Raw genomic sequence first — 60,948 nt, forward strand, 5'->3', positions numbered from 1 at the left:
GTAGACGTTTGAAATTGCTTGGATATTTAGCAAGCAAGGAAATTATTACATTGGCACCTTTGAGGGTTTTTTCCTCTCCACAATAGATAATAAAGCTACCACAATGAAAACATTCTACAGGAATGGTTTGTGAGGGTCCATAATGAGGTTGTAAGAAGTGTAAAGAGTGTAATCTTGTGTTTATGACGAATTTCAATGTGGACAAAAATTGTGCTTCCTAACAAAGGAATGAAGGTGTCTTGTCCTAATCATAGTAAAACAGAATCATATAAAAGTTCATAATTTAATGAAAAGTTATATTAATCAGTTCATATGTTATACCAGGCAATTATATATTGCCTGCTATAACTGCTGGAGATCTGGCAGTTATAGCAGGCTTCTTCATACTTTTTGATGTGTCTTTTGGGAAAACAACAAGGATATTCCCTCACAAAGATGGTGGGAAATTCTTAAACTCTGTGGAATAACCATTAATCTTGGTCAAATCTAAGCTATTTTGAAAGAGAAGAAACAGGTCAATGTTGAGAATACACACACCAGCTTGAGACCAGTAGTCTTTCAGAAATGCATCCTCCACACTGGCAATTAATTATCTTCATCTGGGCTTCGTGTGTCTCTGGATGAAGTAATTTATCTGTTTTGACTGCTGTACATTTCCTTTCCACAACTAAGAACTGCTCTATCAGCACAACTGTATGTATTCAAAAGTAAAGTAATTTGATACAAAACATCTCCACACATCACCATTCACCTAACCACCATTATTTTCTTAAAATGTGCTTGGGTCTGATACTAAGGATGTGATAGATAATTGGCTTTTGTGCAGCCATCTTAATTTAAGAGTTACTTTTATTACTGTATTACCTCTCCAGATAATGAAATGGTGTTAAATCTAATCTAATTGTGAAATTGTGTTAAATCTAATGTGTTAAAGCACAGAGGAGAAAGACTGATATTATTGACTCATACTGCACTTATACATGTATACCCTGTGAAATACAAACAACATTATTTCATCAATTTGGGGTTTAATATGGTATTGCACAGTCATTTCCTACATTCACACATGGGGTTTGACAAAGAAAAGTGACAAGTTAGCATAACAAATTGATGCACAACTGCAAAAGATTGCAGTAGGAATTAGGACCTAAGCAAATACTTTATTTTGACTCCAGTATGGAGATTCCACTTAAGACAGTGTATCACACAAATTTAGAAGTAGAGGATGTCCTTGTGCAAATAAATCATGCTGTAATTATGCTTAGTGTTATGGATTACAGTGACCAAGACCAGGTCTACTGTTTCCCCATCGTCAGCACACTTGTTAGGCTGCTTCACATAGTGACAATGGAGGCTGGCCAGGGACAGACTGCACTGTCACCTCAGGTGGTTCTTAGTAGATTATCCTGTGTTAGGATTACAATTCAGATGACACCCTCAGAGCCATTGATGCAAGCATGTTGCGTGATCACTAACAATGACACAACAGTTCATATAAAGTGTATAAAGTGTATCAAGTGTTCATATAACACAAGTAATAACATTGGTTGTAAATACAATTTAGTCATATTTACTTAAAATATTAAAAAACAAGTAAGGAATGGATAAATAAATAATATATAATTATCATCTTGCTGTATTAATAAATATCTATACCTTCTGTTTCAGATTGACAGCGTTCAGAGTCTCTTGCAGTGCCCCAGTGTACTGGTCTGTGTAGGGCGTGAGCCTTCACACCCTACCATTATTGAGAATTTTCGACAAAACTTAGATGACAGACTTCCACGGCTAACACCAAGGTCAAGGTCCAGTGTCTGCAGTGAGGCACATGAGAGCAAGAAAAGCGGTATGAATACATATTGTAAACCAATAAATATGTTTTGTTATTGTTTTATTTAATGATTGGTTGGCAAAAATAAGATTCTTTAAGTAACATCTTCAGTCAACAATTGCTTTTGATAGCAATTCAAACTATTCAACATTCTATACTTGCCGATTCCAAACATTAATACTATAATTCACCAAAATTGTTATTCTCTATTTATTCAAATGTATGCATTATCTAATCTATTTCTTGGTTACTGCAGTGAATTTTGGACTTGAAACAAAGAAGAGCACTATCCACCCAAGATCTGAAACCAGCAACCGGTCTGCAAGACATTCAGAATCATCAGAAAAGTCATTTCCAAATGGACTGAACTCTGCATCACCAGGACACGAGCCCTGTCCTCACGCAGGGGAAGAGATGATGGATGATGACATAGAGAAAAGGGTGCTTGTAAACAAAGATGGCAGCTTGTCAATGCAGATGAAGGTTCGGTTCCGGATAATGAATGACGAGACATTACACTGGTCCACGGAAATAAAAAAGGTATCAGGGACAAAATCAAATTATCCCCACGGGCAACATATGAACTACTACCTCCAACAAAGTAGTGTTGAGAGCTGTTCAGAACCAGAATCTGTCTCAGTAGGTGAGGCTGACAATGTGTACATCTCAAAGCTTCATGAAAAGCACCTGGAGGAATCACATTGTCCACACTGCTGCAGTCATTGCAAGGAGTATGACATGTGGAAAAACCCAATCTCAGGTACACAGGGCATCCCTCATCAATGCAGATCTTCCAGCTCCAGTGCCTCCTCACACACAATGGTCTGTAAAAAGACATTGGTGGAAAGAACTGTATCCAGGTCTAGTGAGGAGTACACTGAGAATGTGGTTGAGAAGGCAACATGCATTCAGCAAACTGTTGAAGAGAGGGACACAGTTGAATACTGCACCATCAACCACTGTTGTAACAGAAGTGAGGTGTCTAAGAGTGAGATTATTGATAAAACCCAGGCCACAGACAATGATGAGACTACACCGGATAGTCCATCTTCACAACCATCAAATGACTCCCAAAATGACCACGTTAGTGTCAAAATCACAAATGTTTCAGATGGGGAGGAACGACCAATGTCTGCTGTAAGTGCGTCCTCTCAAATCCTGGCATCTTTCAAGGAGGATCAAGATGAGGAGGATGACGACCTTCCACCAAGTGCTTCAAGAGCAGCTTCATGTTCTCAGAATAGTAACCTTGAAGATGAAGAGGCCACCCAAAGTGCAGTTTTGAGTACAACGCATATGCATCATTTGTCCCCTCGGCCTCCAAGCAAGGCATCTACCAGTTCTGTGCGGTCTGTCAAGTCCAGAAAGGTCGCTAAGACTGTGTCTCCAGAAGCAAATAGACCTGATGATCAGGCTGATTGTAACAAGCGGGCAGCCAGTGAATTGTCATCTACTTCAAAATGTTCCACAAAATCCCAAAAGACTAAGTGTCAACATGGAGCATCTGATGAAGCATTGCCAGATGATTCGAAGGCAACTCAGGATGATAATGAACCCTTAGTGGACACTGACGAAAAAGACAACGAACCTGAGGAGAGAGCGGTGAGCACAATGTCTGCCAAATCAAATGTCTCTACAAGATCAAGTAGATCAACAGCTGAAGGAAAAGAAGTGGAAAAAGGAGAAGGATCGTCCAGTGCCACGTCTGTCAAATCCAATGCCTCTGTAAAATCAAGTAAATCCAAAGTAAAAGAGAGTTTGGGGGATGAAGAGAAGCACACAGGGAAAAGACCAACAAGTGCCATGTCAGTTAAATCAAATGCCTCTACAAAGTCTAAGACTGGTGTGTTAAAGCTTGCACCTGAAGAAAACAAAATAGATCCAGAGTCAATGATATCAGACATGGCAGCTCAAGAAGATACTGAAGGATCTCCTGAAGATTATGCAGAGATCAAAAATGAGGAATGTGAAGAGAGGGCATCCAGCTCTGTGTCAGTTAAATTGAATGCTTCAAAACACTCAAAGAAGTCTGTAATTTCTAATGTTCCGGTTGAAGAAGCGGCAACTGAGGAGAGAGTTCCAAGTGTTATGTCTACCAAGTCTAATGCTTCTGCTACTTCACAGAAATCCAAAGCTTCTGCAGTAACACCCAAAGATAATGTAGAAGATCCTGAAGCAGATGAAGAAAGAGCCCCTAGTGCTTTGTCAGCAAAGTCAAATATTTCTGCAAGATCAAGGAAGTCTAAAGCTTCTGATATTCCTGTTGAAGAGGATGCAGAAGAAGAACCAGAAGATAATGCAGAAGAAGCACCAGTGCAAGACAATCCAGAAGAGGAAGAAGAATCAGTCGAGGATAGGGCCCCTAGTGCTATGTCAGCAAATTCAAATATTTCTGCAAGATCAAGGAAGTCTAAAGCTTCTGATATTCCTGTTGAAGAGGATGCAGAAGAAGAACCAGAAGATAATGCAGAAGAAGCACCAGTGCAAGACAATCCAGAAGAGGAAGAAGAATCAGTCGAGGAAAGGGCCCCTAGTGCTATGTCGGCAAAGTCAAATATTTCTGCAAAATCAAGGAAGTCTAAAGTTTCTGATATTCCTGTTGAAGCGGATGCAGAAGAAGAAGCAGAAGATAATTCAGAAGAAGCACCAGTGCAAGACAATACAGAAGAGGAAGAAGAATCAGTCGAGGAGAGGGCCCCTAGTGCTATGTCGGCAAAGTCAAATATTTCTGCAAGATCAAGGAAGTCTAAAGCTTCTGATATTCCTGTTGAAGAGGATGCAGAAGAAAAACCAGAAGACAATGCAGAAGAAGCACCAGTGCAAGACAATCCAGAAGAGAAAGAAGAATCAGTCGAGGAGAGGGCCCCTAGTGCTATGTCGGCAAAGTCAAATATTTCTGCAAAATCAAGGAAGTCTAAAGTTTCTGATATTCCTGTTGAAGCAGAAGCAGAAGAAGAACCAGAAGATAATTCAGAAGAAGCACCAGTGCAAGACAATCCAGAAGAGGAAGAAGAATCAGTCGAGGAGAGAGCCCCTAGTGCTATGTCAGCAAAGTCTAATGTTTCTGCAAGATCAAGGAAGTCTAAAGCTTCTGATATTCCTGTTGAAGTGGATGCAGAAGAAGAACCAGAAGATAATTCAGAAGAAGCACCAGTGCAAGACAATCCAGAAGAGGAAGAAGAATCAGTCGAGGAGAGAGCCCCTAGTGCTATGTCAGCAAAGTCTAATGTTTCTGCAAGATCAAGGAAGTCTAAAGCTTCTGATATTCCTGTTGAAGCGGATGCAGAAGAAGAACCAGAAGATAATTCAGAAGAAGCACCAGTGCAAGACAATCCAGAAGAGGAAGAAGAATCAGTCGAGGAGAGAGCCCCTAGTGCTATGTCAGCAAAGTCAAATATTTCTGCAAGATCAAGGAAGTCTAAAGCATCTGATATTCCTGTTGAAGCAGAAGCAGAAGAAGAACCAGAAGATAATTCAGAAGAAGCACCAGTGCAAGACAATCCAGAAGAGGAAGAAGAATCAGTCGAGGAGAGAGCCCCTAGTGCTATGTCAGCAAAGTCTAATGTTTCTGCAAGATCAAGGAAGTCTAAAGCTTCTGATATTCCTGTTGAAGCGGATGCAGAAGAAGAACCAGAAGATAATTCAGAAGAAGCACCACTGCAAGACAATCCAGAAGAGGAAAAAGAATCAGTCGAGGAGAGAGCCCCTAGTGCTATGTCAGCAAAGTCTAATGTTTCTGCAAGATCAAGGAAGTCTAAAGCTTCTGATATTCCTGTTGAAGTGGATGCAGAAGAAGAACCAGAAGATAATTCAGAAGAAGCACCAGTGCAAGACAATCCAGAAGAGGAAGAAGAATCAGTCGAGGAGAGAGCCCCTAGTGCTATGTCAGCAAAGTCTAATGTTTCTGCAAGATCAAGGAAGTCTAAAGCTTCTGATATTCCTGTTGAAGCGGATGCAGAAGAAGAACCAGAAGATAATTCAGAAGAAGCACCAGTGCAAGACAATCCAGAAGAGGAAGAAGAATCAGTCGAGGAGAGAGCCCCTAGTGCTATGTCAGCAAAGTCTAATGTTTCTGCAAGATCAAGGAAGTCTAAAGCATCTGATATTCCTGTTGAAGTGGATGCAGAAGAAGAACCAGAAGATAATTCAGAAGAAGCACCAGTGCAAGACAATCCAGAAGAGGAAGAAGAATCAGTCGAGGAGAGAGCCCCTAGTGCTATGTCAGCAAAGTCAAATATTTCTGCAAGATCAAGGAAGTCTAAAGCTTCTTATATTCCTGTTGAAGAGGATTCAGAAGAAAAAACAGAAGATAATGCAGAAGAAGCACCAGTGCAAGACAATCCAGAAGAGGAAGAAGAATCAGTCGAGGAGAGGGCCCCTAGTGCTATGTCAGCAAAGTCTAATGTTTCTGCAAGATCAAGGAAGTCTAAAGCTTCTGATATTCCTGTTGAAGAGGATGCAGAAGAAGAACCAGAGGATAATGCAGAAGAAGCACCAGTGCAAGACAATCCAGAAGAGGAAGAAGAATCAGTCGAGGAGAGGGCCCCTAGTGCTATTTCGGCAAAGTCAAATATTTCTGCGAAATCAAGGAAGTCTAAAGCTTCTGATATTCCTGTTGATATTCCTGTTGAAGCGGATGCAGAAGAAGAACCAGAAAATAATTCAGAAGAAGCACCACTGCAAGACAATCCAGAAGAGGAAGAAAAATCAGTCGAGGAGAGGGCCCCTAGTGCTATGTCGGCAAAGTCAAATATTTCTGCAAAATCAAGGAAGTCTAAAGCTTCTGATATTCCTGTTGAAGAGGATGCAGAAGAAAAACCAGAAGATAATGCAGAAGAAGCACCAGTGCAAGACAATCCAGAAGAGGAAGAAGAATCAGTCGAGGAGAGGGCCCCTAGTGCTATGTCGGCAAAGTCAAATATTTCTGCAAGATCAAGGAAGTCTAAAGCTTCTGATATTCCTGTTGAAGAGGATGCAGAAGAAGAACCAGAAGATAATTCAGAAGAAGCACCAGTGCAAGACAATCCAGAAGAGGAAGATGAATCAGTCGAGGAGAGAGCCCCTAGTGCTATGTCAGCAAAGTCAAATATTTCTGCAAGATCAAGGAAGTCTAAAGCTTCTGATATTCCTGTTGAAGAGGATGCAGAAGAAGAACCAGAAGATAATGCAGAAGAAGCACCATTACAAGACAATCCAGAAGAGGAAGAAGAAGCACTTGAGGAGAGGGCTCCTAGTGCTATGTCTGCCAAGTCAAATGTTTCTGCAAGACCGACAAAATCTAATGCATCTGAGATTCCTCCTGATGACGATGCCAAAGATGTTCAAGAAGATACTAGTGCAATGTCAACTAAGTCCACTGCTTCTGTAAGATCAAGGAGGTCAAAAGTGTCAAGAGGTCCAGCTGAAGAAGAAAAGGAAATTGAAGAGCGGGCACGTAGTGCTTTGTCTGTTAAATCCAATATTTCTGTCAGATCCAGGAAGTCCCAAGCCTCTAAGCCTTCCCATAAAAAGAATCCAGAGGACCAAGAAGAAGCTGAAGAGAGAGCACCTAGCGCAATGTCAGCCAAGTCTAATGTTTCTTCCAGGTCAAGGAAGTCAAAAACATCCGAAGCCCCACCTGAAGACAATGAAGAAGAACAAGAAGCAGGACAGGAGATGGATGCAGAATCAGAGGCTGAAGAAAACTCTGAAGAAAAAGAAGCACTTGAGGAGAGGGCTCCTAGTGCTATGTCGGTAAAGTCTAATGTGTCTGTAAGATCAAGGAAGTCAAAGGTTTCAGAAGTTCCTCCTGAAGAAAATGTAGAAGATCCAGAAGCTGATGAAGAACGAGCCCCTAGTGCTATGTCTGCCAAGTCAAATGTTTCTGCAAGATCAAAAAAATCTAAAGCATCTGAGATTCCTCCTGATGACGATGCCAAAGATGTGCAAGAAGCTCCTGAAGAGAGAACCCCTAGTGCAATGTCAGCTAAGTCCACTGCTTCTGTAAGATCAAGGAGGTCAAAAGTGTCAAGAGGTCCAGCTGAAGAAGAAAAGGAAATTGAAGAGCGGGCACGTAGTGCTTTGTCTGTTAAATCCAATATTTCTGTCAGATCAAGGAAGTCCCAAGCCTCTAAGCCTTCCCATAAAAACAATCCAGAGGACCAACAAGCAGCTGAAGACAGAGCACCTAGCGCAATGTCAGCCAAGTCTAATGTTTCGTCCAGGTCAAGGAAGTCAAAAACGTCCGAAGCCCCACCTGAAGACAATGAAGAAGAACAAGAAGCAGGCCATGAGATTGATGCAGAATCAGAGGCTGAAGAAAATGCAGAAGAAGAAGAAGCACTTGAGGAGAGGGCTCCTAGTGCTATGTCAGCAAAGTCTATGGTTTCTGTACGATCAAGGAAGTCTAAAGCTTCTGATATTCCTGTTGAAGAGGATGCAGACGATGTAGAAGAAGAACCTGAAGATAATGCTTCAGAAGCACCAAAGCAAGACAATCCAGAAGAGGAAGAAGAATCAGTGGAGGCAAGGGCCCCTAGTGCTATTTCAGCAAAGTCTAATGTTTCTGCAAGATCAAGGAAATCTAAAGCATCTGAGATTCCTGCTGACAATGATGCCCAAGATGTGGAGGAAGATACTGAAGAAAGAACTCCTAGTGCAATGTCAGTTAAGTCCACTGCTTATGTAAGATCAAGGAAGTCAAAAGCATCCAAAGGTCCAGCTGAAGAAGTAGAGGGAATTGAAGAGCGGGCACCTAGTGCTTTGTCTGTTAAATCCAATATTTCTCTCAAATCAAGGAAGTCCCAAGCCTCTAAGCCTTCCCCTAAAAACAATCCAGAGGACCAAGAAGCAGCTGAAGACAGAGCACCTAGCGCAATGTCAGCCAAGTCTAATGTTTCGTCCAGGTCAAGGAAGTCAAAAACGTCCGAAGCACCACCTGAAGACAATGAAGAAGAACAAGAAGCAGGCCAGGAGATGGATGCAGAATCAGTGGCTGAAGAAAATGCAGAAGAAGAAGAAGCACTTAAGGAGAGGGCTCCTAGTGCTATGTCGGCAAAGTCTAATGTTTCTGCAAGATCAAGGAAATCTAAAGCTTCTGAGATTCCTGCTGACAATGATGCCCAAGATGTGGAGGAAGATACTGAAGAAAGAACTCCTAGTGAAATGTCAGCTAAGTCCAATGTTTCTGTAAGATCAACAAGGTCAAAAGCATCTAAAGGTCCAGCTGAAGAAGTAGAGGGAATTGAAGAGCGGGCACCTAGTGCTTTGTCTGTTAAATCCAATATTTCTGTCAGATCAAGGAAGTCCCAAGCCTCAAAGCCTTCCCCTGAAGAGAATGCAGAGGACCAAGAAGCAGCTGAAGAGAGAGCACCTAGCGCAATGTCAGCCAAGTCTAATGTTTCTGCCAGGTCAAAGAAATCAAAGGTTTCAGATCTTCCAACTGTTGAAGTTGAGGACACTGAAGATGTGGAAGAAGATACTGAAGAGAGAACCCTAAGTGCAATGTCAGCTAAGTCCACTGTATCTGCAAGATCGAGGAAGTCCAAAGCTTCAGATCTTCCAACTGTTGAAGTTGAGGACAATGAAGAGAGTGCTATGTCAGCCATGTCATGTGTTTCTGCAAGATCAAGGAAGTCCAAACCATCTGCAATTCTTGTACAACAAAATGAACAGGAGGAATCAGAGGAGAGAGCCCCCAGTGCACTGTCAGCAAAGTCCAATGCTTCTGGTATATCACGGAAATCAAAAGCATCAAAAGCTTCAGAAGCATCTCCTGAAGAAAATGCTTATGCTTATGAAGAGAGGGCTACTAGTGCTTTGTCTGCCAAATCAAATGTCTCAGCAAGATCTGGGAAGTCTAAAGTGACCTCTGAAGCTCCAGCTGAAGAAAATGATAAGGCAGTGTCTGACACACCAGTAAACAAAAATGATGAAACTGAGGATCGGGCAACAAGCGCATTGTCTGAAAAGTCAAATATTTCTGCAAGATCAAACAAACCCAAAGGCTCTGAAGTTCCTACTGAGAGGATTGTGGAGGGGGGCATGGAAGAAACCAGGAGAACCCCCAGTGTTATGTCTGTTAAATCAAATGTTTCTGCAAAATCTAAAATGTCTAAGAGGTCTGAAATTGTTGCTGAAAAGACCACTGATTCTGAGGACAGAGCAGCCAGTGTTATTTCTGCCAAGTCTAATTTATCTGCTAAATCTAAGAAATCTAAAATGTCTGAGGTCCCAGGGGTGGTAAACCATTCAAATGGAGAAGAGGAAGAGAGAGCCCATACGGAAATGTCGGTTACATCAAAGGGTTCTATATCTTCCAGATCCAAAGCATCAGATACATTAAAATGTGATCACTGTAACTCCCAATTGCAAGAGGCTTCAAGTCCAGGATCTTCCTCTAGACATATTTCAAACGCGTCTGTGCACTTGGAGTCTGGGAAATCTAAACACAAAGAATCAATTTATTTGGAGGTAGATGGAAATAAAATAACTGATGATACCAACAGTGAAAATGGGAGTTCAGTGAAGACTAGTAAGTCCAGTAAAAAAACGGCATCAGAGAGACTTAGCCCAAGACCACCAAAAGGAAGCCCAAATAAGAGTAAACATCCCGTTATTCTCCTTGGTGGTTCCATGGCAGACAGCAAGACTGAGAACGAATCTCCACTAAATGGAGATTCTAAATCCAACATCTCTGAAAGAACATGCAATGAAGCTTTGGAAGTTATTGAATGTAACAAAAAATTAAGTGACAACAAAAGTGACATAAGTAGCAAATGCAGACACAGGAGAGGCAGTGTCTCCTCATGGCACAAAACAGAGGATGACGTCTGTGACATAGTTCCATCTAACTTACCAAATGCCTCTCCAAATGAGGTTGTGAATGAATGGCTGAAGAAAATTCCTTCAGACAGTGCTATGTATGACATTGCGGACGAATTCAATGAAAACTGTGATGGACTAGAAACAGCACAATCAACACAGGAATTAACACCAACAGATAAAGCAAACAGGATTGAGGTAACTGAAACCCCTGCAGAGTGTGTAATGCAGATTGGAGAAGAACTTGAAGAGACAAAAAAGGTGCCTGATACTGACATCCCAGTTGAGGCAGAATCACAAGATTCTCCTCCCAGCACAGGTTCCAAAGTTGCACCAAATACATTCCATTCCTCAGTGCAGGTTATGAAAGTATTACTAAGTCCCACCCTTGATCGATGTAACAGTTTACCAGAGGTTTCATCAACTTATGGACGTAAACTAAGTACTTCAGCCAGAGGTCTCCTTGATTGTCTTGCGAAATTACAATTAATAGACTTTGATCCCACTGACACAAACACCAAAGATGCAAGATACCGGAGGCTGATGAATATCCTCCAGTCTCTGTGGTTATGTGACCCCTCAGAGAATGAGAAGAAGATAAAGCAGACTGAAACACCCAATGATCTGCGCTCTGTAGATGACGAATTTAACCCTAAATCCTCTTCTGGTGTGGATGTCAGTAGTGGCTCAACAGGCTCTGGCAAGAGCAGTGTTAACAGCGGTGTGCCACAGACACAAAATACACAGACCATTGTAGAGGGGAATGAATCATTGGCAAATCTACAAAAAGTTGATGAAGCAGAGGAGGAGAGCCCAGAATTTGCAGGTGTGCCATCTAACCAGGCAACTCCTGACATACCCTGTGGGATTCAGTTAACATCAGAGGAAGGGCAGAAAGGGATGGATGAGGATAAACAACAGGAAGATGATGTCCCAGCATCAGACGAGACTATCAGAAGTGATGCCAGCCCACGAGAGTTATTAGAAACACCTCCATCTTCAGATAAGAGCTCAAGGAACGACAGCAATACACCTAAACTACCTGAAGAAGCTGAAACAGACCATCAGGAGGACACAAGCTCTGGCACTCCACCTTCTATTGTAAAAGCACATTTAGCTAAAAAGGTCTCTCAGGATCCTGACCCTGTCTGGGTAGTGAATTTGCTAAACAAACTAGAAAAGCAGTTCATGACACATTATGTTGATGCCATGGCTGAGTTTAAGATTAGATGGAACTTGGACGATAATGAACAACTTGACACCATGATAAATGAGTTGAAAGATGAGGTACAGAGAAGGATACAAACAAGTATGGACAAAGAGCTAAGGAAAATTCATGGCAGAGCTGGAAGACCAAGACCTCCTAAAGAGGTCATGTCTCGTGAATCAACGGCAAAAACTGACCAGAGACGAAGGAGGCTGAAGGTCATGCGCGATCAGTCAATTGAAGCAGGAGTAGCACAAAGTGATGGTGATAACACTGCCACTGGAACATCTTTCAGTGACCAGCGAAGTGATGATGAATATTGCCCTTGTGACACATGTATCATGAAAAAAATGGCAGCTAGGCCTGCAGTTCTTGCTGAGGTCATGAGTACAGCTCCTGTTATGATGGATTTTGATTTGAGGAAAATTCTCCAAATGAAAAAGGAGGTGCCTGTATGTAAAGAAAACAAAACAGTATCCACAAAAGAAACAAAAATGGCAGAAAAACTAGTTGAAAAAGTAATCCTTAAGGCGTTGAACACAGTGGAGTATGATGATGAGTTTAAGGAAGTTAAAGAAACAGAGGAGGACATGGTGGAAGGGAAGGAAGCAAAGAATGAATTAGAAGAAAGGGAAATAGCTGAAGCAATGACATTGAAAACAAATGTGGAAGAATGTGCAGAGGCAGTGATGGGTGAAGAGGAAGCAGTGGAAGATAAGAGTCCTGAAACAAGTACAGCTGAAGAAGAATTGTCTGTAGGCATGACTGCTGAGACAGTGACAGATGAAGGTGAAGATAAGGCAATTGAAGAACATGCTGCCACAAAAGCTTCAGCTCAGAATGAATCAGTGGTTCATTCTGAAGCAACATCTGCTGTGGATAATACAGAGAAACATGAATCTGCAGAAGAAGAAATAGCAGAAGAAGCTACAGCTAATGAATCAGCTGAAGAAGAAACCGCAGAAGCAGCTACAGCTGAGGATGAATCTGCAGAAGAAGAAACCGCAGAAGCAGCTACAGCTGAGGAGGAATCTGCAGAAGAAGAAACCGCAGAAGCAGCTACAGCTGTGGATGAAACTGCCGATGAAACTGCGGAAGCAGTCACAGAAGATGAATCTGCAAACAAAGAAACTGCAGAAGCAGCCACAGCGGATGAATCTGCAGAAGAAGAAATAGCAGAAGAAGCTACAACTAATGAATCAGTTGAAGAAGAAACCGCAGAAGGAGCTACAGCTGAGGATGAATCTGCAGAAGAAGAAACCGCAGAAGCAGCTACAGCTGAGGATGAATCTGCAGAAGAAGAAACCGCAGAAGCAGCTACAGCTGAGGAGGAATCTGCAGAAGAAGAAACTACAGAAGGAGCTACAGCTGTGGATGAAACTGCGGAAGCAGTCACAGAAGATGAATCTGCAAACGAAGAAACTGCAGAAGCAGCCACAGCGGATGAATCTGCAGAAGAAGAAACCGCAGAAGCAGCTACAGCTGAGGAGGAATCTGCAGAAGAAGAAACCGCAGAAGCAGCTACAGCTGTGGATGAAACTGCCGATGAAACTGCGGAAGCAGTCACAGAAGATGAATCTGCAAACAAAGAAACTGCAGAAGCAGCCACAGCGGATGAATCTGCAGAAGAAGAAATAGCAGAAGAAGCTACAACTAATGAATCAGTTGAAGAAGAAACCGCAGAAGGAGCTACAGCTGAGGATGAATCTGCAGAAGAAGAAACCGCAGAAGCAGATACAGCTGAGGATGAATCTGCAGAAGAAGAAACCACAGAAGCAGCTACAGCTGAGGAGGAATCTGCAGAAGAAGAAACTACAGAAGGAGCTACAGCTGTGGATGAAAATGCAGATGAAACTGCGGAAGCAGTCACAGAAGATGAATCTGCAAACGAAGAAACTGCAGAAGCAGCCACAGCGGATGAATCTGCAGAAGAAAATATCGCAGAAGGAGCTACAGCTGAGGATGAATCTGCAGAAGAAGAAACCGCAGAAGCAGCTACAGCCGAGGAGGAATCTGCAGAAGAAGAAACTACAGAAGGAGCTACAGCTGTGGATGAAACTTCTGATGAAACTGCGGAAGCAGTCACAGAAGATGAATCTGCAAACGAAGAAACTGCAGAAGCAGCCACAGCGGATAAATCTGCAGAAGAAGAAATGGCAGAAGCAGCTACAGCTGAGGATGAATCTGCAGAAGAAGAAACTTCAGAAGGAGCTACAGCTGAGGATGAATCTGCAGAAGAAGAAACCGCAGAAGCAGATACAGCTGAGGATGAATCTGCAGAAGAAGAAACCGCAGAAGCAGCTACAGCTGAGGAGGAATCTGCAGAAGAAGAAACTACAGAAGGAGCTACAGCTGTGGATGAAAATGCAGATGAAACCGCGGAAGCAGTCACAGAAGATGAATCTGCAAACGAAGAAACTGCAGAAGCAGCCACAGCGGATGAATCTGCAGAAGAAGAAATGGCAGAAGTAGCTACAGCTGAGGATGAATCTGCAGAAGAAGAAACTGCAGAAGGAGCTACAGCTGAGGATGAATCTGCAGAAGAAGAAACCGCAGAAGCAGCTACAGCTGAGGATGAATCTGCAGAAGAAGAAACCGCAGAAGCAGCTACAGCTGAGGAGGAATCTGCCGATGAAACTGCGGAAGCAGTCACAGAAGATGAATCTGCAAACAAAGAAACTGCAGAAGCAGCCACAGCGGATGAATCTGCAGAAGAAGAAATAGCAGAAGAAGCTACAACTAATGAATCAGCTGAAGAAGAAACCGCAGAAGGAGCTACAGCTGAGGATGAATCTGCAGAAGAAGAAACTGCAGAAGTAGCTAAAGCTAATGAATCAGCTGAAGAAGAAACCAAAGAAGGAGTAACAGCTGGAGATGAATCTACAGAAGAAGCTGCAGAAGCAGCTACAGCTGAGGATGAATCAGCAGAAGAAGAAAATGCAGAAGGAGCTACAGATGATGAATCTGCAGTGGAAGAAACTGGTGAAGTGACTACAGCTGATGAAGCAGTAGAAGAAGAAACTGGTGAGGCTGCTTCAGCTGAAGAACAATCTTTAGAAGAAACTGGTGCTGAAGCTTCTACAGTGGAAGGTGAAGCTGCAGAAGACGAAACTGCAGAAGCAACAGTGCAGGCCGAGGAAACAACTGACAATAAGGATGAGACAGATGAAAAGACAGATGCAAATACAGATGACGATGAATTAGAAGGTAACACAGCAGGAGAAGAGGAGGAAGAAACAGCTGAAAATGAAGAAAATGATGACGATAAAGACATTGCAGAACGTGAGACTGGAAAAGAAGAGTCAGCTGTACCCGAAACGACAGGAGATGAATCTGAAGGAGCTCAAACAGCAGGAGAGGAGGGGGGAGAGACAGACAGTGTAATAGAAGAATCTGCAATAGAACATACTACAGAAAATGAGTCTGCAGAAGTGGAAAGTGCAGGGGAAGATTCAGCTCAAGTTGATGATACAGGAGAAGAGTCTGCTGAAAGAGACAAAGATGAAAGTGAAGTAATAGGTCATAGCACGGCTGAGAAGAATTATGTTGGAGCCGCAAAACACAAAAAAATTCGTAAGGTCAGAGACCTGATTCAGGATCTTCAAGAGGATTCTCCGCTAGAATCGAATGTCGAGGGAACTGAAGGTCACGATGAGGTATCAGAACTGAAAGCAGACGATGAGGCAGAGGAAGGAGAAACATCAGATAATAATGAAGAACGGGAGGTAGAGGAGGAAGATGACCTAGAGGAAGAAGGTGGTGACAAGAACACAGAGAATAAGGTCACTGTAATCCAAGTTATAGATATTACTGAGGCATCTGAAAAAGATGAAGAAACCGATACAGCCAACGAAGAAGACCACATCGGGAATCAAGGGACATCTGCAGATGGGGAGGATGAGGCAGAAGATGATGAATCTGAGCCAGAAGAAAAACTAGATGATGTAGAACAAGACACTGTGACTCCCAATGAGGATAGGTCAGATGTGAGCATGCCACTTGAGGAAACAGCAGTGACCTCATATGATGCCTTGATGAAATTGAGCGTAGACTCTGAAGATGGGGCCTATGCAGATGTTGAAGATTCAGAAACAGAAGTACACAATTCAGAGGAAACGATGGACTTTGAGACAGAGCGTGTTGACACCCACAAAGAGGAGAACAAGAAAGAGGATGAGAAGGAACTTGATGATGAAGCCAGTGAGAAGATGGAGGTTTTGGAGGAGGAGAATAGTATGGGTTCAGAGGAGGATGATGAAGAGACCAAAGAGGAACGAGAAAATCAGGAATCTGAAACTCCAGTTGAAGAATTGCAGAAGGAGTCTGAGGCAGTTGATGAGACTGCACAGGAAAATGATGAGACTGCACAGGATGAATCAAATGATGACATTCATACAACAAGCAAATCACAGACTGAAGATGATGATGAGGGTGATGAGTCACGCAAAATGAGCCTATCCACTCAGCCTACTAAATCTTCAGTGGAATCTCAACCCGGATCCCTAGAAGAGGTCCTTGATCAGGAAACAGATCTTCGGAAAACGGCCAAGTGAATGTAGACAATGGGGATGTAGAGTCAACCAGTGAGATTTTAGAGAAGCAACTCGTCTCCCTGAAGAAAATATCCCCAACCAGATCTGTTCAGTCAAGAAAGCCAAAGGGAAGTGACATAGAATAAGACAATTTAGATTTTTAACTTGATGCTTAGCAGAATGTTTTGTAAAATACCATATAAGCACTTTATAATAGTACTACTACGACTGTGAGGGCACACATACACAGGAACTGTAAGTAGAAAAGTTATGTTAAAAGGGAATATTGGAAAAAATACTTGAAAATATGCAAACTAACATTAAGGAGAATTTATTTTACAACACAGAAAACAACAGTATTTTCTCCTGATGGCATATTGCCACTTATGTTGTTTGTTTTATAAGATGAGTCAGTATTAGTGCAATTATTTATCACTGTATTGAGTAGAATTGTTAAGGTTTATATTCTACTCAGCTGTAAGCCTTAGTCCTAAGGAGTTTACAAGTAAGGAACTACAAACGAATGGAGCACACTGTGTTTCAATAGTCAAGTACTGTATGTTAATGAAAAGTATCACAATCATACACTATACAGAAACGTAATAATGTGGTATGTATTATATGTATTTTTGGCAACATGCTTTGCTGCTGTCAATAACTATCCTCAGGTAGCTGGAGCCATCCATCCATCCATCCATACATACATACATACATTACAAATGGTTGAATATACAATATGAAAGAGAAATAATTTAATTGTCTAATTTGTGGAGTTGACTTTGAATTAGATTACATTATGGTCACATGTCTGTGAGATTATCTATTTTTATAGAAATAAATGCACTGAATATGACAGCCAGCTGACACATTGACAATACCTATATTGGTATTGAGTTTGAAAACCCCTGAATTCTCTGTCACTTTGTTTTTCCAATACCGGTATGTAAATTTGCAAGTGAAACATTATAATACTTATAGTAAAAAAAATTATTTCAAGAGTATCAAAGCACCTTCATTGTGAATTACACCTCAGTCTCATAAGGTGTCAACCCTTGAAACGCACACATTGGGCCCCTTCCCCAAATGGAAAGTATATATGCCTTAGAAGCTTCTTGATTTACATCAGTGTAAGCTATAATACTAACATTTCCATTTGCTTATGTAACTATTAACCCTAAATCTGTACAGCCTAGTTGTTCCTATGGAAATGAAAAGCAATTGCCGCAAAACTGTGCAATGTACCGTGTAGCTAAGGGGGCATCACACACCAACTGAAGGATTCCAAGTGTACTATTCTTTAGATTAATTTAACATGTTGAATCAGCTGTGCTCTGTCCACTGGAAAAATATAACCATTCAATGTGGAACAGATGATTATGATGATGTGGCTACAGCAAATCAACAATTGCTGAATGTATGTATATAATTTATGATGAAATAAAATCTTAAAAGTCCTTGAAATGTTATTTGTGAAATATATTTACTATACAAAACATAATGTAATAGGCCTTGTCTATATGATCACAATAATGTGAGAACAAAATGTTCCATTTAATGACATCAATGCCAACAAGACGTGGGCTATATTGAAGGTGGAAGTCTATTACTAGCATGTCTTGACATTTGAATTCATCTCAAGTCCTCAATGGTAGGTAACATCCTAAGCAGGGATGGACAGAATTGTTTTGCCATTTTACGATGACAGTTTTTAAGGACTGGCAGCAGGTTGGTTTATTGAAAGATGTGGACAAGTATCGTCCCCAACACTAGCTGCGAGGACAATGACACAATAGATGGCTTGTTTTAATCAATGAGAACAAATACATAGAATCAAGAACTACTAAAATGTTACTTGAAACAATAGACCAATTAGGGCTGTGAATATCGGCACTGAATAGATTAAGATTCAGGTTTAGTGGGTGTCATCAACTTTATCTCACACACTATGTTACAATGAATTTGTGGATGGATATTTATGAAGCTGTCCGTTGAGCTTTAATTTACTCATATAGGGAGCCAAAGCCACAGGCAGTGTGCCCCATTGGACTAAGCTGATGGATGTGTCTCTTTCTGAACGGTCCCATTGGCTCTTCCTGTGGGTACGTGACATAAATAATTGGTGTCACTCTGATCGAACGCTACACTATGAGGTGGAGCTGACAGACCACAGGCCAGTGGTCTGCCATTAACACATATACTTCCATAAAAACCCATGTAATTTGGAGAAAAACTTCAATATAGTTTCTGTCCCACAGGCTCAATAGAGAAACATTAGGTGTCAAAAACTATAAGTGTCAGTCATGTGAAAACAAGTTTAATTGGTGTTTTCCACAGACTGATAAATGGCTAGCTTCCGACATGTAACCCTGTTCTGAGCTCCACACCATTAAAAGGTCATCCTCAGGACGTCACCTTCCATAATCTAATCAAGCTTCCTCCATAAATCATTTTTTAAATATTTATTTAGCGAGGAGGAGGAAGATTATGTATTGTTCCATTCCTGTTAAATTATATTCTAACGTGTATGGGAATTAATTATACTGTAAGTCTGTGTTTAAAAGAGTCTGGATCTCAAATACATTTCTTACAGCAAGTAATGACATAAATGTGTTGAGAAAATAAAAGTAACTAATGATTTGTGTTTAGACCAGTTTGCAACACATGTAACATAATATGTATTTATCCATATAGTGGGCTGATAAGCAGAGATTGGTTTGAGGAAGCACCTGCTTGCAGGCAGGCAGGCTATTTCCATACTAAACTCTGGGAGGCTGTTGTTTCTCAGGAAGATCCGAGGGGCTTTCCCCCCTACCTCGGTCCTGTTTACCTCGTTCTGTCACTCAGTGATCCAGATGCACAGACCTGTTACCATCCTCCCTCGCACGGCGATGCCTTTGTCCAGGTGTTTCTAACCAGCAGGTGCTTCAGCCTTTGACTGGGACAACACTGAGATTATTATTTAGCCAGTACATGACATGTGATAAAACTAAAGATTATGTTAGGTTAATGATATACTGATAGAGAGCTTTCCTAAAACTTTGGGGGATTACTCCCTCTGACAATACTGTCTATTTCGTATAATAATCATTTACAAGGAATATTTTTATTTTATTCTCCATGTAGACAAAAAATGATTAAACAAAATCACAATGTCTAGTGCATAGAAAAATTCCCTCACTGTACAGTATTAATATTAATCAAACATGATTTCCTGTCAAGTCGCTAAAAGCTATGATCTTGATAATCACTTGGCTCACAGCCAGAACTGAGACTGTGAACCTGCCGCAATTGCCGCCTCCACCCATAAAGGAAGAACGATGTGTGAAGCTATCCCAGACCTCAAGGCAGTCCCAGCGAGGGGCAGCAGGACAGCTTCTGGAGCGGCATTGTGGGGAACCGATTGTTCCCCTGTTTATTGACCATCACCTTGTGTCTTTGAGAGGACAAACGCAGGAGGGAGGCCTTCTCCCCTCTACACGTGTGAGAGAGGACAGCGATGGTTCCCACACGCAGAGGAAGTGAAAAGAGGCCTCCTGGTGTGGAGGTGGGGGGGAGGGAACTTAAAGTAGGAAGAGAGGAGAAAGATTGTGTGTGTAACGTTAGTAAAGTTACACACACAATTTCCCTGGGTAATTCCCTTCATGGCATCATGTTGTCTAGGCAGGCATTGATGGATAAAAGTCCAGATGACCTTGTGGCAGCTAAATACAACGCAGGACAATTATCCCCACAGCATGACTATTACAAACAAATGAATACACTGTATCTAAACCTCTGATCCCTTGCTGACTTGACATGCATGCAACCCCTAACACCTGCCACCCCCCCCCTCCACCCCCCACCCTTCCCACACACAGCAGCCTCCTGGCTTTTGGTACACAGGTGACTGTGCCTATGCTAGTGAAGGAGCTCAAAGCTCAGCCTCTTTCCCACCGTTGTTCAGGTTATCCTGTGGGGCTGCTGCCGACCCTCGGCAGGCAGGATGCAGCGTCTGGGGACCCCAGACAGAGACACACTCAGTATCCGCAAGCCCTGGGAAAGAAAAAAGGAAAAAAACAAGGACTGATGGAAAACCTGAGCAAGGAAGCATGGAGTTATGAACCAGGACACAAACCTTGTCATGCACCTGCAGCCTGCAATGTGTAAACTCTGGAGGTTGTGGGGTTCAGGCACAGTTATAGTGTAGTCCCCACTCACAAACAGCACAGGTGGTCTTCACAAAACCTGTGAAGTGCTGCCCAGATAGCAATACCCCCCATGTTCAGCGTTGTATAAAACCACATAGGAAACAAACACTTCCGGCGTCACAAGAATGATAGTTCCCTTCTTGTTGTCCTCAGCATACTCCTGAAAGATGTGTTCCTTATAATGTCACTCTGATACTTTTACAGTGTGAGAGCCTGAATACAAAAGGGGGAGGGATTAAATGGGTAACAGAATTATTGAAGGACATATTGTTTTTGTGTTTATTGTTTCTGTTCCTGTGGAACCCATGAAATCCCTCAACAATGCGACCTGCAGTGAGAACGCGGAAAAACTCAAGTCAAGGATGTGAAGTAGAAAAGTAAAACATTGTTTTAATTTTGATGAAGTGTTTAAGCACTTATCAACTAGCATTTCCTTTTTTGTTGCCAGTGACACCTTGCACATTGTCTCTTTTGTCCACATTGACAATTCAAATACTGATGTGTGTGTAGGACATAGAGTGTACATTTGTCCCTGTTATGTGTAAGTATGAGCGCACACTAGGGTGTAGTTGTTGGGGAAGGTGCCTGTAAATCAGCAGTGATAAACGATAGTTCATAAGTGTACTCTCCTGCCCTCTTGTGTGGATGTATGGGTAATGGCTAGTTTGAAACCTACATGATCAAACCAGCATGGTACAGCTCTTCCTTAAACACATAAAGACTATAGCATATTGCTATAATAATATCATAATAATAAACATTTATATAATATGAAAATGTAATCTACACATACAGTGGTTCAATTATTTGTCGATTCATACATTAATTTGTTTTAGGGATACAGGCAGACATCAGCTTGGTTATTTAGCTCAATATTTATAATTTACTTAATTACATACATTTGATCAAAGTTATGATTTCAAACTGTAACAATAACCTTCTACTCAGGATATCAAGGGCATTACTAGGCTGAAACTATTCCTGAGAAATACTGTTTAGTCCACCTTGTGGTTAAAACAAGTACTACCTCTGATTGAAAATGGGTGCATTTTACACTGTACAAGTTGTACAGTGTAAAGGAAGAGTAAGAGGCTGAGAGTACACCCATAAAGGATGTGATAAACCACACAGTAGCTCAAACACCCAGGGACTGAGACTGCAACGTCATGGAAACCATACACACACACACACACACACCATCACATGCAGGGAAACATCCGATGTATCTATACAGACAAATACACACATGCATTTTTCTAAACATGTGCATTTTACTACAAACATTTGAGACGTTTGTATAGCAGACCAGAGTGACACTGTGAAACATGGCCAAAACAGGAAATGCATGACTGTGTGCCAGCACATAGCGTCTTGATGTACAGTATAGTGAACTGAAAATACCTCCAGGAGAGATACAATGAAAGTATGTGTTTTTGGGGGGGTTATTCAACACAGTGTAATAAAGATAAAATAAAAATCTTGTTTTTGTGAGACATTGGTCAAACAAAATGTATGATATATAAATGTTTTTATTTCAGTCTCGGGTTGTGTGTGTTAAAGTACACTTTGGATATGTGTGTCTGGGTAGGTGTGCGGCAATGATGGACCCCATATTTCAGATTGAGGCAGGAGTTGCAGTTTTAACATTGTGGGTATTGAAGCAGAGGAAAGGGTGGAGGCGGTCAGACTAAATAAACACTGCCACTACTGACTACTTATCTATTCCAACTAATGTGGTCCCTCAGGCAAGCCACTGGACATATGCTCTGTGAGTGTGTGTGTAAATGTGAGTTGTGTGTTTCAGTGTGTGAGTGAGAGAGCAAGAGTGAGGGAGATAGAGAAAAGCTTTGAATGAGGAAACTGCAGACACTTTATTCTGGATTACATTTGATGACAGAAGTCAAAGCCAAGTTCAAGGTATCTATCCACGCTTATCTTGCACTCTCTTAACATGCTACATACAAATACTATAATCTGTTTAACCATTTTCATAATTGTAATTTTATTTATGCTTTGTAAGAGTGGCATTTACAAGTATTAAACATGTGCATTCTCCATTATTCAGCCTACATGTTAGTGGCTGCCTAATTGATTCAAAGGTATACGTAGCAATGTGAATATGTATCAAGATGACATTACCACACAAATGTCTGTAAATAGCAATCGCACACACATGTAAAAAAAAAAAGAACTTGACATGAAATAAACAATTAACCTAACTAACCTTAACTTTATCATAACTTAGCCATGGTTAATTGAAACAAATATGACCTATCTCTGGGCCATTACATGTTTTCTTCCTAATATCTGTAACAATTTCCTCTGACGTTACGGACTGAGCTTTCCAAGAAACCTAGCCACTAGTTCTTCAAAATAGGACTCAGCAATAGAATAAAAACAATTAAATTGAATCGTTTATAGTGTGCTAATGTCAAGTAGTATTGTAGTTTTGTAATAGTATTTTAAAAAGCCAGAGGTGATGTCCAGTCCTGTAGGTCTTTTTGTGAGGAGAGGTAGAATTAAGGAGGGATATAATATGAGGGTGGGGGGAGGGGGGTGTGGAGGTTGGTCATTGGTCACGCTGTAGACTCACTCAAACTAACAGGCCCAAAGCTTCCAGCTATGTGGATTTGCTGGGTTATCTAAGGGGAAATTCTGTCTCAAGGGAGCATAAGAGCCGCTACAAGTTTCAGGGAAAAGGGTAGATCTATGGATCTCAGATCGTACCATTTCCTACATGAAAGCAGATATGGAACTCGATAGGGGATGTGTGTAGATGGCTTGGCAAAAGTAAACCCTTGGCTTGTTTTTGTTGGTCAAAAAGTTATTTTTGTTGGTATTTTCTATTCCTGCCAATGCCTATACACTCTAACATGATTACAACGTACGCATTTGCATGTTAATACAGATTCTGAGAGACAGAATACATTTCCACAACAATTTTGTTTATGTTTTCTGTCACAGATTCCTGTAGAGGTGACGTATGCACGTTGCATGTGATTGATACAGTAGTATCTCAGTTCATTTACAGCACAGGGCATGATCTCACTGAGGCCTATGTGGAACTGCCCAGCTCCTCATAGTTGGCAAAGTGGAGACTGACATCTGTATTTCCAGTGTCAGATAGAGCGCAGGTAAGAGCACACAACCACTATTTACACATCACCACAGAAAAATGTTTTGTGTGTAAATGTGCTGACATTCTCTGTATGTGCATGTGCCCACCACTGTTAGGATGGGTTGCGCGTGTAGTGGTGAGACAAAGGGGACAGAAAACAGATATGAGACAGGGAAAAACAACGGTCAATCATCTCACTCTTCTAACTATACGGTGAGTTGCTTAGCCTGTGTGGGAAAAACAAACCAGCCCAATGAAGATCAAGGGAGTAATGGTGCAGAGTTAGTGGGATACCAAAACATCAAACAAATCTTCAGTGCTGGCTTTGTAGAAATGTTTGGTCTGGAGACATTTTATTGTGATGTTTATAATGTTCTAATGTAATAATAATATGTTTTGGCTTTCAGGGATCCAATGGAAAACCCAGCTCAAATAATGGTACTTTAAAAAATCAAGTTGAATGTTAGTACATATGCAGGGGAACCGTACTGTCCAGGGTTTGTCTTTATAGTTATAGTTCTAATGAGAATGCATTGTTTTTTCTTTCATCCTTAGTAGAAGAAGACATTGTCATTGCTCAGCATGACTTCAAACCAAACAATGACAGCGATCTCTCTTTCAAAAAGGGAGATAGGCTTAAGGTCCTGCAAGAGTAAGTAGACTGATGTCATGCTATTGGTCAGGTATACAGTATTTCAGGTGTTGCGTATGTTTGAAAATTCATTTTCTGGTGGTTGAGTCCAAATGTGTCAGAGGGCCCTGTAATATATATCGCTATTGATACTATATGTAACCTATTTGTCTATGCACTGCTCCATGGTACATTAAGTTCTGATTTGCAATCAAAGTTGTTCAGTCCTAGTTTATTTTCATTGTAGTACCACAGCACAAAACTGATTTGTCTGTGTTCTTTTTCCTTGAAGAAATGGTGAGTGGTGGCTTGCGAGATCCCTCTTGACTAGAGAGGAGGGCTACATCCCATGCACATATGTAGCACGCGCTGACACTCTGGAGGTGGAAAAGTAAGTCTGAATACAACAAGTGCTGTGCACAGTTACAACAACAACATGACTGGTCAGTTACTCGACTAATTGAAAATATATTTCTTCAAATGACGCCATGTAAATAGTTCTAAAACATTATAATGTTTGCAATGTATCCAAACAATACCTATTGTCCCTAGGATTGGGGAGTTGGTTTTAACTGATGTAATCATATTTATCCATATCTTATTTAGCAGTTACTTTTATCAAGGCGAAGCACAAATTCTGTATTTTGTAATTATAGCAGATAATAAAAGGTTTAAAATTCACCATTTAGTTCCTTATCCTGAAAAGTCAAAATACCTGCTCATTAGTCAAAACGATAAACTGGTAATTAATAGGTTGTCTTTCTTACAGATGGTTTTTCAAAAACTTAAGCAGGAGGGAGACCGAGCGCCTGCTCTTGGCTCCAGGAAACAAAGCTGGATCTTTTTTAGTCAGAGAGAGTGAGACGTCTAAAGGCGAGTAGCCACCTGACAAATCCACAGAGTATGTATGTACCTACACAGTATGTATCAACATGTGGTAATAAGACTCCATTCAGTACATTACTCCATTCAGTGTACTTCTTTTAATTTCCCATTTAGTTTGATAGCTAAGTAATCCAACATCGCAGCCTTTGAGACAACAGTGTAAATAAGTGCAAACTTAAACCAGTCCAGTCCCTTTACAGATCTGAGATCAAGTGAATCAAATAATGCTTCCTGTATTCGAACATTCACGCTTCCTTTTCCCCAGGGGCTTTCTCCTTGTCCATCAGAGATGCTGGGCCTGAACAAGGCGACATGGTCAAGCACTATAAGATACGTTCGATGGACAATGGTGGCTTCTATATCTCCCCTTCCACCACTTTCCCCACACTGCAGGAGCTGGTGAACTACTACAGGCGTAAGTAAGATGGATATATATTAACAGTGTGGTGAAAATGGATGGATAAAATGTTGTGTAATAGTGAGGCACCACCCTCAACCGCCCTTCTTCCCTTTTCAGTTAAAACCTTTTCTGTTGTTGTAGTGAGCTATCAGACGTATATCACACATCTCAGTGGAAATCATTCTAGATATAGATGAGATTAAATGTGAAGCAGACTTTTTAACGCCCACCCCCCTACTGAGCATTTCCTGTGTTAGTGGAGCGGTGATCTTTCCACTCTGTGGCCTAACCACCCGATAAGCAAGACTTTCAATGCTCACTCACTCTCTCCCTATCTCTCTCTGTGGAAGGTATAAATGGCAGGTCTTCAAAATAAATTAAACTAAATGTAAATATTTATTTTATAAAAGCTTTTGATTAGATGAACGCCACTATTTGGCCCATGTAGGCTGGTATTTCACCCGTTACTACCATTTGGCACTCACTGAATGACTGTTTCTGGGTACAGGTATAACGGATGGGTTGTGCCAGCGGTTGAACAGCCCCTGCAAGCCCAAGGCCCTTCAGACACCATGGGCACAAGATGAGTGGGAGATACCCCGCGAGACACTGAAGATGTTGACGAAACTGGGAGCCGGGCAGTTTGGAGAAGTGTGGATGGGTAAACCACTTCAGTCAATCACTTTGTGGATAATCCATCAGGGTTTGAAACTGTGAAGCTCAGAGTTATGTATGATGTAAAGAAATTACATTTTATGATAAATTTCTACTTTATGTTGCACAAACAAAGAAATTATGAACTACAGTACATATGTTCTTGAGCACAGAAGAAACCCAGGCCTCCTATTTACTATCTTCTTATAGTAGCTTATACATATACTACAGACTGGTATTCAACAACATCTTTTCATTTGTATTCATTCAACATTGTAGAATCTAGTAATATCTTTTTTCAGGATACTATAAGGACACTCAGAAGGTGGCCATTAAGACGCTGAAGGAGGGCACCATGGAGCCGGAAGCCTTTCTCCAGGAGGCCAACCTGATGAAGAAGCTGCAGCACGACAGGCTGGTGCGCCTGCACGCCGTGGTTACCATGGAGCCCATCCTCATCGTCACCGAGTTCATGATCAACGGTGAGGGAGGGGAGGGAGGGAGGACAAATGAGAGGAAGGCGAGGGAGAACGAATTAAAGGCAGGTGAGGGAGAGAGGAATTGAAGCAGGGAGAAGAGTAATGGAGGAAGGGAGAGCTATGGAGGAGGGCAGCCATGATTGTAGAGAGGAAGATAGAGAAGCAATAGAGAACAAGAAAGCAAGAGAGAGATAGAGGGGAGAGAGAGATAGAAAATATAAGAAAAAGAGAGAGCGGTCTATGAGGAGAGGGCCAGCAGATAGAGAGGCAGAGAACCAAGGTCAATGTCAATATTTGTAAATGTCACCCCCCCACCCCTGTTGCTATCTGTTTCCACTCTGACTAGTCTGCATGCTTCTTCTCTCTTATCTACAGGAAGTCTATTGGACTTTCTGAAAACAGATGAGGGGAAGAAACTGAAGATGACAAAGCTGATAGACATGTCGGCACAGGTGAGAAGCCAGACTTCAGGGAAAACCGAGTGTAAGATGTAAGTTACGGTGTGCATGACTTGTACATGCACACCGTAACTGATACGGTTGTATGTAACTCAATAAGTTACCGTGTGGTTGATCAACATCATTGGCAAACTTATTCAAATTCCATGCTGTAATTTAATATGATCATCACAAAGGCAACATTCTTTACACACAGGCAGTTTACATCTGGCATTCCCTGAGGGAAGTGAGCCGTGAGAGATATCCACATATTTTCTTGTCTATCTCAACATAGTTCATAAAAAGAATTCTGCATTCATCGCTTGTTGATTTCTCGGACATTTGCATGCAACACCCATTGAAATGGGTGTTTTCACACCCAGTCTTGTTACTGTGAATGAGCTCTTTTTATCAGGGTGCTTTGAAAATGCTGCACTTTTCTAGTATATTTCACACATACTGACAACAGTGCATTCGGAAAATGTCAGCTTTAGCAATGAGGATTCTGCGGGGTCCTTGTGTACTTCTAAGCCTCAAGGGCCTGCATCGATTATTAACTTCCGGACAGGAAGTGATGCCCCCCCTTCTCCACTCCACAGACAACCAATTTATGCTTCCTGAAAGTAGGGCATCCTGTTGAACTTCTGTTGTGTACCCACAGTGTCAACCTGACATTACTTAAGTTGTCATAAAAAAGTGTTTTTATTATGCTTTACTTGCCTGTGGTAGACCAATATGAGGAAAGCATTGTCTTGGGTAGGACAAACCCTTTAGACCACATTATGAGAATAAAGTTATAGAAATGTACAAATATTTCCTTTCCTTCTTTTATTTGAGATTAATTTACAAGATTACAAACATCTTACTCTGTCCTTCTCTGTGACAGATAGCTGAAGGCATGGCCTACATTGAGAAGAAGAATTACATACACAGAGACCTGCGTGCTGCCAACATCCTGGTCAACGAGACTCTGCACTGCAAGATAGCCGACTTTGGCCTGGCCAGGATCATAGAGACTGAATACATTGCACAGGAAGGTATGGTACCACAGCTCAATTGACCAACATCGATTATATTTTTGTATGTTTTGTCTTTAGAGTCGCTTAAGTAAAGTCGTGGCCATAAGTTTTGGCAATGACAAATGTTGTGTTTTGCAAAGTTTGCTGGTTCAGTATTTGAGGACATTTCTATAGAATACTGCAATACAATAAGGCACATTTCATATTTTTTAAAGCTTTTTTGGGGCGAACATTTTCAATATATGCAAATAGTCCCCTCTTTTGCAGCAGTCAATCTGCTCTTAAAATTTATCAGAATGATAGAGTGATTTCACCTGTCTAGAACTAGTTCACACTTTCCATTGTGCAGTACATCTATATGGGGAAATCTCACTTTTACTGTGGTTACAATGTATGGTGAATTACAGAGTTTAGTAGCCTACTGTTGCAGGTCTAGCGATATACATTATAACATTTGTTGTATAATACACAAAACCACCAACATGCAAAACACCAACTTTTCTCATGTGATTTTCACTGAAGACTATATGCAATAGGATAACTCTTTATCTGAATAGGAAGAGATCATTCTTCAAGTCTTATCAGCATTCTGCAACTGCAACTCTTAACCACTTTTTTTCTACTGAACTTTTATCTATGGACTAAAGCAAACAAATATCTTAGTTAAGGACCCTTTCTGGTCTATAATTTACACAGACCTGAAACCTATTTTGATCAGAAAAGCATGGCTCTGTTTTGGGGACTAACCTTGACACCCTAAAGGAAGAGGAATTGACACTTTCCAAGCTGCTGGCTATTATAGACAACATCTCCCCCCCCCCCCCCTCCACAACATGGTTGTGATGAAGTGGAGCACTTTTAGAGCATGACTGATCACACACCAATGTCTCAAGGAGTGTTATCGGAAGTCCTTTTTGCCGGCAGCCATTAGACTTCATAATGCCTCAATGTGAGCCATAACACTGACTACTGTTGTGACACCACTCAATCACCTTCATTCAGGGCATTCTTATTTCCTGTATGTAATAATACTGCATTGTTTGAACTGCTCTGTTTGAACTGTTTAGTAGTTTTGTACTATCTCTACTTGGCACACGTCTCCATTTAGGGCTTTTGTATTTATTTGCATATCAACACTCATCTGCACAGTTTACTAGTTCATGCTGTTCACTGTTTCACTGTCAGCAGTATTACCTGCATCACCTGTGTGTCACATATTTTAAATATTTTTATATATCGTTTTGTAAATAGTTTTGTCCATAGAGTACATTATCTCTATTACCCCTGTTTGTCACCTGTGTTGAATTGTTTAGTACACATGTGCTTTACCCCATGATTTAATCCTGTGTTTTACCCCATATATAGCCCAATTAATTAAGTATTTCTGTTCTATTTCTCCTTTGCTCAGGTGCCAAGTTCCCCATTAAATGGACAGCTCCAGAGGCTATCAACTTTGGAACCTTCACCATCAAATCTGATATCTGGTCTTTTGGCATCCTCCTCACAGAGATCGTCACGTATGGAAGGATTCCCTATCCAGGTGAAATCAACAGTGCCCTGCTCGCATATAACACACAGTAACATAGACTGCAAAAACAGTAACATAAACTATTAATACTACTAGTAAACCTTGTGTTTCCCCTGTGTCCTCTTGTATTCTGAGATTTGTAGGAACAACACTAATGTACGCTTGACCCACACCTCTGCTTTTAGGTATGACTAACCCTGAGGTGATCAGAAACTTGGACAAACAGTACAGGATGCCTTGCCCTGACAGCTGTCCTGCGGAGCTCTATGACCTCATGATGATCTGCTGGAAGGAGAAACCAGAAAATAGGCCTACATTCGAGCACCTGCAGAACACCCTAAATGACTTCTTTGTTGCCACTGAGGGCCAGTACGAGATGCAGCCATAAAGAAATGAACTAAAGAACCGCAACAGTTAGGGGGAGTGGAGTGGAGGAGGGGAGCCTCTTATTGAGTTTAGTCATTGGACTATGTCAAGAATATGCTTCAAAGTATAAGGAGGATTGGATGCCTGGCTGACTGCTGTATGTTTTTTCACAAACCCAGAAGTTAACGGGCTGACAGTGAGATATACTCTAAATGGCTGTATGGACATAAAAACATAATTCTGAGACAACAAGCTGTAATTCCTCACAGACTGAGACTTCACAAAGAATGGCACTTTTTGCTTGAATACTTTTAATCAGCTGCCCTAAAGCTTTTTATAAATAAAGATGTTTATTGTTTTTAACTTACACATCTTTATGGGGATGTTTTAGAGAAACAAGAGGTTAAGTTGTGGTTCATTGCTAACAATGGTCCACACGTGCTTGAACAGACATCAAATACTTGTACTGCAACTGTCCTGATCAAAGTTAAGTAGCAAAATGTTGTTTTACGTACTGGTTAAATATAGCGGAATATACATTCAGAAGGAATAACAAAAATAATAATTATTAAAGAAATACTGCATAATCTTGGAAATATGGAAGAAAATATCAAACTATTGAAAAAGCTTTTCTATAACATGAATTTAAATGTTTTACAAGCTAACAATATTGATTACTCACAAAGAGAGATGAGTACGCCGAAGTTTACAGTAATTTGAAACCGTGAACCAGGAAACTACAGTCATCCTGTCATTATATACACAACTCAGAAGCGGTTGTGAAAGCATAATAACGCCAACTGCTATACAGAGTACCAAACAAGACAACACAAAATAGAAGACTTAGGCAGCAACAGTAACTTAACAGACCATAAACTCATTCAGTTACATTCATTTGGACAATAAACTGTTCTATAATTTCCTAAATAGAGATATTACTAGATGCCTCCCCCCCAAATAATACCCAAAAGGCGAGTCCATCCATACATCCATTCTACATACTATTTAATATGCCAGAAAAATATGTAGTATGTCCCAATACATAAAACATCAAATGCAGAATGTCCTACTGCATCTGGTCACATTTTGAAGTATGGAAGCTAGAATGCTTCTTGGCTATTGTGACCCACAATCCTCAGTGTAGTGGAAGATACATCACATTATATCACAGGGCATCCCTCAGAGATATGACTATGACACATCCCCACCCCAACCTAGGGCAGAACCTACAGCTTCCTGTACAGACAGGAAAGGGAAGTGTGAATCAGCATTCCCCTTCATACTCCCTCACAGTGAGGGAGTACCTGCTGGTCATGCTAAGTGTTCTGAAAATGTAAACAGGGAAGTTACTTCCATATCCATTTAAGCAAATGGGATGTTGGCAAAACTGTGCTATAACAGGGTTCCTTTGTTTAGACAGTGGAGTCATTGGTGTTCCGTAGCTACTGACAGAGAGATAAAGACATAAAGAGTGGCAGAGAAAGAGAAAGAGGGAAAGAGAGGTAGAGACAGGGAGAGAGCAAGGAGGAAAGAATGAAGTTAAGACATAACAAATTGTAAAAGCCCGACCCTGCTAATGGATCGTTTGCATTCCACCATCCCATTCTTCAACAACATCATTTTGTTTGTCCAATTTATTACAGACAAACAGCAACTTTGGGCCACAGTACCACTAGGATTAATTGAGGCTAGGAGATGTGAAGATGAGGTGCTTCATCACATTCCTGCCAGTTACTGGATATATAGAGGAATCAGAAGGTTTGTTTTTGACAAATTGTTGCGAGCATATGCCAGTGCCCTGATTCTGCGTGTCAGTGATTTATGCTCTGGGGGGCGCTTATTCTAATGCATCATCAAAAATTGCTCATCGGCAAAGGTACAGGAGAAATCCGAGCCTATTAGGAAGATTACAAGCGGGCTGAGCAAAGGACTTATAAAATATATGTCCACATTATAAATTGAAAGGACCCTGAACACTTTAAACAACAGCAAAGTTTTATTATTCATTTATCTAAAAGGAAAACATCTTAGTTTCAGATTTACTTAAAAAGACATATTGCCCAGACCTATGACTTTTCATCTTGTCATCCTGCAGAGGTCAGTGTTACATCACAGCAGTGTGAACAAACATGTCAGTTTCATGATGAAAACACATGCTGTGACTTTCAAAAGATTGTTGCTGAGGTAAAAGTAGGAAAACTTACACAGATTGATATTAGTTTGAAAGCAAGAGATATTTGACTTATTAACTAGTGGTAAAACAATTAACAAGATGGCTGGTTCAGATATCTGAAATAGCATATCCCAGTGCCGTAGTTTAAATGAAGGCAGTATGATGAATAGCTATTTTGAATACCCTAGACTATTTCAAAAACATCTTGCTAGGATAATATTAACTAGCATGTACAACTTGTGACCTTCTCAAGTCAGAGCAAACTCACAACCTCTTTGCATTTTAGCTTTGTGTAGCCGACTCCTTTGTGGGATCTTTTTATATGGAGATGGCAGGTTGTTACCCAGTTCAATACGTGGTTGGCTTTCTATGTTCAAATGCCCAATTACTAATCCTCTTACAATATCCTTCAGTCATGTTAGCACTGTAATTAAATGAAGAGTGAGAGTAGATGATTGGAGAGTCTCAGTCTTACCCTACACACTGATCTCATTTTGCATTTAGAATACAATCCAGTAAAGTGACAGCCTGTCTCTCTATACCTATATAGATTTCAGTCTGCTTTTTCAAACCACATGACATAATCTCTTTGCTTACATTTTGAAAGGCTGCAACATTAACTTTATTTGGGGAATTGGGAATCTCAGTGACACCATCTGACATTTTGCCAGAAAATATTTTACAGCATTAGATCTTCATTGAAAATGACTAAAACTGGTAAGAATAAAAAAACAAAAAAAAAACTGCAACAGAGCATTTAAGAACAGGGCTACGAGAGGTAATTTATGAATGGAGGAGTCTCTTTCTTTGAAGTCTGCCCCTGGGAATTTCCATAAAAAAAAACTGTGTGCATGTGTATTTGCATTTTCTCATGGACACTCACGCACACATTCACACACAGACACACACATGAACACACACATGCACAACACAATGTTCACCTAGGAATAATAATGGTATTGTAGAAAGCTCACACCCAGATTGATGGTCCATCTCTGGATAAAGGAGCGTGTCATTTTCTCCCTGCTTGGATGCACCCCCACTGGCACTCCAGATGAAAATGAGAACATCAGAGCAGATCTAGATAAATAGCCTTGGATCCGTGATCTCCCTGTTCCCTGTGGTTCCATACACGTAATGTTTCTCATAAACATGTTTTTCACCCCCCAAAGCTTTAATAATGCTGAATTAATGGGTGTCATCAATAAAGTCTGAGTTTAGCAACATAGATTTGGAGGCACTCAGAAGTATGATAAAATATGTCAACATTATCTACGAGAGCTTCAAGGTATTTGAATCTTATACAGATCATCCAAGCAATGAGGAGGATTGAGTTCAGGTTAGTAAACACAACAGAAGTGTGTTACTGTAAGAGCTGTTGGGGATGAAGTTTACATGTATTCATTTAGCAGATGCTTTTATCCAAAGCGACTTCCAAGAGAGAGCTTTACAAAAGTGCATAGGTCAATGATCATAAACAACAAAAACATTGTGGGTAGCCACAACATGAAGCATACCTTGTGAAAAGCAAATAAGTGCCAATGGGAAAAAACATAAGAGCATGTACATTTACATTTAGTCATTTAGCAGACACTCTTATCCAGAGTGACTTACAGTAAGTACAGGGACATTCTCCTCGAGGCAAGTAGGGTGAAGTGCCTTGCCCAAGGACACAACGTCATTTTGCACGGCAGGGAATCGAACCAACCAACCGTCTGATTAATAGCCCGATTCCCTAACCACTCAGCCATCTGACCACCCTATGTAGTTAGACAAGTTACAATTAAACAACATGAACCTCAAAAGTGTATGAGTGTACCTGTAGGAAAGCAAGGAACAATAATATAATTATTGTGGGGGAGTCAGGTGGCTGAGCAGTTAGGGAATTGGGCTAGTAATCAGAAGGTTGCTGGTTCGATTCCCGTGCAAACATGACGTTGTGTCCTTGTGCAAGGCACTTCACCCTACTTGGCTCGGGGGAATGTCTCTGTACTTACTGTAAGTCGCTCTGAATAAGAGCGTCTGCTCAATGACTAGATGTAATGTAAATGTTATACTTCACAGCGAGTACAAGAAGTTAAATCAGTTACAACTAACCAACAGTTCAATGCTTTACATGTACTGTAGTCTTGGTTGTGGCAACAAGGATGTGTCTAAATGTCTCCTAGAAAGTATGCTGGCAAGCTGTTTAGGCTTAGTGGCATGAAACAGGGATCCAAACAAGTTAACATAAACACACTTGCTAAAGTGCCAGAAATTGATTTTACTGAAGTTCGCCTGGATTGACGACAAAATGCTCTGAAAAGATTAGCTATTTTGAAAGCCTTGATGTAAGGTAGAGAGAGAGGTAAAATCAAGATGGAACTCACAGTACAGCCAGTAAGTCCAGTGATGGATATTACAAGGCATTTGTTGAGAGTCCTGGGGATTGAAGGTATAAATAGCTTAAGCAGAGGAAAATACACATGGAGAGGTATTTACATAGACACAATTACCAAAGGAAACTATGACCTATGATCACCTCCACAGATTTACTCATCCCACCACAGAATCAATGCTGAAGTTCTAATTCTTGAATATTTGTCAGTACTGTGACATAGACACTACACTTGCTTTATTGTGGACAAATGTTGTGGTAAGAGACAGTCTGCTTCCATCTAATATTTACACTCTTTGAGTTGTTTATACAAAATTGTCATGCTTCAAGCACACTTCTGTAATTTCATGCTCTTTCATCACACTGTGTCTTTTCGTACAACTGCCCATTTCTGAAGTCATTGTTTGTCCTAAACATCAAATGCTGACTGCTCCTGATTTGATTCAGTCTAAAGAGAATCCACCAACAAGATGGGAAGGTATATATGTATTCCACTACTGAACTAATAAAGAACTCTGAAGATTCTGTCTTCTGATGGAGCCAAACATGTCTCTCTCTCAGCACCCTTTCAGCCCAGAGACACCAACCTTCCCTTAGACTCCTTTTCAAAGGCATCATCAGTGTGTGGTGAGTGAGGTGATGAATACCAAGTAGGGAAGAAAAATAAAAAATAACTAAAAGAGGCCAAGAAAGAGCCTGAATTCATTACTATACATTTAATGAAAAGATACACCCACATAATATATTTATTTTCTTCACAATAAAAATTGATCATAACTAATGGAGTTTTCTTTGATGAAGCCAATACTCTGGAGAGCAGAACATGGGGCCTCGATTTACGGGTGGGGGCTCTCGCGGTCTCTCGGCCGGCGGAGGTTTCTGGAAGCCATCTGCTGAATGGACATTTTCTCTTGATATATGAGTGCATGTCAATTCATTTATAAGGTACCATGGGAACCCACACACACACAAAACACTCGCACCCCTTAGGCTGTGTTGAATGAGACTCAAGGTCAGAGGGCTGTAGTAGCCACTGGAAAGTTTAATTATTGGTGCAGTGGTGCAGCACCAAGTAATACTGGGCACTGTGATTCTAGCTGAGATGTGACTGCTGTTCTTGTGCTATGTGATCACAGGGGGCTAACAGAAATCACAAAGTAAGTCTAACAGGGTACAATTTAGTTGATAAATGCTTTGCAATCCTAGGCTACTTACCCTTTCATCACTTGGGTTCTGTAGAATTGTCCACAAACTGTTGTTGTGGCTTGTACTATTTCACTGAGATGCTAAAACCGTATATCAGAAATTTGACATTGTGGTTAGTCATACTTGTTTATTTTAGTTGATAATGCTTTAAGATGGACAGTGAGTCAGTTTTTTTCCCAATGGATATAACCCACTAACTGGTTTCTCTGTGAAAGCCTTTTTAAAATGCCTCATTAAATGAACGTTCTTTAGTCAAAGATCAAGATCACACTTCAGGCCAGTTACTGTAGCCTGCTGCTTTTTCACAAGATTTACAATAATGAAAATGTATTGAGGATTACCACCCTGAATCAATCAACAGCAATGTATTAATAATCATTCACATACCTAATTAATAGTAAATAATTAGCTGAGTAACTGCAATTAATTATCATAATTGCAGAAATCCAATCATTTAAAGTGATTCCATTCTATGGTGGGATTAAGCAAAATTACAGGGCAAATGTTGGCAGAACTTTGTACTAATACCACTAATAAGTACTGCTCTTTATAATCCGTAGGTAAACGTAACCTATTCAATATTAACACCTGTATGGAGGTGATGGAGGGTTTCTAGAAAGTTCAATTTGATTTTTTTGTATTTGGCAGAAATGGCCAAGCAAAATCTATTCTAGACAATTTCCTATAAAACTGGATACATTATATTCCTGATTAATATGCCTGTTTGCTAAAAGTGGGTTGAAGGTAGAGAATGGTGGCAAGGTTTTGGTCAAAAAGCAACAAAGAAACACTGGTTGCAGCAAATTATATCAAGTTATAGCACCAGTCCTATGACCATGCCAAAAAACATTCTGAACTTGGACAGGTTCCTCAGTCACGATGTTGTTAATGGCCGGGTTTCCCAGATTCGTTAAGAAGCTCTTAACGCTAAGAGCTTCTTAGGAGCGTTCTAAGAGCATTCTAGAGCGTTCTTAGAACGCTCTTAAGAAGCTCTTAGCGTTAAGAGCTTCTTAACAAATCTGGGAAACCCGGCCAATTTCATTAGTGCAATAATGCTATCAAATTAAGAAATATGCAGGAGTGAAAATGGAAGGGAGGGGATGTTTGGTTTGAATATATTGATGGGAATGAGTCTATAAATCAGAAGCCATTCAAACTTCTGAATAGTTTCAAGCACCCCCACACCCACCTGGTAAAAGTTACAAAGTACATTTACAAGGCACTGAACACAAAGCAATTAACGTTTGATTCTCAAGCCAGGTGAACTACTTTTGAAAGGGTTCTCGAGTCTGTCCTTCGGAAACCTTGAGGTTTCCACCCAGCTCATTTGGAGCATGATGGCAATTAAGGATATTATTAATGAAGGAATATTAAAGATGGTTTGACAGGAAAGGAGGGAGGGCGAGGATATATATGAGTGTGGATTTCAAAAGACAAAACTTTAGGATGGTTTTGGAAGAGAGCCTCTCGGCATTTAAACACCCCCTTTGCACCAACTTAATGGACTTTAATTTATTCATTAAAACCTTCACTTACAGACATGATCTGCATAAAATTAAGAAAAAAGACTGTCATTCAGGCTGAACTGGTTCCAGCCTTTTAGAGGTATGCAATGTTACATATAACTCTCAACTAAATTCTACAATCACCACACTCTTTACTAAAATGGAGTGGACAGGACTCAGAGGGGAGGAACGCCTCGAGAGAAGAAGATGCCTCGAGAGACAATTCATGCCAGTTGCTGGCAAGAATATCCCTGGCTGATCACGTAAAGTGTGAGTTGTGTACCACACATACAGGCCAGAGTGGCCAACCATGGCGGGAAAGTCAGTCTCTAACCACCTAAAATGTATGTGTCTCAGCCTCTGGACTCTCAGAGGTTGTCACAGTGTGTGTGTGTGGAGGGGAAGGGGGGGGGGGTGTATATGAGTTTGTGCGTATATGTATGCCTGTGTGTCAGTGTGTAAGTGTGTGTGTGTCTTTGTGAAAGCCTTCCAAAGTGATAGACCAAATGAACTTTGAACAAGCCAAAACCCAGAGCAGGCCTGAACCTATTAAAAATGTTTGCTACATTGCTCCCAAACATCTTCAGTTTTGTGTGGTTATAAGGCTGATTTGCTGTTAGTTTATCATTGTTGACTATGTTTGTTTGTCTTTCCTGGATATCATACATTTTTGTTTGCATTACTTTATTGTCACCCCATCCTCTGGATATATAAATTAAATATGCTGGATGGGGTCAATACAAATATTATTAATAATTACCATCAATCACAATAGTTATTTTCCTTTAAGGTTTTCTCCCAATATGCTTTATGGGCCCTGTGGAATATTTTTCACTGAGTCACTGAGAATTTACCTCTCTGAACACATGGCAGAACGTTGCTCATACGCCAACGGGGTTCTGAGATGTTCCTTTTCAAGCTCAATCAGTTATGAGGCTGTCATTTGTGTCAAGATTGAGGACATGTGAATGCAGAATTCAGAGTACGTTCTGATTGGATATCAAGCCGTCCATTCATCTGAAAGGCTGAAGATAGTGTAGTTCAGATACCAAACCAACCCCCACAGCGCAGACACTAGAAGCCCTGCATGAAATCATTTAATCCAACTCTAGATACAATCTAGATATAATCTGCCATGTCGGGTCGCTCTCTCCTGCTGAGAATTACCTTTTAAAGATTGTTGGGCAGCTCCGGCTCATGTAGGATGCAAATGTATCTGGATATCTAAAAGTAGAAGTACATTGTGTTCCAAGAGGAAATGGCCAAATCACGTAAGAATGCTACCACAGTCACAGAGACCCTAATGCATGCTTCCAGAATTCTGAGAAGCAGAAGTAGCTATCTGTCAGACTTTTCCCAACATCAATCGAATAACGACTTTGACTGATTAATTTTAAGGGATTTAACGATCTACAAATAACTTAGTTGTATATAAAAATGCTATAAAATACTCAGCAAAGTTGTAGCCTAGATCACCAGATTGACATCAAGTGTATTTGTGTCACTAAAAACACATGCATATTAAAATAGGATAGGAGGGGCTTTACCATAGCAGAAAACTCAACAACCCAAAATGAGCAAAATGTCAAAGAAATGTCAGCATATGTAGAATGCTGACATATATACAAAAAAAGACATTGTGTAAGGACAGCTGTCATGGTAACTCACAATAATCTAAAAACCTGATGTCATATTTTACATAAGGCACTCCAGGTACACAAAGGGTTGGTGAGCACATTGAAACCATGGCAACATCAAACGTCAGGGGAAAAGGTATACAGAAGTGGACCACGATCTGGCAGTTTATAAGGTTCTCATCTATTATCTAATCACTTGCTGTTGGAGAGACTACGAAGGAATGATTCCACCATCCATTTAATGAATGAAGCGTGAAACATGGTGCAGGTGCTGAGACGCACGCAGAAGCAGCCCTGGCGTGTTACACCCATGCAAGGTATTCTAAGGAACACAATGTTTCTTGGAAATACCTAATTTATTCACTTGAAAATCATATGAGACAACAAATGGGAGTCAGTGTTAAGTCATTTAGCGTCGTTGTTTAGAATGCATTATGATGAAATTATACAGAAGGACGGTGTAAACAACGAAAGGCCGATAGGCCTAAAGAAAAACGTGAAACAGGTTAGGCTAATTAAGCTCCTTTTTTGGGGTGCCGAAAAGTTTGCTTTAAACCTAATAGGCTAAAGTCGCTTGCATTGCGGTAAATATTATGTATTTTGACATTTCCATGAAAATCAGACTGCATATACGTAGGCTATTAGCATACTACGTACAACATAGCTGATTAGGTTCACTCATTGGCCATTTTACAATAAAGCGTGATTGGATCCCGGATTACATGCATTTTGTAAAAGGACGAAATGTTAAAGAGAATGTAAAAAGAGAATGTAAAAAGAATTTGAAGTGCTGAAAAAGAGAAGGTATTTGCCTTTAGGACATTAGTGAAGCGCCGGAGAGTGGCTCCGCGGAATGACACATCTGCCTGAATAAATAAATCAGAGCTGCAGCGCTTGTGAGCGAAGGCGCACTTTAGCTGGTGCGCCGCGTGGTGCTTAGGCGCTGTCTGTGGTGCTGAATTGCCTGGACTTGTCCCCTCAGTTTGAGGGGACCTCGGGAGCACAATCAGGGACTACCTGTATGCACCGGCACTTAACTAGCGCCCCGAGCTCGTGGAAGATTAACAATAGAACTTGCCGAGGGCATCAGCGTTCGATACGGATGGAGCCACATGTGAACACTGAATAAGGGCGCATCAAACGCAGTGAGATTGAATAAGGGCACAGCGATTTGATATAAAGACGTTGAAGGCTACAACATTAAGATTCTAAACGAAATGGATGGAATTTTTGTTGACATGGACGTCATGGGCGTGTTGACAAACTGTTCCTAAATGTGGGGTATTTTTATATAAAGTTGATTGACCTACTCAAGCCTACATACCTGGACTTTGTCGCATGGTTCGGAAAAGGAATGGTTCGTGAGAGGAATCATTTCAACAAATCCAATGTGCTATGAAAACGAACAAATAGAGTAGGCTACATCTGGGTCATTGAAAAAGAGTGGACCTAGAACATTAACATTTTTACCAGAAGATACTAAGACAACCTCCAGACATGACTCGCCTGCTTGTGTTGCTGAACTCTGTGATTCTGTTGCTTTTCGGCAGTGACATGTTCTTGGTGGCAGCAAGTAAGTAGTTATGCTGTTTCATGTTGATGTAATGTCTGTAATGCCTATCAACAAGACTTGCAATTTCAAATGCATGCACGTTCATAATAAATAAAAACTCTCCCTCTTATGTCATGTGACTTTGTAGATTCAAATGACAAAACGTGGATATTGTTACAAACATAAAACTGAAAAGTTACTCATTTGACTATTATTATTATTGTGTCCCATTATTATTTTGCTGCCTGTCTTGGTCAGGTCTCCCTTGAAAAATAGATTTTTAATCTCAATGGGACTCTCCTGGTAAAATAATGGTAAAAAAATAAAAATAAAATAATCAATGCATGAACATGAACAAAGTGCAGTTCCTAAGGGTATCAAGTATACACTAAAAACATCCTTGACCTCAGTAATCTTAACCTCTTGAGGATCACGGCCTAAATGTGCACTTTCTGTATAAATGAAGATATCTAAAATAAAGTAATTGTTGCTCTTCAAACATATGCGGACTGCAGGCACTGTCAGCCTTTAATCGTTCATTTCAAACTAACCTAACATGGTAGGCCCACGTGTGTACAGTAGTAATGCTCACTAAAAAGCCCCAATTACTGCAGTTATTTACGGTTGAAGTATTTTGTACCAATCCTTCTACAGGCTATAAGCCTACAGAACAATATTCTTCACCACATATCATCCAAGACACTGCAAGCAACTCATTAGGTATTATAGGCTACTCATTTGCTATACTCTTTTATTTATTTAAATATCAGCATCGCTTTCTTCTCTCCCTCCTGTTACGGATTCCCATTCTCTCTCACTACCGAACTCACTATGGGAAATAGTGTCTTGTATGTTAGTTTTGGCAGTGAGATTGGTGTTGGGGTGTTCTGTCTGGCACGCTCTGCGCTCTCCTGACGCGTTTTCTGAGGTGCGCGTACATTTTTTATCTCCATGGTAAGGGGAACGCTCCGCTGTCAAGTAGAGAGGAATACTATTAGAAGACTCATTAAGAATCTCATGAATATGAATGGGCTGTTGAAATGGGCTTTTAGGTTGAAAATAGCTTTTGAACTTAATATTGGTCTTTCCAATGCATGCGCTGGAGCAATGGGGTTTACAGTCGCATTATTCATCTGTTTTCATTATCCTACATCAAAAGCACGCCTATTCGGTTTTATTTCCCATTATGATTTCATAATTATAAACCAGTAATGGGTGGATAAGGAATTCAATCATTAGATGTCAGTTAAATTGGGCAAAGACAGTAAAATAATAAAATCAATTTGTTACTGCCACTATTGAAATTAATTGTAGAAAGGCTACAATCTGGAGATGCTCTTATAGCCAAAGGTACAGTTAATAATCAAAGTCTTTCAGAAATACAGTAGGCTAACCTTTCAATTAATTTGGCCTGCATAGCTTCTTGGATCCCTCCACATTATAAGCTAATGGCTTCTTCAGGACTAGACTACAGAAGGTAGGACGTTGTATACCATGTTCCACATAGAAAAAATACTATGGCCTGTATCAATCAAGTCTGAGCAAAGTAGCCTACTACTCATTCTTATATAAAAAAAGATAGGCACAGGACATATGGTCAGACTGATGATCGTGCAGTAAGGCAATTTGGAGAGCTAGAGGCTGCATCCTCCCCGACCATGTCAGAGACATCTGCAGTGTCACTGTGTCACCCCTGGGAGACAACCTGTGCAGAATACTAAAGTGAAATTATCTCAATGCCTCTTGATTAGAACGGGAGGGGCCCAGCTGCGCTGTGACCTTGACTTGGTCTTTCCTGCTCAGTGGAATACACACATTAATTGAGTGTGGTGAGACAAAATAATATTTGATTGCCTGCCTTGACAATATATGCATGCAAGGTGGGGATTTTGTATGAGGTGCAATGCTTATTTTGAGATTATGGATGTACAGTATATGGACATTTTCTTGCCAATGCAAAACCCATCTCCATCTGCTAAATTGGCAATTGTGTGTTCATAAAATGTTACGACGGGTATTTGGCAAATTGATGGACAAATCATAAAGTAGTTACATTTAGGCACCCCAGTGATCCTGAGACTCTCATTTCCATCTGTTACATCATCTGTCATGGACTACATCCAACCAATTAAAAAATAATGACACCACTCTTGTCTTAAAAGACAAAATAGTCTGTTATAAATTGTTACAAGAAACTCAACTGGCTTCTCATCTTTTATTGTGAGTTCCTTTTACGCTTCAATAGTGAAAAAAAGCATTGTGCCTTCAAAGTCACGCAGCCCGTGAGACTGGATAGTGATTACATTAACGTCAGACTGACACCTGGTCCCATTTGGGGGCCAGCATGGTGCCACTGCCCCTGCTCCCTGACATGAAAGCATACACCATGCACCTGAGGGAGATGGACAGGGACAAGGAGTGCCTGTTTTACTGAGGCACTGACAGTTTATAGGGTTCAGATACAGCACGCCTCACTAACTCTGCTCCCTCCACTGTTAGACCCAGGAACTTTGTGTTCTGTGCTTTGTATAGGCTACATATTGTACATTAAGGTTGTTTACACGGACAAGGGGGCAGGTGCAATGGCAACAGCTGCATGGGGCTGTTTGGATGAAGTAATGTGGCTTGCAGATATTCCTAAAACACTTGCATGTGTTGCTAGTTCATTGAAGACTAAATATCAGAGACAAAGGCATTCCAATTAATCCTCCAAAAATGAAATACACAAATCTTGCATACAACTGTGTCTTCCAATTTCTGTCAGAATCTTCTTTATAGAGTCAACTACATTTACATTTTACATTTAGTCATTTAGCAGACGCTCTTATCCAGAGCGACTTACAGTAAGACTTACAGTAACTACTGCAGTCTAGCTGCATCAATGTAGTACACAGCTTGGAAAGCACAATGCCACAGACCAAGACAGCAGCTCTCCCACGCCATATCAAAGAAAGGATCTCATTTCCATCTTGCCACAAACCTCAAAGGTGAAAGCAGAGGAGTGACTTCCACAGAAGTAAGGGAGAGAGATGGGGGCCAGGTTGGGGGTGGGGGGGCACCAGACACATCTTAAAGATAAAACCAGCATGTTACTGCCTCAATTCTCAACCGCAGAGCAAATTTCAAGATGCCAGTTTAGTGAAAGCAGCCTTAGAACACCCTTCAGTGCGAGAGCCCAGAGTGCATTTCTCAGTTGAGGTGAAGAGAAAGTGGTTTATCCAGAAACCAAACAGGTAAATTGTTGATTTGAAGGCTTGTCTTGAAACAGTATTGCTGCCTTTGTTAAATAAATACAAATGAATGAAGAACCGTAAACAGATTTATTTGACCGTTATTCGTGCACAACACGATCATTTACAAATTGTTAGTCACAAATCATATCGTTTAAAGATGCTTGTGAATTCATTATTGACCTTGTCGATGTCATTCATAAATAGTGAATTATTTGCAGAAGTTAAATATAATGCAGAGTATGTTCGCATAACCACACTGTATCATAAACAGTCCGTCACCCTGGTAAACATGAGGGGCTGTGTCAGACACTAGAATATTGTCAGTTATGACAGTGTTATTGAGAAGATCAATCACTTTGAACCTTTACACGTCCTGTATAAAAGTGCCCAGTTTTGACAGCCTGATGCTAGAATCTGTAAATTCAAGTGGCGGCAGCCTTTACCACTGGGGCATACAGTAAACACCATACTGAGGTATTCACTGGGCAGTACAGTAAATGGCAGTGTTTTACAATGCTGGATAAACACATCAATGTGTACCAACATAGTGGCCCCTCAACAGATATCTATGGCATTATGGCTATTGTAGCTATCTTGGCAAGCATTAGGCTGAGTGCTCCCTGGAAAGATGGGGGGTGGCTAGTGTGCTGGTCCATGGCTTCACACACCATGATTCATCCTGACAGGGCGTTGGTGTCCCACAAGAGCTCTGTTCTCCCCCCGTCACGCTCCTAACCCCAGGTGACCTATCTTTGTTTGATTTCAGATCTTACATAATGTGTTAAGCCCACAATTACATTTGTTGCTGTGAAACAAGTCAAGTCTCTAAGCAAAGAACTGCGGTGGCTCGCTGTTAAGGACAACCTCAAACGTACCTACCTCGTCGGTTTGAAACATTGGAAAAGTGTTTGATGTAACTTTATGTTTTATGATATTTGCTCAAGAAACGACATCTTAAGTTTTCCATCAGCATACCAACACAATGATAATACAGAGAAATTAAGTATTTGATTTGTTAATTACTACTAAGGTCCCTATAACTGCTTGTGGACAAGGAACATTAAATATTTATTATAATAAAGTATATAACTCGAGATAGTATTTTTCTGCTCAATTGTTTATGTGTGTGTGTGTTTGTCTTTATGTCTGTAAATTGTAATTTTTGAATGTTCCTGTTTAAGTGTTTTGAACACTAGAGTGTGTGTGGTGTGGCTATAGATGAGCTGGGTTTACAGAAACACTTTATCTCTATTATTCATGCCCCATCTTCAACTGGGCCACCACATGCTTTATCAGCAGTGTGTCCATAGGCCATATATCACAGAGGCTGCCTGTTTTTACTTGTGTGTGGATGTCTGTCACCCCTATTACCAAAAGGACAATGAGCTCTCGTGACAAATGAACATGTCCTCCACTGAACAAATGCTATGCCTTAGTTTCAGCCTTGGACTCTGTGGTAGGAGAGCTGTAGCAGAGGTGTCAAGGCCTATCCAACTATTGCTACCACCCAATGAGGAACTGCCTTGAACATATTGACACCCTTCATCTTGTGGCCAAGTGTCAGCCATGAATAACTCACATGCAAGGTTAAATGACTGTACATGTGATGTTCAAGTATTAACTGATGAATTTCCAGGGGTAATGATGAGATTGGCAGCTAACAGTGTCATTATTGTAATTGTAGTATAAAGCTGAGCGTGTGAATTTACTGCATTAAATGTACACACTTAAGTAGAATTTTCTAAAGCTTGCCAAGAGGCCAATGAGTTAAGGATGTTTTTTTTTGGATAAAGTGACAGGGGTAATAATATTTTCTCATTTACACCCCAGCAGCCTATTATACAGGATGGAGGTGAAAGCCTTGTTAGTCATCCCGTGGGTCTATGATTAGTTTAATATTATGGGGAACAATCTTGTTTTCTGTAAGTACTTTGCAAGTACAACCTAATACTTTATCCATATGACTACAACCAATCATCATTATCAACATTTTCATCATCACTATGAGTCATGTGTATGATGAAAATCATGCATTTATCTCGTTCAAATTCAAAACTTATTTTTACTAGCAAACTCTCCAATGCAGTAATATTAACATTCTACAACCCACTTTATATTTTCACCCTTCCTTTCTCTCAGGTTCCCCAATGTTCTCATTAAATGGTAAAATGAAACGGACATGACCTCTTGATTCCATGATGTCACTCTCGGGACTACGCCCATCTCACCTCTCTCGCCATCATTGACAAGCCATTATTCATAGCTGGCCCTACATTTAGTTTGGTATTTTCATTGTCACTATCCATGTGGATGTCACAGGATATTGGAGATGTGTGCCAGGCCTGTAGTTGACACTGACCTCCTGAGTGTATTCTCTCCCTGAGGCTGAAGCATAGATATGACTGATATCACAACCTGGGGCACAGTGACCTCCCTCTGCGGTGTCATTGGACGGAATTGATTCTCATTCTGATACTTTGCACAATCGCTCACCTTTGTGACACAACGAGGAGACGGCCATCGATCGTATCCCTGATAAGAGTGAGGTAACTGGGCGAGGGAAGGAGGGAGATAGAGAGAGGAAGGACCAGACTGCTAATGATTTGGAATGGTTCCCAGTTTTGTCAATCTTTTTGTTGGTATTTCCACGTGGCTGCCTTCGGATGATGCTTCTCCCGTGTGGCTTTGTCTGTCATCTGAGGATAACATGGTGTCCTAGTCAAATTGTCAAAAGCTATTGCTATTTGACAAATGCAAATGCCACTGCTAATTGACTTTGAAAAATGTAATCTTCGATGCTGATCCAATAACTATTGTGCCGCTATTTAAAGCAAATTCAATTCTAGCAGGAGTAGGTATTTTAATCCAACAATCATCCTGACATTCTCACATACTGTACTTGGTGTTGCATTCATCCATATTATACAACTGATAGAAATCTTGCATTATATCATTTAGCATGAATGTCACTAGTTATCCTGTTCTTTGTATTAAAAAAAAAGGGGGGGAATACAAAACGAGAGTCACAAGAAAAGATTCTGTACCAATACACAAAGTCTCTTATGCATGTGAGGAAGGATGACAGAGGCCCACAGGGAGCTCATTGGTTACAGTTCGTCCACCTGCTTCTCCCTATCTCCTCCTGGCTGTCCAGTCTTGCCCAAGTGATTGCTGGGAAAGCGAGACACTGGGTCTCCTATTGAATGTGTCACCCTCTGTTTCTCAGGCCTGATTGCCCAGGCTTTTGTGCCATTCTGTAATCAGCTTGTCCGGTGGCCATTAAATGATGATAGATGACTGGTAAGCGACAGGGTAAAGAAATGTGGCACCGATCGAAAAGGATGGACAAGAAACATTTTAAAGGCCAGACTGTCATCAGTTGTTGTTTTACCAAACTGAATGGGTAAAACAAGCAAAACAAGAGGTTGCAGCAATATTTATTGTGATAATGGAATGCAATTGAACTAAACAGCAATTGACCAAATTAACTGCTACATTATTAGAATCAATTATTTTACAATTCCTTCATTATAGTGCATTAGTGGGCCATGACAAACATGTGATGAGCTATGAAGAGGCTTGAACTCTTCAATTCAAACAGACAAACACTTTTCCACAAGGCAGTCTTGTCTCTGTATGCCTACCCTCAATCATACTGTTTATGTTGCTCGGGCAGATGCTTAGAAGCACTAAAACATACAACAAATCATAAATTATATATTTGTTTTACTGAGATTGCCTTCTAAAATAGCGTATTCATTCTAGATAGCTCCTGTTCGGATATACTATGGCTTGGGTTTTTACATACAGCGGCAGGGTTGCCAGATTGGAGAGCTTTCTTGGCAGGAAATCCTTTCTGTTGAGTTCAGAGGAGTAAATGGAAAAAGATGTGTCACAGAGTGTTTTTTCATCTTCTATAAATATTGTATAGCAGCTTGACTTGACCGTGACTAAACCTGATTTCCAGGAAAGGTGGAGGAAAATAACTTCATAAAGAAACAGAGGAGGTGTGTGTGTGGGCGGGGGGGGGGGTGGATTATTATACAGGAATTTAAGGGCTATTGTACTTTTTCAGTGGAAATAAAAAATATATACAATGCATTCATGAGATGTCGTTCTGAATTTGTGTCATAAGAAAATTTATTTTACTTTATGGTAAAAGCTCAGTTTTAGCTATTTAGAGATGGAGCTGTAAAGCAGTTTTACTTCCTAAATCATTCAATTATTAAACAAAATGTAGTTTAAAATACTGTAGGTGATTCTGAAAAAAGGGTCACACTCTTTCAAAATGTCCCTTATACCTTTGTGATATGACTCCAACACAGGTACTATACATTTGCTGATTGACTGTTCACTTATTCACTATAAATATGGTCTCTTTCCTCTCTCTTCAGACCGCCCACCTGCTCCAGTAAATGTGTCTGTCATGCACCTGAGGGCGGACTCTGCCACTGTGTCCTGGGAGGTTCCAGAAGGTGACATCATCATTGGCTTCTCCATCTCACAACAAGTAAGTTGCTGTTGGATTTTGCAATCTGGGATTTGGGCTAACATGATTTGACAAAGGTGTGTGAGTTAATGTGATACCTGAAGTAAATTGGATACATTGTCCCATAAATTCAGTTACCTGAGTGAAATGTCATGTTTTATCCCCAGTGAATGTTTTTTATTTTTATTTTTTATCAATATATTCCTTACTCTTTGCTGTATCGGAATTGAATGCAAAAATTCCCTTTTCCCACATATTCATTCTCCTAGCAATACCAGCTGTGTAGTTCACAGAGTAATATAAATGAGAAGAGTGATGGACTAAATCTGGCACCACAGCTTGAAATCGAAATAAAACCTGACATGCCAGATTTGTCAAGAGAACGTTGTTTGCTGGGGAAATACATACAACAGACAACATCTTAATATTTTTCGAGGCTAGCTGGTATCAAAATAGCATTGTAAAATGAACTGTTAATGCTCACCCGAGGAACGAAAACATTTCTTTAAGTTCTTTTTTTTTTTTTTACTTCGCTCAGTTATGTACAAGGCAGTACTTGATATGCACAGTGGTCATAACATTTGAATGACTCTCTTTATGGCCGTTAATCATGGTCTGCATTGTGGCTTATGCAGGTCTAATATTTGCACGGAGTGTGTGGCGGTCACATGCTTGCATTATTTATTGTTTAAAGAGCGAAATGAGCCCCTGTATCAGATCTCTCTGCCAAGTGTGCCAATGAAAAAGAACATAAGACATCTAGCCGAGGGCCTTGGAAGAGTGATTGGATAGAGAGGACTGGGCAGAGCCTGAACAAACATGTTCATTGACACCACCCAGGGATTTAGGAAAGTGAAGGCATCCTCAACATTATGAATGATGCACTTTCAAGTTCAGAGCAAGGAGTAGTAGCAAGTAATATCTAACAGATTGCATATATTCATTTACATGCTCTTTGAGTGAAGTTAAATGTATCCACTGAGTTATCTCAATGGTCTAACCCCTGGCTCATTAATGGCCTGTGTTAATCGCAGAGGCAGGACGGTCACATGCAGAGGTTCATCCGCGAGGTGAACACAACCAGTCGGGCCTGCGTCCTCTGGGACCTCGAGGAAGAGACGGATTACATCATCCAGGTTCAGTCCATCGGCCTGTATGGTGAGAGTCAGGCAAGCAAGAAGGTCCATTTCCGCACCCTCAAGAAGTCGGATCGTTTCCCGTCCAACAGCTCCAACCAGGGTAAGTATGTCTGTTATATGTACCAAGATGGCTGAGATGTGCATTTAGACTTTATAAATGGATGAATGCCAGGTAAAACCCTTAAACTGAAGCACAGGTTTAAAAAATACACAGGCAACTCAGTTGGTTTGCAAAGCAAATGTACAAAATGATTACTGCAAATATTAAAAGTAGTATTGGGAATTGTTGAAGTAGTACAGTAATAGCCACCCTGGTACTGTGCGTCTTCTTCCTGTAGGTGAAGTAAGAAACCTCCCATTTCTTAAAACTCCAGGAATAGCTCCTCATGCAGGAATATCTCCCCATGCATTAAATTGCCTCTCTTTTTGCTTTCAAGCATGGGACATAAGAGTGGGATAGGGTACCACAGTACAGTAAGTGCATGTAGCCCGGAGGCCTCCCCCTCGCCCAGCTCTCACAGCAGCTCCCAAAGGTGCATCACTGTGTCTCTCTCCCGGTGATTTTCTTCTTCTGCCCAATTTATTATTAACAGAGTCTTCACGCATGGCTGCAAGCGAGACTGTAAATGTATGCATCTCTGTCTTACTCAAGGTGGCTAATAGGGGTTTCAGACAGATTGCAGCATGGTCAAGTAGATAGGATTAGGGATGAATACGCTGTCCCTAGACAACTGGGGGAGGGTCCAATAGCTTTTAGTGCAGAAGGATATTTAGATTTAGGATTGACTCAAGGAAGGGGGTGTAGAGGTTAGGGTTAGGGGTCATGGTTATGGGTCATGGTTAGGCAGCAGAGGTGGTAGGGGGGTCTTTATTAGGCCTTCACCTAGACAATACAAAATATTTATAGATCTGGTTCTACAGAGTAAAGAGCCTTTCTTTTCTTTCATTTTAAATGGTGGGGGGGTCACATCCTGTTCACTGGAAATGCTGATATAGGTGAACAATTAATTATTAATTTTTGCTGACTCAGGATGGGTACCATTATAAAAGGTGGAATGGATCAGCAAAATCTAAGATACCGTGTGGTGAAATGTTAAACATTGCTTTTCAAAGCATATGTTACATTTACATTTAGCAGCATATTGTGTACTAGTCAATAGTACTAGGTTGGACCAAGAAAAACAAGAAACAGTGGACCTTAAAGATGACCGTATAATGAAATATGAAACTTTAAACTGAAGATTTTAGTTGAAACCAATCCACTTTGTTCTCAACATGTACACATATATAAATAATGCAGAGTTAACATCAAACATTCCTTTGAATCCTCCATTAGTCAAGTAGGCAGTCTCTTAGCGGTTCTAAAGATTCAAATCGAGATTATCTATCAAGTATGAATCACAACTAGTAGCTCTCCTGAGTCATCCAAGTGGGTCGGAGAAACAGTCCAGTCAGTGGATGAACTTCATTAGTGGAAGTGTGTGTTTTGGGGTTGTAGGATGTAAACAACATCTCAGCCTTCCTGGTTAATCTTGGCTGGTGTCCAGTCTGCTTCCTTTGAACTCACAATGTATGTGATACAAATCTGAGCAGTTTCCAACGTAGGCAAACAACTTTGGGCGCCATTATCTATACAGTGATTGCACACTGAAATCCATCTAAAATCTACAGCCATCAAAAAATCATATATATGTATATATACATACTATATGTATATATATATATATATATATATATATATATATATATATATATATATATATATATATATATATATATATCAGTATGTATATAAATATACATACTGAGAACTGCATTGCACTGCAGATTGTTTATCCAGATTGTTTCCAATCATTGGTGGCATCCTTCATCCAACACTCTTGGATTAGATGATATCAGCTGTGATAAATAACATTAATAAATCCATGTTTCATCCTAGTCACTATATAGTCTTTGCATGATATGTCAACAGTAAAGAGTGTAGGCATCAACAGCCTGCTTTGACACTCAGGGTCTTCTTTAGTCACATTAAAGTATATCCCATTCATCAAGGATTCTAGGATCTTGTTGGTTGAAACATTGCAATAAAGTAAGAGAGCTACAGTATTTTTGTGTGCTGGTATTCACTTCTCTAATGTCTCAGAATTTGTTTTGAAGGGTTATGCAGCATGCAGCACTGTGTGGGATGTGTAGGCACTCTTCCAGTCTTGTCTGGTCATGTAACAACCTCAGAGCACACCATGGAGGATCAAGACGTTATTATGATAAATAACATAAAAAGAGACAAGTTCCTTAGTGCAAGTGCCGAATCTGTGGATATGAGAAAACAAAGCTCAGTCCCTTGCGTGTCCCTGCAACATTATCTGTTTTCACGCCCTCTGTAAGATGAATGTTGTTATCACAAAATTACAGCTGCGTTATCTGGTGGCAATGTGTCTATTTAACACCCTTGTGCCTCGTACACTTTCGTGTTTTGGCCTTAGAGAACATTTTGGAATTTTACATTTGTCCTGAAATAATGTAATCTGGCACGGCCTCCCACTGGCCACAACGCAATTAATCACAACTCACCTTTTAAACGTAATGTCACACGTCTTTCTTTTGTGTGCATCCTGAATGCTTCAACCACAAAAAAGCCTTTTCAATCTAGCCATCTGGACTCGTATTCAGAGTAAATGGATTTGCAGGCCCAGGCATCCAGATGCATTGCAATGACCTACAGCTGTGATTGTTTCGAATCAATAGCCAAGTTTAACCCTGTCCTGACCAAAGGAACACTTTGACAGAAGAAACGATGATTACGTGTGTGAGGCATACAGGGCAGAATGTAGAGCCCCTCCCTCATGGTTTGATCCCTAACCCATACATGCCACGCATAAAACACAAACAAACAATGCTGGCTCTCTACTGTACGGATGGGGAATTTGGATATAAATAGGCTTCGGTGGAATTTGTTTAGAAATCGATGCTGCAGTTTCAAAGACTCCAAGGCAATTTCATTACTGCCTGAACAATGCCATGTGATCAGAATATATGCATGTGAAGATTATTTTCCAGGCCACAAAATTCAAGAGTGTACTTCAGATGTGAGCGATGTTTCTACCCTGCTCTGTGGTTGGCCTCTATAGCAGCTGGGAAATACTCAGGAGTCATGTTTTATTTAAACTGTGGCTCTATCTGCAGCGATGTACTGCAGCTGGTAGTGTTGATAGTCAAACATGACAACATTGTATACTGTATGCAAATGTATTTAGGTAATGGAATGTATGATAGTGTAATTTAAGTATTTAGACTGTGGTACTGTTTTGAAGTATATGGCAAAATAATGTGAGGTTACACATTCAGCCACAGGTCAAATACAGATGGTACAGTACTATGAGGGGTACTATGATTTTATGTTTTTGTTGGTAAAAAGAAGCTTGATCAGGATGCAAGCAGGAAACTCACCTCAATGCATCAAATGTGTCATAAACAACTCAAAAGCAGCACAACAAAACCACAAACCATTGAACACACAGCCTACCACAAAGCTCCTACACAGTCAGACTACAATTGTTGCTGGTGGTTGGGGATGCCCATGTGTCAGTGGATTTTCAGAGGACGATGTCTGTGCTGCCAAACACAACTAGGAATGAGCCCCCCTTAGACACAATTACTGTGAGACTTCAAAGTGATTCCAGGTTGAGAGCACTGAGTCATAGTCTAAACCTGGCCTGGCCTAGCAGCTTTGACAGCAGCAACAGTAAACAGACACTCTGCTGCTACCTACACACCATTATGAATAGCCGGGTGCTGCAGATCATTTGTCTTGATTCAGTTATGTTTATTACAAACTGTCACACAGCTCCATCCAATGCATGTCCAAAGACTGAGATTGCACTCAAGGGTAGGATTGTAAGTGAGGCTGTATTCCCATAATCTATATATTTGTGGCTTTAATGTTGATAATGGTGATAAATTATGTATTGTAGAGGACACTCTGAACTTGACAAACTGCAGTCAATGAAACACATCTTCAGACATCTTGAATTCACTGAAGCAGAATAAATCTGTGAACTTATAAAGTGAATAGCAACTTAGTGCCAGTCCATCACAAACATATTGATCTTCTACTTCACTTCTGGTTGAGTCCTGGGAGTGGGTTTTATTGATTAGGCACCAGGGGTTTAAACATAATGGCACCCATGAGTACAGAACAGAAATGTTCCATGCTGACGAGATGAATTGAAGAAATTGATATTGTGTAAGATACAATAACACAGAGGAGGTGTCTCAATGTTTTGAACTTCCCAAAATCTACTTAAAACACTCTCACTGATAAGCCCCCACAAGGATGACTCAGTTCCTCTTTAAGAGTCAGTGAGCATATCTGAGCAATGCTCCAGTGTGAAAATGCAAGGAAGCAGCAGGTTTTTTGGGGTTGTTTCACGGTTCTTCTACCTGCCTCAGGGGCCCCACCTCCCCTCATAAATATTAATTTATGAAAAATAGCAGATGAGAGTCTCTCTCTCTGTCTCTGTCTGTCTCTCTCTCGCTCTCTCTGTCTCTCTCTCTCTGTCTCTCTCTCTCTCTCTCTCTCTCTCTCTCTCATCCTCCATTTTCTCATGTGTGAGGACAGGTTTCCTGCTCCTTGTCACTCGATTTTTCTCCCTTCTTAATCAAGAGACTGAAAGGAAAGAAAAAGAAAAAAAGTGTACAGGGATACATATGACCCTTCTTGGTAATTGCCATTGAGTGGAGAGCTGACAGCTGAGTATTTCCAGCCAACGTTATGACGGTGTGATCCACTAAAGAGAATCAATTGGGAAAAGTGCTGCTCTGGAAGAGTTCCACACAGGTTAAAAGATGGTATTGAGAGAAGCAAATGGGCATTTAGTCAATCCCCTTAAAGGAAGATTAATGCTAGAAGATGGATGTGTGGTTTTGTCCGGTTCTTCGTCTTCTTGTGACCGTTGTAGGAGGACAATGATGGCAGTGAGAGATAAACAGCAATCTTCACCTCCCCACACTGACAGATGGTTAATGGGGATGCACATGGCCCAAGTCTTTGTTACGATAATATGTGGCTTTGTGGAGACTATAGTTTCAAGCAAGTTTTCTTAAGCAGCTAAGAAAAACATGTCAGTGAAGTTGACACAAGTTCTGTCTGGTGTTCTTTTAGAATTCTGTTACAACTCAGGCTTTGTTTTATTCTTCTTTTTAACATTTCATGTTCCAGTTGTCAGATGTTCTTGCATGAAAAGTATTTTGAAATGGTCATACTCAAAAGGCAAACTTTAGTTAATCACACTTAATAATCACAAACAGAATTGTATTAATGTGATTTCTATAATGTGACAGTCTTGGGCCTCTCTCCTCACAGATGACCCCACAGTCCAGGGCCTGGACAAGTCCAGACACCTGCAGACAGGAGAGCTGATCATCATTGTGGTGGTGCTGCTCATGTGGGCAGGTAAGGTTTCATACATTGCTGACAAATTATTGAAAGAGCGTTACCCTTTGTGCTACAATATGCATTAAGCACACTGAATGGAAAACAACTTAGACCAGCAAAAAGCATAAAAATTGATAGATTTGTTAGTTGTTGATGTGTAGTTTTTGGAATGGGCTTCAGGTATTCAAAATAAGTATTCACTCAAGCTCTTTCAATATATTTATCATATTTAAACAAATCAATTATTGTAATCCATCAGCCAGTGAACCCCAGAAAAGTCATTTTGATGGCAGGACTGTGAGTCACGAAACCTAGAGTCAGTTTAAAATCAGTTTGAAATGACCCATTAGGGACTTCAGCAGCTCTATTTAGTAGCTTCAGACTGTCAGCTTTCTCCTTTCACCCCACAAAAAGGCAAACTGACACCACCCACTCTCACTAGCCTCTGCTCATCAACCCAGTTGGAGTAATGACTTGCCAGCTCTGTGAGGACCGGGTTTGATTAATGAAGAGCTGAAGCACAATGCAAACTGGCATATCCAACTTGTCTTCCAGGAACAGGAAGCAGGATACCCCGCCCATGGCTTCAGAGCTGGGGGAGTAATACTAATCACAGAAAAGCATATAAAACTTTGAGAAGGAAGCAGGAAGCTTTGAACAATACATGGCACTTGTCGTATCCATCAGTGAAAGTACAGATCGTTATCCCTTCGGCAATGAAGTGTTTTATGAAGTCTTCGTAAATGTGTAATATGCTTACAGCAATTGGGGCTTTTCATGCATTGGAAATACACAGCTAGTCTCATCAAACATTCATGAGGAGCAAATTGAGGTTCTGGGTTTGATGGGTTGGTACATATGTTCAACACTCACTGAGGATTTAGGAAACCCATTCAGATTGAAGTGAAGTGTTGATACAGTACATTTCAATAACAAGTACATAGCCTGTGTGTTCCCTCTGAACAAGAAGACATTGACCAGGGACACATGTAGCAGTTGTAGTACTGGAATCCCATACGAAAAATATAAAAAGTAAAGTATACTATACTTACAAAGTATTAGTACAAACATACTTACATACAAGTATATTAAATTAAGCATAGTAAATACACATATCTAAAAGTTGCCAATAAGTATGTGAGTACAAAACGTAATTTTTAGCTCATATTAAGACAAATTGTTTGCTCCTTGCAACATCGTACTTTAAATGGCTAAAATAATATTTCACCAGATGGGTGATTGTCTTCAGGTTATACATGGCAAGGACAGATACGTCAACTGAGATGGTTTGGTTGGTGTATCAGACATTTTCATCCCTGTAACAGGGAGGTCACATATTCTGCTAAGAGTGATCACTATTGTGTATTTACTTTCTGTGTATTATAGATGAGTCATTATCTATAATGTTATTGATATTGTGGCTCCAATGGGAGCATTTACCAAAAGAAACATTATCCTACTGGGATTGATGTCTTCTTTAAGACATTTGTATCTTGTAACAGCACCTCTGAAGTTATCTCTTGTTAACATTCTTATCTACTCTTTCTCTCAATCCCTCTTTTAAATATGCCCCTTGCAAACACTGTTATCCAGATAGAAACACAGTCTCTAGCATGTATAGTACAATATCCATCGTGAGGTAATTGCTTCTTTCAAGGGCACAATGGTGTTGCTCTGACACTAACTGCTTCACTGCTACATTCCCTCAGACACTTTCTGCTTCTTGTTATATTCCCTCATCTAGCATTCACAGGAATGTCTTCCGTTTCTATGATGATAAGTCTTACATCTGACAGGACACAATATGGGGCATTTTAAAACACTTCTCAGTCTCTGCACGGTTCAAAATGTTCATAGTTCTATTTAACAAAATGAGTATTAGGTAGTGAGCTATTTGGGATGACTCCCATAACTATGGCTATGAACTATTCATTATAGAAATTACAAGGGATTAATGGTGCTGTATTTAATTTCACAATAGACCAAGGTCATATGGGTTTCCATGTCTTATATGCACAAGCTTCAAAATTCAGCACCTCAACTCAAACGCTATGTAGAATGACAGGTGTTTGAAGCTGGAGAATAAAGTCTCCATCACCAGACCCAAGGCTCCACTCCCCTGGGGGATTCCATTCCCCACATGGCTCATCAATGTGCCTGGTGACAGGAAGTAACGACAGGCTTGTCATTAAATGACGACGTCACAGAAATTCTCACTTCTGTGTCTCTCCCTCCCTCTCTCTTTCTCTTTACCTAACTCTCCCTTTCTCTCTCCATCCCCCTCCTCTCCTCTCTGCTCTCTCTTTGTCTTCTATCTCATCCTCTCATTCTTTCACTCTCTCTGTCTCACTCTCTCATTCACCCCCTGTAGCTGTCATCGCCCTGTTCTGCAGGCAGTATGACATCATCAAGGACAATGACTCCAGTAACAGTAAGGAGAAGGTGAAGCCGTCCTCAGAGAAGAGCACTCCGGAGCACCACAGTGGAGGCCTGCTCCGGAGCAAGGTGAGGGAACAAACACCCTCACACAACGCATCTGTTCAGAATGATGGTATCGCTGCACAGTTTGCTGTGATTGGATGGTACAAAGGCTGCCTTAACATCTCAACTAATGAAATCAATCAATGCGATCAATTTACAGTATCTAATAACTGTATCTAGAAAAATTGTTTCCACACATCCCAGAACTCACCTGACCTAGAAAATATAAAATCTATTCCAATCCCTATTTTACATCACCATCCCACCATCACCATGGTAACCTTTAGGCAGCGATTTCAGGATCTCCTTTTCCATATTACAGGTGATTAAGGAAAACCAACTAAAATAATCGAGCTGTAAAAATAAACACTGCCACATTCTATACGCTGCAGTTTGGATTACAGTGAGAACTCCTTCATATAGCGTTCCATGCCTCGGAGCTTACCTTATGGATTAGCTTGCCAGTGCGTCACTATGTGGGAGGCAGAAAGGGCAATGCTGGGAAGGAACGAGTCCCTGATATGAAAGATGCATGAAATCAAAGGCCAGCTAAATGGAGACAGAATGTCAGTGTTGGCTCATTGGAATCCTGGATAATGGTTGATATATCCAATAATAGGTCAGATTTGAGGGCATGGACCAATCGATGACTTTGGCCATTAGAATGTGATGTTTCCCAGTTTGTAGAATTAGATTAAAGCTGTATTTAATTTTTATATTTAAATTAGCTCAAGGGCAATCCAATGGCTTTCTTATTGTGTTTTTAGAGAGTTGTTGTCCAATTCAGCCTCTCATAAAGTGACCAATCATGGAAATGTGACAACTTAAGAAACTTCATCAACTTCCCTGGAGTTCTACAACTGACAGTGATTGTTTCTCTAATAACTGTATAAAATGAGACTGCTTTTCATTTCCTGAGAAAATAAATACCTATAGTTGCCATACCTTTGCAATTAGGAAAATTAACTTCATAGACACTAATTCCTGTGGTGTTTTATATTCATTTTGGTACTACTATTTTTTACTACAGTGCAAGAAGGATTAATCAAAACCAGTCTGGTTTAATATCAACACAATGTTTCTCTAATTGGTGTATTGCAAGCGAGGTTTGGGGGATTTGTTGTGCTTCACTGTTCTCCTTAATGATGTTTCCCATTTGATGTCCCACACACTATTACAAGTATATTGCATTCCTTACTAGGTTCTAGTCAGATGAAACAGCCTCAGTGGCTTGGCTGGTGAAATGAACTTTTAATGGGTGATAACAACACAACTGTTGAAGTCGGGTGGTGCCCGCTGGCCAACAGAAAATGGGTATTTCTGAAGAAAAACAAGAGAGCGAGACAGAACGAAAATTTGACACCATCCATTTCCACACCCTGTGGAGGGGAGAATGCTGGATAAGAAAACTCTCTGTTATGGTGATCAATCTACTCCCCTTTTCACCCCAGATGATCTGTCCAAAACCTTGCTGATTACCAAGTGTCAATGATTTTTCCTTATCCGTCAGACACATTTGTTGTGTTTCAAAACCTCCCAGAGAATCCACAACATTCATTAACCCTCGTGCTGCCTTCGGGTCACATGACCCAAAGGTTCATAACGAACCATCGTTGTGTTTACCCAATTTTACCCAATACAAAAACAAATAAAAATAATTTTCTTTTAACCTTCGCAATGTGGGGGGTCTGAGACAGCCCAACGGTTAAAAGAAAATGCTTCACTTTGTTTTTGTATGCGGTAAAGTTGTCGCTATACGACGGTGGGTCACAATGACTGATGGGTCAGAACGACCCGAAGATAACACAAGGGTTAAGAAGCAGACCATTTTTTAAGTTTGATACATTCCCAGGTCCTCAGAGTAAAGCCGTAATGGAACCTTCTACCTTGCTGGACTGGGCTAGGTTATTGTTCCGAAGCAGACTGAATCTAAAACCAATCCAAGCCTCAAATGAATGAGGAGGAAGTTAATGTGGTCATTTAGGCATGGAACACCTCCAACAAGCCATAGAGCACAGATTTGAGAGTTGGTGGTATTTTATTTAAACAAAAAACTGATTTCAAACCAGCAAACAATTGCACCAAAGGCAATACAAATTATATAAATGACTGGTCTAAATAAAGATGAAACTCAAATGCTTAGAGACTAAACATTAGTCAGGGGATTCCTTTGATCTGCACACTTTTCCTGGAATGCTTGATACATCTAACCATATTCTCAGCTTTTAATCAACATCCATCCTTACAAGCTTTTACTGATCATCTCAGTTGTGACAGAGAAACACGTCCCAATTATGCTTTTTTACTCTCTTCTATTGCAGTTTCATCCATCCGTGCGATCTATCAACATCATTGAGGTTTGATCGCCCTTCCCTCTCCATTGTCAACCCCCTCACCAATGAAGAAAACTCCTGGGCAGAACAAGCCATTAGCTTAACTGCTGCCGTGAGATCCGATTGTCGATGCAGGTCTGCCAAGTTAATCTCACAGAGGACACACATGCATCCACACACTTACAGTACACACGCACACACACTTACACATGGTTATAAAGACGCTGTACTAAGTCTCTCTCTATCCGAACACACACACACATACACACACGGCTATAAAGCAATTCACTTCAGCAGGTTGATTGTGCATAATGTAATGTTAACACATTATGTAGTTAACATTCACGTTTTTGCCGGATACTTGGTTCGTAATTGCAATATAACACATCATTGCCATCTCTGGGAAGCCTGTCTTCATATTTTCAATGAGCAGTGTATTTTTGATACATACTGTAAATATTATCCAATCAGATGCCATGTAGTTGCTTTCTGTACAGTGTATATTTGTTTGGTTGATGCACATTGTCATATCACACCATCAATGTATAGAGTACTCATGACAAAAATAAGCAACTGTGGTTAATTTAAGGTAATGCCACAATCGAAAGAAAAGTACTTCTGGACATAAACATTTACTACTCTGCATATATAAAATGATTCTCCACATGAACTAATGACTGTGTGCCATTCATGTATTACTGGAGGTTGCATGCTGGTCATTCACCTGTAGTATAGCATTTTAATGTGCGCCTAACTGTATTTTGAAAATGCAAAAATACATGTTATTGTAATACTGAGACAGTATACATTTTGGAATTCAGTCTGATGTCAGAATTAGAGCTTTTTTGTATGTTTCTGGAAGTTTAGCTGACTACAGTATTATACTTACACTCTCTATCGTGTTAGCTGACTTAGTTAAAGTGTCTTTAGAATACCAACAACTAGCGTAGGCTACTGTATCAACTGACCTAAAGTATAATATTATATTATTTTCTATCAAAACAGAAGGATGATGCTCATTATTCATTAAAACAAAGTTAGAAAAGCAACCAATGTACATTCTTATTTGTTCAAGCAAATAAATTCCAAAATATTACTTAAGTGTTCCTTCATTTTTTCTCAAATGTATTAAGAACTAGACATGTAGTAATCTGTTGAGTATGTCAGCACTCTTTTTAATTATTAGTGATGTGTTTCCGGTTGTATTTACAATGTAATGTTTAACCAGGACAGAGATCTGCCAAAATGTTATGTCACTTATTAGGATTCCTCCTTGCTCGATAGCATGGCACTGAGCAAACCTGAAGCTTGGA

The 60,948-nt window shown here is 40.5% G+C and overlaps 2 protein-coding genes across 4 annotated transcripts; both read left to right on the forward strand.

Moving 5' to 3' along the window:
• Positions 1 to 22,339: 22,339 nt before the first annotated feature.
• Positions 22,340 to 30,443, forward strand: blk (BLK proto-oncogene, Src family tyrosine kinase). Of its 3 annotated transcripts, none has more exons than XM_062468146.1 (14): positions 22,340 to 22,476; positions 23,524 to 23,693; positions 23,794 to 23,890; positions 24,085 to 24,115; positions 24,233 to 24,329; positions 24,601 to 24,699; positions 25,078 to 25,181; positions 25,459 to 25,608; positions 26,102 to 26,254; positions 26,550 to 26,729; positions 27,102 to 27,178; positions 28,050 to 28,200; positions 29,591 to 29,722; positions 29,896 to 30,443. In XM_062468146.1, the coding sequence occupies exons 3-14, from the start codon at positions 23,795 to 23,797 to the stop codon at positions 30,096 to 30,098; spliced, it is 1,473 nt and encodes a 490-aa protein (XP_062324130.1). In that variant the 5' UTR covers positions 22,340 to 22,476; positions 23,524 to 23,693; position 23,794; the 3' UTR covers positions 30,099 to 30,443. The 3 variants fall into 3 exon arrangements, with proteins under 3 accessions (XP_062324130.1, XP_062324129.1, XP_062324131.1); XM_062468145.1 differs by having other exon boundaries at positions 22,346 to 22,476; positions 23,580 to 23,693; XM_062468147.1 differs by having other exon boundaries at positions 22,346 to 22,476; positions 23,580 to 23,693; positions 24,236 to 24,329.
• A 9,245-nt stretch (positions 30,444 to 39,688) lies between these two features.
• fndc4a (fibronectin type III domain containing 4a) lies at positions 39,689 to 60,717 on the forward strand. Its single transcript, XM_062468520.1, has 6 exons — positions 39,689 to 40,547; positions 48,154 to 48,269; positions 49,283 to 49,487; positions 54,750 to 54,839; positions 57,193 to 57,326; positions 59,624 to 60,717. Exons 1-6 carry the CDS (start codon positions 40,472 to 40,474, stop codon positions 59,663 to 59,665), a joined length of 663 nt encoding a protein of 220 aa, XP_062324504.1. The 5' UTR covers positions 39,689 to 40,471; the 3' UTR covers positions 59,666 to 60,717.
• Positions 60,718 to 60,948: the final 231 nt, after the last annotated feature.

This window comes from Osmerus eperlanus, chromosome 8, assembly GCF_963692335.1.
Source record: "Osmerus eperlanus chromosome 8, fOsmEpe2.1, whole genome shotgun sequence".
NCBI lineage: Eukaryota > Metazoa > Chordata > Actinopteri > Osmeriformes > Osmeridae > Osmerus > Osmerus eperlanus.

Coding starts and splice junctions, on each gene's coding strand:
- blk (XM_062468146.1), top strand. CDS start 23,795: ATGGGTTGCGCGTGTAGTGGTGAGACAAAGGGGACAGAAAACAGATAT. Junction 25,609..26,101: donor GCTGGTGAACTACTACAGGC/GTAAGTAAGATG, acceptor TTCTGGGTACAG/GTATAACGGATGGGTTGTGC. Junction 28,201..29,590: donor TGAATACATTGCACAGGAAG/GTATGGTACCAC, acceptor TCCTTTGCTCAG/GTGCCAAGTTCCCCATTAAA.
- fndc4a (XM_062468520.1), top strand. CDS start 40,472: ATGACTCGCCTGCTTGTGTTGCTGAACTCTGTGATTCTGTTGCTTTTC. Junction 40,548..48,153: donor CATGTTCTTGGTGGCAGCAA/GTAAGTAGTTAT, acceptor CTCTCTCTTCAG/ACCGCCCACCTGCTCCAGTA. Junction 48,270..49,282: donor GCTTCTCCATCTCACAACAA/GTAAGTTGCTGT, acceptor TGTTAATCGCAG/AGGCAGGACGGTCACATGCA.